Genomic DNA, 52,435 nt, shown 5'->3' with positions numbered 1-52,435 from the left:
TTGACTTTTGTTGTATTCGAATGAACACGTGAGTTCATTTTCACAGCGTTTAATGTAAACTACTCAATTATTCTTCATCCACGAAATCAAATCTCCACGAACTCAAAGCCCCAACCCTCTCAAACCATGAAAATGTGATCGCACGAAAACAGACTTCTGTTGATATAGTGAGAAGTATGTTTAGTTGGGATAAAGTAAAATACACCCCCTTTCCACCTTTCCAAGAGATAGGATTTTCGAGTTTGGATTTTTTTTTGCATGGCTTGTCAGTAGCGTATATTCCTTTCTGCTACAGGCACCTGACGTTATTTATTTTTCTTGTAAATAAAATATATACCCCCTACCTAATAATAAAAGTTTTTATTAGGTAGGGGTAAATTTTTTTTATTAAAAAAAAATAAGTAACTGTGCTCTCTGCTGATGTGTAGGCTAGTGTGAAATCACAGATTTGATCTAAGGCAGCGTGGGGAAAAAAGACCACTTGACAAAATTGAGAATTTTTAAACTATTTTTACTCTGCGTTGAAAATACGGAAACTTCCTTTCTGAATAATCGAAATACGATCAATATGTTTAACTTCCCCTACCAACCAAAAATATTTCCATTCATCAATTTCATATCCTGCACTAATATCCTGTTGTTGTCGATGGTTTTGAAATTGTCAGATAAGACTTAACATAACACTTGAATTTCGGCTTAAAAAGCTCAACTGAAAACATTTACATGAGATAGGTGTAAATAATATTTTCTGTTAATAAATAATGATAACACTTGAATTTTTAGTTAAATTATGCCAATTTCTTTCATTGTAATTGCATATTTGCCTTTTGGAAGTCAATTTATACATAATATTTTTTCTTTAAGTTCACATCTATATAAAGGAAAGTGAATTGATTTAAGTTTACTTACTGTAAGGTCGTACTGTAGCTTTATTTCCTTAAGTTCAATAAGTTTAAATAAAGTATAGCAAGTTTTCAGTAGCGTACATTCATATGAGGCGCCGTTTTTCGGTATTTATTGGCAAAAAGTGATATCACGTATTCGAATAGGTGACAGCGCCTTTTCATTTCCAATAGGTGGTATCACCAATTCGAAAAGGTGATATCACCTATTCGAATAGGTGATACCACCCATTCGTCCTGAATAGATGATATCACCTATTCGAATAGGTGATACCACCCATTCGTCCTGAATAGATGATATCACCTATTCGAATAGGTGATACCACCCATTCGTCCTGAATAGATGATATCACCTATTCGAATAGGTGATATCACCTTTTCAATTTGAGATTACGGTCATCTTAATATCATACAAGGACTATCATGTTTCACATATTCCTTGTGGCAAGACCTTTCATTGGATAACAGGAAATTTTGACCATGACCTTGGAGATATCCGTACTAATGAAAAAATTTTAACCTTGGCCATAACTTTTGAACGGTAAGGGCTTTCATACTACACATATGTAACCCTTGTGAGCACCTTTCATTGGATACCAAGACCTTTGAACCTTTGGCCTTGACCTTGGAGTTTGACATACTTTTAAAAAAACAAACCTTGACCGTAACTTTTGAAGGGTAAGGGCTAAGGCTTTTATACTTCACATATTTAATCCTTGTGACAAGATGTTTCATTGGATTTCAAGAACTTTGACCCTTTGACCTTGACCTTGGAGTTTGACCAACTTTTTGAATAATCTGGCAATAACTTTTGAAGGGTTAGGGCTAGGGCTTTCACACTTCACATATGTAATACACATGAAAGACCTTTCTTAAGAAACCAAAAACTTTGACCCTTTGACCTTGGAGTTTGACCTACTTTTAAAGAACAAACCTTGACCATAACTTTTGAATGGTAATGGCCAGGCTTGGGGTAATGCTAATTGTAATGGTAATGCATTGCAATGCATTACATGAACTCAAAGTAATGCTAGTAATGTGTAATGCCCAAAAATTAGTAGCATTGCATGTAATGGAAATGTAATGGTAATGTAATTCATTACTTTTTATGTAATTTGCCCCAAGCCTGGTAAGGGCTACGGATTTTATACTTCAATCTTTAGAGCTGAAAAAGCCCAGATTAAAGTTGGAATCTCCAACTTCCGTACTAACCACTGCACCACGTGTGTGAGTACAGGCGGAATGGTGTGGGAAAGCGAGCCGGGGTGGTTGTTACTGATATATGTACAGAGCGGCATGAAGTTAGTACAGGGTGATATTTGCTTAATTAGGATAACTATAGTGCGTGTGTGATTAGTACAAAATGGTGTGTGGTAAGCCTGAGAATGATTAGATTTCGAAGCTGTATAGAATTCTTGTTTTTGTTTTGCATCAATACTACATGTAGTATATCAATTTTATTGAAATTATTTATATAAATGATTGGCCATTTTTTATGATAGTTAAGAAGCAAGATACAGTACTAAGTAGGAAGATTTCGAGATAAGTAAAAGAAGATTTAGATTTAGATTATATTCGATTGTTTACGAACACTTTAGCAGCTCAAAGTCCATATGAACAAAACAAATCAGGAGCAGAGCTAGCAGGGCCTCCGAAAACATCAGAGGCGGGATCAGATGCCAAGAAGGAGTAAGCATCCACTCAGTATCGACCAGTAACCGTGACACCCGCCATATGCTCTTTGTCATGCCGGGAACGGAAAAAAACTCATTGAAAATGCAGTGTGTAAATAATGGCCTAACAATTTAATAGTATGAAAATCGTAGGTCAGCATTGACCTAATGATAGTGATCGTAAAATATTTGATGATAAGGGAACTTGCTTTTGATTTTGGGTCGGAGGGGGCTGGCAGACTTCAGAAATAAACAAACATGTAATCTCTCAAAAATATTGAAAATAAAGTAGTCAAACTTTTTTCAGAGAAGAGGAAAATGAATAATTTGTCTGGTCATCTTAAAAAATAGATAATTTGTCCTTTATATGCATGAAAATAATTAATCTTATTACACTCAGTCTCAATCCCCACTTTTCAGAATCAAGTGTTCGCCCATAAGGTCATTATACCGACCATAGTATTTTAAAAGATGCATTTACTGTCTTCATGGATTTTTTGTTTGAGTGAACATACAACAGGCCTGGGGGGCATAAAAACTTAGACGAGCTCATTTTTTATCTAAGTCTCACTTTCCACTATATATTCCTTTGTAACAAGTGAGACTGAGATCAAAAGTGAGTGCGTCTAAGTTTTATGGCCCCCAGGCCAGTTACAGATTGCATTCTACAGGCCTTGAAATGAATTAACCGAATTACTTACGTACTACTTAGCTATTAATTTGCAAAGGTTCTTCTTATATTCTGTCTTAAGTGTTTTTAATTATATTTTTGCAAACAATTGGTTATTTTCTTGCCAATTTTTCTAACTTCTTGCTTTAGTCACAATTAAACACTCGACGAATTTTTCATACGAAGCTGCGGCTATTTATAGTTGTCCTTAGCAACATGACTCTAAATAGGACACACAGACAGACATTATTGTAGGGGTGCAGGAATAATAAAAATTGCGAGTAGGATATTAAGCATAACACTCTTATAAATATGGCCGAGGTATGTATGAAAAATTTCATATCATGGGTCTTTTAATTTAGCAAAATTCGTCTTTGCGTTTTGAACACGAACGTTTACTTCATACTTGTCGAGATGTTGCTATGCAGTATATACATGCATGCATAGATAAATCGGTGTTCCGTGTTCCCATTATAATCCTCATACAGAAAATTTTCACTATGAGATTATGAAAATTTTTAATGAATTAAAAAACTCTTCTTTATGTGCTCATATTCGGAATCAATCTACTACGTTCTGAAAAAAATATTTTTAATTAGCGCATGTAGAAACGTGATTCATTACTTGTTTGTTGTTAAACTTTTAAGTATTCATACATTATGAAATAGGAAAAATGTTTAAGTTATATAATAAAATGTGTATTTAATATCAATTATATACTGCCATGATATCTATGTATAGGGTTTTTATACATAACGTACGCATGTTCATGATCATGTTGTTGTATTTGAATCATAGCCTTTAACCTTTAGGTTTACCATGATTATATTTTTGTGCCAAGTTATTTTGCCAATTTCCTTTGAGTGGTTTTTCCTTGTATTGTCTCCTCCAAACATTAAGTAAATACTGAATTATATAAGGTAAAAATTGTTTGATTAATGGGTATTTAGATCAGATTATAGGTCTCTGTTTAAATTATTGTGATTATTGAGTACTTTAATACAATTTCACCAGTGCAAGTTTATATTTAGTATTTTATATTTAGTAAAATAAATAAAGTTGTGCAAGTAACAATGTGGTAGCATGCAGTAGCAATGTGTTTCTCAGGGCATTATTTGGCAATTTATTGTCACAAAGGGAAAATTAAAATGGGGATGGGGGTGGGGTGACTTTTATTTGTACTAGTTATACATGAGAAAAAGAGTGCAGTGACAGCACTGCTGTGACGTTACCTGTCAGTTTGGTACGTAGTACACGTGATTCATTAATAAGTATGATTCAAATACTGATGAAAGTAACTTTTTGACAGTACAATGTACATAGAGAATACCTGTAATACATATCGTTTTTCAAGAGTTCTTTACTATTAAGGAAAGGACTGATTGTCAGGATTATTGCAGACTATCATCTTAAGCTGCAAGGTCAGTTTATTTTGTTTCAAAGATGGAAGTTGTTTTTAATTTTATGTTTATTTGTACATTTAATAGGAAAAGGCTAAAGGTGGGATGGATGATAGTGCATTTGAATCCCTTGAAAAGGACTTTAAAGAGGTAATTATTATGCATGTACATATAAAGCAGTTAATCCTTAAATTCACTGGTAACATTAAGACAATGGATATTATAAGCAATTTATTTATATGATTCTTCTACATTTCTATAGGTTCTTGAACAACTGAAAGGGGACAAAACACTTGACAAGTTTCGACAAGAATATGAAAAGCTTCATAAAGCACTGAAGAAAAGTCATGAAAGCGAGAAACGGTTGATGCAGAAAACAAGGGAGTTAAATGCTGAAATCACAGCCAACTCGGCCAAGGTTGCCACAGCATTAAAACTGTCACAAGAGGACCAAAACCAGATCCAGTCATTAAAGAAAGAAATTGAGAAGGCATGGAAAACTCGGGATGCTGCTTACGAAAAGGAAACAAGGGCAAGGGAAACAATCCAGCAACTAAAAATGGAGATCGCTAATTTAAGCAAGCTTGTAGAGCAAGGAGCTGGACTCACTATGGGACAGGAACATAGGTATTGGCTCAAAAAGATATTTCAAAAAGTCTTTAAATCCAAACTCATTTAGATATTGAATACTGTAAATCACGTTTTATTCGCAAGAACTTTATTTTCGCAATGAGCTCGCGAAAATTTCATTCTCACGTTTAAAAGTATTTCTTACGATTATATAGAAGAAAAACAACAATTCGTGAAAATTATGTCTCACTTATAAAGAGTCAATGACTAACTCGCGAAAATAAGGTGTCGCGAAAATTTAGTGATCTACAGTACTGGAAATCATGCTCATTTTTCATTCAACAAACTTTTTTCAAATAAATGTACACCACATGAAAAGTATGGTGATGAGAGCCTAATACATGTTGTTTGATTTTCCTAATCATTCTTATCTCGAGAAGAGTTATTTCCTTTTGAAAAATACTACTTGACTGTGATAAAATACAAACAGAGGCATGTAAAGTCCTTTACATAGAAAGGACCTTTATTTGTAATTTACAATAAAATTCACTACATTACTATTTTTACTATTTGAATATGATAAAAAAAATTCTAATTTTTTACATGCTTTTTTAACACACTTCCATTTACTTTGCTAGTGTCAATGAACTCTTGAAAATGAAGGAAGAATTGACGAAGGAGAGAGATGAGCAACTGAATGAAATCGTCAAACTACGAGAGTCCCTGGCTCAGGCTGCCTCCCAACAGCAGAAACTGGAGTCTGATAAGAAGGAGTGTGAGGAAAAAATACAAGAGGTATATGTTATTTATTATCTGCAAATTTCTTTAAGACTTCATCATCATAGTTGCCAACTCACCCGATTTCATCGGGTCACACCCGATTTTTCAACCCGTAACCCGATTATTTTTTATGACCCGGCGGGTCATGCTTATCACCCGATTTTTGCCGAACAACCCGAAAATCTCCCGATTTCCGGATTTGGTTCGTAAATTAGGTTACACTTTTAATTTCCAGTTACAACCCAAGCTTAGATCATCTACGTAAACAATGCCGATGGATAATTATCTGTGCAGGTGAAAACAATTAACTGGGTGTTATTTTGACAAATCAATGTTTGAAGTCAATTAAAATGGCTTCCGATAGAACTAGATCGTTATCAGGGCCAACAGGAACAAATTGAACCAAACACATGTCTCTGATTGAACCAAGAAAAAGAGAAACGATATTTATGTACATATCAAGGAATCTTGGGGAAAAAAACTTTCATTCTAGATAAAATAAAGTGATCAAAGACAGTGTAGGCCTAACTTCAAATTTAAAACATGCTGCAGTAGTTAATTAATTAAGAGAGAGGAAAAACAACTTCAAACTGAAATTGGTATACTTTCAAATTTAGCAGAAACTGAAAAGGTTTTCTTTTTAAAAAATGCACATTTACTTCAGGTCAATACTGAAATATGAAACCTTCAATTTTCATTTTTAACATGTAAATTAAAGCAAATTATGTCTGAATTTTTTGTCATAGTAAATTAAATCCCTTTTCAATAAAAAGAATTCTCAATACACAAATACTTTGTATATATATGCATAAAATTTAATCATGGTAAATATGTTGTGAATGTCGTTACGCGTTATGACCAGATTTTTTACTTTCCAAATCTGGTCATGACCAGATTTTTACATGCTGGAGGTTGGCAAGTATGTTCATCATTACCTTATTGATTTATATATACACTGTAATTCATATAGTTGGAATGCAGTGTCAGCTCTTACAATCAATATTTGGTGTCATTTTCTTAAAATTTGCTTACAGCTTAACCAAGAGATCCAAGTTAAAAACAATGAAGCCCAGAGAGAGAGCAGGAAGAAGGACAAGATGGAGAGAGAGCTGAAGCAAGCCAAGGCTGATCTGGATGCCAAGACGGGGGAAATCAAGAACCTGCAGGGGCGTATAGAGAACTACAAAAGTGACATCAGTAAGCTCGAGCAGCAGATGAAGGAACAGAAGGTAAAAATTACTGACTTCAAGTCTTGTAATACCCAATAATTAATCATGAATTATATTTGAAATTTTCACAAAGTTTTGAATGATACTGTATAATTAATGAACTTTTTTGTTGCAGATCTTGAATGAGAGAACCATAAAGGATGCTGACATTTTACACACCAGATTTGCCAAGCTTCAGTCGGACTTTGAATCTCAGTTGATCACTACAGATCAGCTGACAGCTGAGAACCAAGCCCGAGTCACTGAGCTTAAGGTAACACATCATACAGCTTAGTACTTATAAGTACTTTGTTAGAAAGATTAATGTGGACAAGAAATCAGTTTTCAGTGTACATTCCTGCAATGAAAACATTTGATATACATTGAGATTTTGTTTTCAAAAATATTGTTTTATACAAAATTGTTATGTCTGTAGCAAAAAGAAGATGAAGTGAACCAGCTCAAACAGGAGACACAACGCCTGAACAAAATGAGGGAGACCATTCAGAGGAAACTTCGGCAAGTGGAGGAAAATAAGTCAGACGTAGAACAGCAGAGGGAAACTCTCAAGAGTCAAATTATTGGTTTGGAGAGAGGTAACTGGAAGTCTTTATAATTTTCTCACAAATTTAGTAATCTCTTGCAAAAGTTTCTTGACAATATATATATATATATATATATATATATATATATATATATATATATATATATATATATATATATATATATATATATATATGTATGTATGCTCAAGCAAGTTTTATTGAAAATGAGATTGTCAATCTTTATTTTATCTTTTAAAACAGAGTTGGAAGCAGCCAAGAAACAAGCTGAGGCTGATAAGAAAACTATTGATGATAGAACAAGGGAGCGTGACATCCTACAAAAGGTATGTTCTTGGGAAAATCAGTAAAGTTCATTATGCATATATATTGCTTTCGAAAATACATACATCTAAAAACATAGGAGTTTAACTATATATTTGTATTATACAGAGTATGTTGAAAGCAGCCAGTGCCACTCAAAAGCAGATCCATCTTGTGCGGCTCCATGAGCAGTCCAAGAAAAACCTGGAGCAGGACATTCAGAATTACAGGGAGGAGGCTCAGAAACAGAGAAAGATCATCTACCAGCTGGAGAAGGAGAGAGATCGCTACATCAACGAGGCCAGCGATCTCACTCAGAGGGTAGGTACACCAAGCTTGGGATTTCTATTTATTGGAATTAAAGCAAACATCCATTAGGTATTTATCAAGAGAAGTTACTAATCTGCTACTGACTGAAATAGCATCACAAAATATTCAACTTTTAAATCTGCTTTTGCATTATTATGCAGAAATTAAAAATGGTACTTTTGGAGGTTCAATTATAAATATTTTGAGATGCAGATATTATCCGTTTTTCAGATCATGTATTTGTGATCTTTCACTAGAATAATTAATAGTGTATATTTGATATATTCATGAATTTTTTTATGTCTCTTCTAGGTTCTTTCTCATATGGAAGATGTAAAAGTCCGAGAGATGCAGATTTTCGACTACAAGAAGAAGATTGCTGAGGCTGACACTAAACTCAGGCAGCAGCAGAACCTGTATGAGGCTGTTAGGAGTGATAGAAACCTGTACAGCAAGAACCTCATCGAGTCTCAGGTAAGCCAGTTTGTTTTCTTGAAAGAAAGAATGCTTGAGCATTTAAAAGAACTCAGAGTCTGGCATGATATTTAAGCTTTTATCTGTTCATTTGTTAGTTGATACCCGGTAACTAAAATATTTTGATGATAAATTTTAGGATGAGATCACTGAGATGAAGAGGAAGCTGAAGATCATGAACCACCAAATTGATCAGCTGAAGGAGGAAATTCAGGCTAAAGAGAACGCTCTCCTTAAGGAGCACTTTGAGCACCAGAGAGTAGAGAAGGACAAGGAGAACCTGAAATCGGAGCTGAACCGCCTTAAACAGCAGGCTCAGGAGAGCAAGGCTTACATCGAGGCCCAGGAGGCTGAGGAGAGAAAGCTGCTCAAGATCATCGCCGAGGCAGATGCTGAGCGAGTCAGACAGAAGAAGGAACTGGATCAGGTTAGGCATGCAGTTATTAATGAAAAAGACAGTCATATACATTTAGGATAAGGTTGAGGGACTGACTTATTTAGAAACATTTGAGAATTAATTTAGTGTCTTTAATTTAATATCTGCTATATTTTTTCTTCTTTTCAGGTGATTAGTGAGAGAGACATTTTAGGAACTCAGCTGGTGAGAAGAAACGATGAGTTGGCTCTTCTGTATGAGAAGATAAAGATACAGCAGTCCACACTGAACAAGGGAGAGATACAGTACAACCAGAGACTGGAGGATATCAGAGTACTGAAGCTGGAAATCAAGAAACTCCGAAGGGCAAATGCTATCCTAGAGAAGAGAGTAGCCAATGTGAAGGACCTCAGGTACATAGGTCATAATCAAAACTGATTTTGAAATGATTCCCCCAAATTTATGATGTTTGAGTTTTAACATGTAAAGACTAACTCTTTGAATCTTGCCTTTCCAGACTTGAGGTGTACCACATTCAGAGAGAATTACTGAGGGAAAGAACAAGATGTAAGGCTCTTGAGGAAGAGTTGGAAAATCCAATGAATATTCACAGATGGAGAAAGCTGGAGGTAAGTGTTTCACTTCTCCAGCAGATATCTTATATGTCAAACAATTTTTAAAGTTTTTTCTAAAAGAAGTAGCTGTATATATGAACTTGTTTTTTCTCTCCAGGGTAGTGATCCAAGTACCTATGAGATGATCCAGAAGATTCAGACTCTGCAGAAGCGATTGATCTCCAAGACAGAGGAGGTAGTGGAAAAGGAACTACTGATCCAAGAGAAGGAAAAACTATATCTAGAGCTAAAACACATCCTGGCACGACAGCCTGGTCCCGAGGTGGCAGAGCAGCTCACCATTTACCAACAGACGCTCAAAGAAAAGACCAAACAAATGAAGGTAGGAATGCACTCTCAAGAGGTCTTACCAAGTAATGTTCACTTTCAAAAGGTGATATTTCTTTAATGAGTTTAAAATATTTTTTTACAGTCTATGGCTTCTGAATTAAATATGTACGAATCCCAAGTCAACGAATACAAATACGAGATAGAAAGAATAGCTAGAGAACTACAAGAAGTCAAGAAGAAATATTTCATGCAGAAAAAGAAAGAACAACAAACAAAGTAAGTTCATTATGGAATAAATTGTCAATTTATTTATTCTGGTATAAATTGTGATAAATTATTAAACAGTTTAAAGAGATGCAGTGCTACGTAAGCCAAATATGGTTGAATGATTTGAAAGTTATTCCTGGACAGTAATAAAATTAGTAGTTGACCATGTATTTTTCCTTTACAGAGAGAGGGAGCGGGCTTTAGCCCAGGCCGGGGCCCCTGTCATCCAACCCCAGAGGACAGACGGGCCTCGGTTCACAGGAGGAGGATTTAACCTTAAGTCCACTAAAACAGCTGCTTAGCACTGCCATCCCGCTAGGCAGTGCTGAATTTATACCATATAAACACTTCCTTTCCTAGGATTTTTATTTTGGACTTTCTAAATAGGGAATTCTGTTTTAATCAGACTATGCTTCAAAATTTTGAAAAAACAATGTATGCATGTACATATATTTGATACATAGCACTAAAAACATTTGAAGAACCTATCAAATTTACTGAGATAAAATGCAAAATATTTGTTTATTTTACATGGAAGTATTTTTATTCTGTCTGTGATAAAACTTGTTTTCATACAACTTATTTATTATATCCAATAAATTTCCCAATTTATTTCTCTTAATTCTTTCATTGCTGCCTGTATACATCTATATGCAGTTCAACCATAAAGATTGAGGGGTGGATTTAGTAAAACAGGAGGCCTGTGGGCCTTGTCAGACCATTAAGCTATGTTGAACTCAGTCCCACATGAAACTGCAAGATACAAGCCCTACCCTGAGTCATCAGGACACAAATTACAAAAGTTGGTAATTGACCAAAAGCTTATTGCCTATAGAGACAGGTTACTACTAAATTTTCAGGAATAAATAAGATTTTCAAAGGTGCATTGTATAATAAATTTTTAGTACCCTGGTATACAACAATCTTATCCCAACCCTACAGTCTGAACCTTTTCTCAAGAGAATTGAATTTCTCAATATGGTAGAGGATTGGCTGCTCATTATACATGTTTTATTTTGCCTCCTGCTTTTCCATGATCAAATAAAGAAGTTTTTCGGAGGTGTCATGTAATTTCACAACAAACTTTGCCTCACTATGGGACCTAACACAGAAATCATATTTCTGGTAGAAGGCTAGCTTCTTACAAAGTTTAATTGCTAGATGTCCAAGTGTGAAGACTTTCAAAGGTGCCATGTTCTTTTTTTCATTACATCTTAAACACAATGGCACTGATAAAACAACTTCAAGATATTAAAGAGATTCAAGTTATCGTGGAAAATGTAAAGAATAAATGGTTGGGCCTTTCTATTCCTGTCGACATACCCATGATATATAAAGTACTGTACAAGATAATGAAGTCCAACTGTACATGTCCAACCTGGCCTCACCCTGGCACAATAAATTCCATTTCTTAATTTAATCAAAAGGGTTTTTTAAGAATACGTTTTTTAATGATTCAGCATCAGAAAAAGATTTATTTACTATAAATCTTAATTATTTTGTCTTGCTAAATTATGATTCATTCCATATGCTTTTAACCAAATTTTTGCTGATGATATTGTTATATCAGGTACTTTATATTACAGTTACTTTACTTTAAGTTGATAGAATTTTCAAATAATCTAGAAGATCGACATTTTTAAATAATTTATTTTGGTACATGTAAATTTCCATTTCACAATTACAAATACAGAGAACAGGCAAAACCTTATCTTATTCATGTACTATTCTGTACTGGTGCTATCCCATTCTAATGACTGGCACAACAAATTTTAGATTATCACACAAATCGCTTAAATGTTTATTGTTGAACAGTAACCTCCCCTTCCTGCGGCCACCAGCTGGGAATATGAGCCCTTACATTGTACTGCTGTCCACTAGGGGTAGAAATAACAAGCTTCTTTTTGACTTCAGCCAATCGTATTAGTCCTAAGCCAAACTTATCCAATGAATTTCTATACTTCCCAGCATTCTTCTTTGTATCTGCTGTTTCTATGGTTTCTCCTGTTTTGATATCCTCTGGAACTCTGTGCATGTGAGAAATTTAATAACAAAGTATTGACTTCAGCTTTGATACTGCACAAGGTATTCAAGAATATGAATGTCATTTAGAACAAGCTTAATCTCTCAAACTATTGACATACTAAGTATTTTGAATATCAATTACCAAATTCGCCATATCTATGAATTTTTTTAGAAATTAAAGCTAAGAATGAGCATTCGCCCTGTCTTCCCCATCGACGTATAGTCAAAAAATAACAGTATCAGATTCATGCAATACACATTTAATATTTGTCTTCATATATCATTGTTTATCAGAATAATTCAAATTGTGTGCTATTGCATTTATAACATTTAAGAAACAAAACTCTATTGTAAAACTGTCCCTATCCTTACCTGTCAAACTCTATAGGAACGAGTCGTTTCCTGATTACCCCCGTGTGGTGAGACCTGGCTGTCAGCTCCTGCCCTATATAACAGCCTTTACTAAAACTCACTGAAAAATTAACATAGAATCAACTTTTATACTAAATGAGTTGAATGGCTTTATGATCTCCAATAAATAGATATTGAATTTTTTTTTTTCATTCATCACAACTTGCTATAATGCTAATATGGAAATTTGAATGCAGGAAGACAGGTACATGTACTTTGAGTACTATGATTTTCATCAGTTGCCTTTCTTTGGCAATGCTTTACACTGAGCTTTACCCCCAGAAACCTAGCTCCACCTCTTTGTGAATTACAGAAATACATTTCAATCTCATTTTATTTTTTTCTGAATTTGATTTAAATCAATCATTTTATTGTCTTATAAGGACTGGTAAATAGTTTGCCATTTTCAAATATATTTTTAAAATAACTTTACAAGTTTGCCAAAAAAAAAATGTCAATAGTTGTTATTGTACCTCCATTATGAAAGACAAGGTTACTCTCCAGTGGTAGACACTGGCCAGGAGGAAGATCTAGAGTCCCCTCGGGGAGCCCCGTTTTGTAGCGCTGGATGTGGTACTCCCTCTCCTCCCCCACTTGTACCTCACAGTCAGTGTCAGTGGCTAAAAGAAAAACTTCCTCTTAGTTTGTCATACAAAAATGTATCACACTAATTCATCCAGAGTTTGACTTTCATCAGGTATTGATGAGCTTCAACTTTTGTGTTACAAAAAGCTGCTACATAATGATTTTTATGTAATATAAATGCTAACAGGTGTAAATTCTATATATTTCACAGCATTAAAAAAATTGGGTAAATTTTGTAAAGTACATATATAATTTTATCTTAATATCAAGATGCAATGCAGTAATAAATCATTAAGGTTTTTATTTTTATTTTTTTTATATCAATCACACTCAGAAGCCCAAATTGTCAGTAAACTGTTGACTCTTTCATGAAACTTAAAGAATATTGAGCTCTTTATTTACCTGCTAGGACAGACTGTTGATCCCTGGCTATGATTCTCCAGCCAAAGTGCTCTAATCTAGGATCAGGTTCACAATGAATTGTCTCCCCTCGTTTGATAGGCAGCCACACTCTTTCACTTTGTTGTTCTGAGGGCAAGGCAGCAAAGGTCTGGAATTCATTACTTACTTCTGCTATGTCTACCTAGAAAATATAAATTGATAAACAATAAACACCACACAAATCTCGATATTACAAAAATCTGTCTATTGTTTATCACTCTTATTAAACTCATGTGATATGCCTCTCTAAGAGGGACAACTCTAGCAATAATTAGTGTATGTTTCCTTTATATTTTTTCTCAGATCAAATTTTGACCTATGTTTATAGAATACTAAATATGCTACAAATTCATCTTTATCTCCATCTTCAGTAAGACCATTTCTTATTCACAAAAAATTCCAATGACAATAAGCAGCAAGTAATTTTCCATCAAATAAACTTTTATCTACACTAACCTTTTTTCTAATTTTATACTTTTTAACAAGTTTAATCATGTCTTTTATGACTTCATGGTCACACTCCATCAATACACCAGGAACATTGGTGTCTTTATTATTCCTGTACATGATAATATCATACAGCACTCTTCCCTGCAAAAAATAAATTTCTAATTAATCAGTTATCAAAGATTTTTATTTCACATTTTTTTTTATAAATGTGAAAGCTGAATGTTAAAAGCGGGAATTTTTTAAGTTCTCTGTACATGAATTTCCCTGTAAAATTTAATCAAAAAAAGATATTTTTTATCCATATAGAAATTCTTCTATTATATATACACAAGGTAATAACCTGTTTGTTCTAGACACATAGTGATTACCCGTGGATTCTAGATAATGGTGATTACCTATGGATTCTAGACACATGGTGATTACCTGTGGAATCTAGATGCATTGTGATTACCTGTGGACTCTAGATACATGGTAATTCCCTGTAGGTTTTAGACACATGCTGATTACCTGTTGAATCTAGACACATGGTGATTACCTGTGGAATCTAGACACATGGTGATTACCTGTGGACTCAAGACACATGGTGATTACCTGTCAATACCTGTGGAATCTAGAGTTCTAGATACATGGAGATTACCTGTGCAGGGGTAGACAAATAGAATTTTGCAGTACTTGCCCTCGGACAGGTTACCATCGTAAAACTACTTGTCCTACCAAAAAATATGCTTGTCCCACCTTTTTCTTAAATTGCACAGTAATGAAGCATTGATATAAAATTCTTTCCTGGGCAGTGTTGAGTGAGACACTTAAACACTAAACGAAGACCATCCTAGATCTAAAATCACGAAATTCTTCCACAGCTTCCTCATAATTCTGCAATAAGATACACTTTTTTAAAAATTAATGTTGTATTTATTTAATGGAAAAAGGTGAAGACGAATCTGTGAACAGAACACTACTGTGATGTCGATTAAGAGATCATGGCTGAGTGCTTGGCAGGGAACAGCAATTAACAATTTTAACACCACTAGCATCTGTACTCACAGTATGAATTTAAGATTTTGACAATACAGGTAACTCTCGATACCTCGAAGTCCGCGGGACCGAGGAAAAACTTCGAGAGATCAAGAGTTTGAGTTTTCAAGAGTCCAGAATTTTCCAGGTTTGTTTGACAGGTTTTAAAATTAGTCTTACCGGATGTAATGATTTTCATGCAGTGCTAACTTTTTACACGTGGTTTTTATAAAACAATGAGATATTTTCGTATTATTTATTTATTTATTCTTTATAATTACAAACATCATACTACGCATTCGTTATATGAAAACAACATTTTACAGCGTCGCATGGTACATAGCATTATGACTTTTCCAAACATATACATTGAACGAAGTTCTGTAAGTATTTATCCAACAATAGTCATCATATTGACATTGAGGATGTTTCTGAATTTTCATATTCTGTTAAACTTTGACACTGATTCGAAAAAAAATTAAAGTTATTAAGTGTTTCGTCTTGTAATCTGCAATTATAATTTCTCAGTAACACTGCGTTTCTAAATTATCATAACACAGTCTTCTGCCTGGGGCCATTAAATGTCCAGGTAAAGTTGCTAATTATGTAGCGGGACTGCATTTTGACTTCGAGGGATCAAGGGTTTCGAGAGATCTAGAGTTCAAGAAATCAAGAGTAAATATATAGGGGAAAAATTCGGGACCAGTGACTCACTTCGAGCGATCAAGAACTTCGAGCCATCAAGAGTTACCTGTAAATATCTAAACTCTCATACACTGTTTTTGACGACATCGATAACTCCATGTTTTAAAACATCTGCATATTTTAACATTACCTTAATGGGTAAATTCTAGAGGAGTTCCGACCATTCGATGTTCGTATGTACTGCTGATGCAGTGGTCAACAGCAGTGAAAACAGGTGCTTTACTGTGATTTATGATACTTTAAAAGCGATAACACAAAAAATAATTGAGTACCGTACATGATCTTTTTTTTTATAAATGGGAAAATCACTTGTCCGCGGGCAGGCACCTGTTATCAAATTTCTTGCCCGCCAACCAAAAGTGGTTGTCCCAAGCGTCGGGCAATGCTATTTGTCTAGCCCTGCTGTGGACTCTAGACACATGGTGATTACCTGTGAATTCTAGATAATGGTGATTATCTATGGATTCTAGACACATGGTGATCACCTGTGGAATCTAGATGCATTGTGATTACCTGTGGACTCTAGATACATGGTAATTACCTGTAGGTTCTAGACACATGGTGATTACCTGTGGAATCTAGACACATGGTGATTACCTGTGGTATCTAGAGTTCTAGACACATGGTGATTACCTGTGGAATCTAGACACATGGTGATTACCTGTGGAATCTAGACTCATGGTGATTACCTGTGGACTCTAGACACATGGTGATTACCTGTGGATTCTAGACACATGGTGATTACCTTTGGGTTCTAGACACATGTTGTCATGTTGTTACCTGTGGAATCTAGACACGAGTGTTTACCTGTGGATTCAGCATCATGGTATATATGGATTCCTTGTCTTCCTCTAACTGTGTGACATCATTTGTGACCAGTCCCTGTAAGAATGGTACCACATCCGCCCCCTCTAGTCTTATCATCCCTCTGTTACTCATTCTGTACAACCTCCATGTCCTCCACACACTGTAAGTCCGGGATTCCCTCCCTGTGAAATTAATGTTGTCTCTTCCGCTAGGCTCTACCTTGTGACAGCGGCATAGGATGGAAATTGGACATTGGCGCGTTATTCTTTGCCAAGTTGGAACCAGAAGTCTCATTTCACTGGTCTTTGTTTGTTTCTTGACAAAAGAAAGAGTTAGATTAGATAAAAGTATCATTTTACATTTTTTCCCTGAAACATTGAGCCGGATTATCGATCATTTTGATGCAGCAAAAAATGATCAGCTGTAACAGACTGGAACCATTTGAAAGATAGCCAACTAGCAATTTAAGGCCTCTAGCTTTAGATTATTTAATAAGAAATAATATCATCCAATTTTTGGGCCGACAAAAACACGAGAACGAAAAAATACTTACAAGTTACTCTGCTGAGGACAACAACATTTTTTTTTTCTTCGCTAAAATTTAACCGGATGTAAAGGAAGAGTCATAAATTGTAAAACCAAACAAATTGGAATAATGATATCCGTATAACAATTTTTTTTTTTTAGATACACATTGTCTCAGGCCTAGTCAATATCGGTTCAACATTTTCGAATTCGTTTAAATTTCACTCAGTTTAAACATACCAAATTGTACATTCCTTATCTACTCGTGGAGGGTGACATCCTTATACCTTTTTCCCATTTGTTTGCTCCATTTAGGGAGAGGGGTCATTTTGCTCAGTATATATTTATCTTTATGCAATTTTATCTCATATTTGGTTACTCAATACTGTCTTCTGTCTTTATCTAAAATGTGTCTCTTTCCTCTTCGTCGGATACCCACGGTTTATAAATCAAATAAATATATTTTATTGAATATGCCTAAACCCAAGGATAACCCATGAAAGCCAGTGTGGCTTATTTCCATGGGGCCCTTTTACATATGAAAAAAATACTGGCATATGACATATTAGATGCAGAACTGTAGCTCTTCGAAAAAAAAGTATTGACAGACAGGAGAGCTACAGTGCCACCCATTGAGAAACTGTATATTTATTTCGCACAAAAAGTGCGCTGTTTCTCGATTTATTTCTCCATGTTTTTAAAACTATAATCTCAAAATATCACTAACTGTATGTTCCTAACATATTCTTTCACTGTTTTCACAATCAAACATTCCTTATAATTGTTGTTCAGGCACGTAGCCACAGGGGGGGGGGGGGGGGGGCTGCCACTTTTTTCCCCAAAATTAAAAATAAAATAGGAAATTTCCTTTGAAAGGCTTGGTTGCCCCCCACCTATCTAAGGAAAACGTAGTATAAGAAATTGGTACTGAAAGAAGTTGACATTGAAAAAAGTTGGCCTCTATATTTATATCCGAAATCAAAAAGGATTGAAAACTTCAAAAGGGTGAAGAAAATAAACAGCGATCGATCTATAAAAATCATTTAACGATACAAATCGGTGACGAGTCTATACTCAAGTAATCGGCACCGACCCCCAGAAATTCATAAGTTGGGATCAGTAAGCATCACCTGATGATCGGTCACATCCGCAGTGAGACCTTTGTATTAATATATTCATCAAAAATTTTGAGTTGAGGAGATGCCCGAGTAGATTTAAATTATCTTCACACCATTTACAGATTGAAGTTGGAAGGTTTCAGGGTATCCCAGCACACATGCGATTATGTTCAAAATGTGATTTAAATGAGGTGGAGGATGAAATACATTTTCTCTTTAAATGCGCTAAATTCAAAGATGAACGAGAAACTTTCTTAAAATCTATCTCAGACATATGTACCAATTTCCCTAATCTTGATTTTAATGAGAAGCTAATATGGCTTTTTACAAATGAAAATGAGACAATCTTAAGATTACTAAGTCAATACATATCAAAATATTGTATATGATTTTTGAACATTACTACATTGTTACTTTTTGTAAATTATAATTGTGCTCTTTTTGCCTATCTACATTAGACATGAGGAGGAATGCAACCTTTTATTCATTTTAGATATTTTACTAGAATTCATGCATTTCCTGAAGCATCGCCCCTTGATGTCTTTTGTAGACTGGCAACCATTAATAGACCTTCATCTTTTTCATCTTCACAATATTTTTACAATGTTTGCACACCACCATGGTTAAATTGATTTAATCTTTTTATTATGCTCATTCATGAGAAGCTAATATGGCTTTTTACAAGTGAAAATGAGACAATCTTAAGATTACTAAGTCAATTCATATCAAAATATTGTATATGATGTTTGATCATTACTACATTGTTACTTTTTATAATTTTTGCCTATCTACATTAGACATGAGGAGGAATGCAACCTTTCATTCATTTTAGATATTTGACTAGAAATTGTGCATTCCTGAAGCACCGCCCCTTGATGTCTTTTGTAGACTGGCAACCATTAATAGACCTTTATCTTTTAATATATTTGCACACCACCATGTTAATATTGGTTTAATCTTTTTATTATGTTCATTAATAAAAAGTTAATATGGCTTTTTGCAAATGAAAATGAGTAAATCTTAAGATTATTAAGTCAATTCATATCAAAATATTGTATATGATTTTTGAATATTACTATGTTGTATTTACAATATTTGCATACCACCATGGGTAAATTGGTTTAATGTTTCATTATGTACATTGTCTCTATTTTATGTGATAATATATAGTATCTGTATTATGCCCCCAGTGGGACCATGATTGGAAATAAATGCTACTTTATTCTATTCTATATTATAAGGCGTAACCGTAATAATTGGTCTGAAACAAGTCAGCCAAATACGACCCATTCCTACAAGGTCATTAAAACGACAATATAATTTAATAAGGGTTGTTGGAATCCCTGTAACATTAACTACTCTGTCAATCGAATAATTTGGGAGACATAAACACCATATACAGGTGATAGTGGAATATTACTACATTAATAAGGTTAAGTTGAAATCATCTCGTTTGTCATAGAGGTTAAATTTGTTATTAATAAATGCGCCCTTTTCGTTTATAGTCAGTAAAACATTCAAATAGCATACTTTTTGGTGTCTCAAACTTCAAGTTCGCTGGAATATATCGATTCGACATATGAATGAAAAACTGATAATACATCTTCAATATACTAGTATGTAAATGTCGAGTTGAAGATCACAGCTACCTACACTATATTGTTTTCTCCTTCTCGTGAATAAGTTTTTGAACTGATTCTGCTTCATGAGAATATATAAACATATCAGCTAATAAAAAGGAGCAAAATAAGTGCCCATCGGAATCCCAACAGTTTAATGGAAGACCTGGTCTCCGAAAACTAAATAAATGTTTTCAATCAGGAATCCCAGCATTCTTTAAATATCAACTAGCTAGCGGGTAGGCTATCTGTCTGTTTAAAAGAGATACACTCTTTGTAGATATCTAAAACCTATCTAGCAGCCATGTTTAATATATGTACTAATCGGTGCGATCCGGTTTGATCACTGTAGTGCATTTGCGTCGCTTGTAGCTTAGGTGAATCACAGACACCTACAGTTTTAAACCCCTTCTCCATTGCCTTGTTTAAAAGCGATAATATTTATCGAAATTATGATATCTTGAAATTATGAAATTTACCCGTAAATTTTTATCAATACGTCGTTCGAGACATATTTTAAAGGTAATACATGTAAGTGTTTTACCTATCACAATTTTGCAAGCAATCTGTAAAGGGACATGTTTCTCTACTAGTGTATTTAGCCCAAACCTTATCCTTTATGTATTTCTTTCTCCATTGACAGCTTAAACGTTTTGGTGTTCGTCAATTTGTTTCGCTTCATCTGATCTGTCATTAGTTCAAACTGTATGACTTTCAACTAATTCTATAAAGCTAAACGAAGTGATAACATGAAAACCTCCTTCATCTCGCCGTCAATGGAGACAATTTTAGAAGAGAGAACGATATTTAAAGTGTCCTAAAACATTATTGATTTCCTGGCACATGTAAATATTAAGACAAAACTAAACAAATGTATTGTTGAAATACCGGTACATCAAAATGGAATTTGTATTAGTTATATAAATAAACCCAGTGTTTAAATTTAAATCTATTCAGATGTAGATGCTTTTATTTTGTTTTAAACGGTGAATGATAAGATAATCGATTTTGATATCAAATAATTTGCCAGGAAAAACAATATTACTTTAAATCAGTCGATTTTCTTTGACCATCTTTCCTGTGAACAATGAATTGAACTACATGCGAGTTTGTTTTTAACATGTAACGAAAACTCTGTATCAGTGTAGTGTTTTACGAAACCACGAAGATGAGGGTAGTTTATATTTTAAAATTCATCGGATTCTGTAAGTAATTAACAATTATAATTAATTGATGCATTTTGTTCTGTTGATGTCATTGAAAAATATCACGTATAAGTGGAAATTTTAGCGAGACGCAAATTTAGCGATTCATCCATAAAAGTTGTTATTTTATTTTTTAATAAGGCAATGTATTTTTAGCGATTTTAAAATGCTCAATTAAGAAGCTTTTACAAATAAAAATAATTAATTTTTTGCGATATTCAATTCTAGCGATCTCAGCACCCTCGTTAATAATGCCAAAATTAATTAAATCCTCGCTAAAAATTTTGCTTATAAGGTACTTTATCTTGATCATATTTTATTTCTTTACTTAATTTTTGTATTTCACAAGGATAAATAAAAAAATACACATGTTTTCTTACAGAATTAGATTTATCGCAACTGTAATGCACGTTTAATGCAAACATAATTATACAATATTATCCATGCTTTTTATTTTACTAAATTATAAAAAACGAATTATTACCCCGGCATATTTTTAAATGGTGTTATGGTGAATGAAGTTTCTGTGGAAGTATTTTGACAAATAATATACCGGTATTGGGATAACCAACAGTGATAAAACCCATAATTCAATTTGGTAGCCGAGTTTTACGAAACTCCAAAAACATCAGGTGTGGGATCAGGTGTCATAGAGGGGTGAGCATCCCCTCCCGACTGTGGTCACACCTGCCGTATGTTTCATGTTTATCTAATGAATTTTCTGTATAGGTTTATTACAAGCAGAGAGTTCTAGAAAGAATGACCTCAACAACTCGAAAGATAAAGTAGAACCGTCTGTGTTCTGGCTGATTCAAAGTTCCCGCCACAATTTGATTGGACCACAGACCAGGTAAACGCTGAAGAGAACCAGATAACGCATGCGTGAAAAATTCATAGGAATGACTACTCATTTAGTCATTAAAATATATGTTAGTAAATACATGTATCTCAAAATTGCAGAATCTCGGTCAGTATTGAATACACAAGGGTAAACATTAAAGTTCGTAATCCTCTGTCCACTGACCAGTATAAAAATTTTGTAAAACTTTTGAGAGGTTCGACGAACCTTAATTCTCCTCTGTGGTACAAACGAAGTATAAAACTCTGCTGTTTATCAAATGCATATTAGAATAAATGCGAGCAGTCTCTTCAGAGCATCTTACTCAATATTGTCAGTTCCCTTTATGTCAACTGTGTTAAAGTTAAATTCTTGGAATAAAACAGGATTAACCAGGACAAATCGAATCATTTTAAAATCTCGTATACTAGAAGGGTTAAATGGAAATTATCAATATTGTACTTTTGCAGAATGGATGCATATGGAAATAGTCAAATCTTTAGTACATATTCATAAAAAAATTCAGCAATTTCACAAATTCAAACAATCAATTTTTAGCGTGGCGTACCTTCATTCGGTTGATATCAAGACCCCGGATCCATCAAACGCCATTCCAACCTCACTGGAAGCTCTGCTATTTTCAAATGCCCGGGATTCTTATGTTGAAGTTCCTGAAGATGCCAACAGTTTCTCGCCCAACTCCGCCATGGCGATCTTATTTTATTTATACTTTGAAGAAGCTTATCAGAACGCAACCTTGATTCAATTTAAAGGAACTAGTGGCGGGTTTGAACTTTTTCTCCGAAATGGCGTTTTGTCAGCCATCTTTTTCTCAAAAACTGGAACAAAATATGAACATAGTTCTCCTGGTTTTGACCTTAAGCCCTACAGATGGCATTTTGTTGGAGCTGAGTACAATAAATTATGGGCAGATAACGATCAGTTTGATTTGCTTCACATTGATATGTCTTCTTCATCCCAACCTCGTTATTTTTCCACCCTTACTGTTTCCGGTAATATACCGGACATTGATATGGACGGATGCATGCGACTTGGACAAAACTTTGCAGAAGATTCGAGTTTCAGTGGATACATGTCTTGTCTTCAGTTTTACACCGTCTCCGTATTTCATCCGAATGAAATTCTCAAAGACTTGTATGAAAAATGTGATCCCAATCTATGGATCCACGACTGTAAGTAAACTATCCTTTGTTTTCTTTCTACAGATAGCGTTGTATACCTGTTCCTGACTTCAGAAAATCTAAATGGAAATGTTGATTGAATTCGCTTTTTCATGACATTACATATTGAAGAAATGTTCATTTTGACATGCCGATGTGAGTTTATGAATTTATGGTCGATTCTATAGCTTTCCTTCAATGACTGCCCTCTTCCCCGATAACTCACTTTAGAAACATGTATAACCATTAATTATTAAGGAATTGAAATCTCTACGATGTCAATTATAAGGTCAATTAAACTGACATTATACATGTATTATACTCACCAAATATATTGATTGACTAATTGTATGTTATTTAACGTCCCTCTCGAGAATCTTTCACTCATATGGAGACGATTCCACTTTTCGGTGGAGAGCTTCAAATTTTGTCCTATGCTCGGCACTCGAGACCATTGAGCAGGGAGGGATCTTTTTCGTGCCAGCACCTACTGCGACACAGGACCTCGGTTTATACGGTCTCATCCGAAATGCCGGTCTCCAGATCCCACAGTGGGATTCGAACCCGCGACGTAAGGATCAACTCCTTATTTCGCGACTCTAGAGCAGACGCTCTAACCACTGCGCCACGCGGGCGACATCACCAAAAAGACAGTCGTTGATGTAGTTGATGCGATCCACGATTTGACTCTTTCCGATCAGGTTTAAAATAGACAACTAATTCTATTCCTTAATGCCGATGAATACATGTATAACGTAAAATGCTAGTAATAATTGAGCGGTCCCGATCCTTCAAATTTCTATTTCTTGTAAAGTGAATCTTTTTTTTTTTTTTTTTTGCACTGAAGTTTTATAAAGCGCCGAAAGGTATAATTTTTTTGTTACTGACTTTTAAAAAATATTATTTTATATTTTTTTTAATTCTTTGGAGTTTCTGAGAATTTTGATTTAACCCACTTCTAAATTATCCTACACATTGCGCCTATGGGTTTTAATGCATGCCTGCGTGAACAACATGTTTCTGTTAACATTTGATCAAAGACCTTCTGTTTTTATTCAGGGGACTCAACAGCAGATTTTATTTCTGGATCTTCTCCTTTCTGCATATCTGAGTTTACAACAACACTACAGTTTGTAACGTCAGATACAACCCCAACAGAAACGAACAGTACAACACAACAACATTTAACGACTGTCACGACTAAAGACACCACAGAAACAAGCAGTACAACAATACAGCAACCTGTAACGACATCAAAAGACACCACAGAAACAGACAAAACAGCAACACAGCAACCTGTAACGTCAGCTAAAGACACCACAGAAACAGACAAAACAACAACACAGCAACCTGTAACATCAAAAGACACCACAGAAACAGACAAAACAGTAACACAGCAACCTGTAACGTCAGCTAAAGACACCACAGAAACAGACAAAACAACAACACAGCAACCTGTAACGTCAGCAAAAGACACCACAGAAACAGACAAAACAGTAACACAGCAACCTGTAACGACAGTTAAAGATACCACGGAAATAAACAGTACAACAATACAGCAACCTGTAACGACAGCTAAAGTCACCACAGAAACAGACAGTTCAACAAAGCAACCTATAACGACAGCTTTTAACTCTACAGAAAAAGGCAGTACAACACTGCAACCTGTAACGACTGTTCAAAATACCACTGAAACAGACAGTACAACAACGCAACCTTTAACGACAGCTAGAGACGCCACAGAAACAACCACAATACAGCAACCTGTAACGACAGCTAAAGACACAGCAAAAACAAAGAGTACAATAGCGCAACCTGTAACGTTACCTTCAAACTCTAGAGGAACTGACAGTACGACAGACAAATCTGTAACGACAACATTACATTCTCACACATCATCCCTCTTCACCATCGCCTCTAATCCATCTCTTTCGCTTTCTACAGAATCACAACCATTGACGTCATCAAGCTCGTCGAACTGGTCTTTCGTTACTCCCTCTTTGACTCACATTACATATGAAATCATTGAGGGTTGTGTTCGATTTGAAAAACAAGAAAATAACCAAGCGGCCATGGCAGATTTGGGTGTGTATACATATGGCACGATTTCTGAGTGTGTTTACAGATGCATAAGAAACAGTTTATGTGATGCAGTTTCGTATATAAATGTTAGTAACGTTATTGTTTGCTCAGCAACATCAGATTTTTCGAGTACAGTGTTTGCTATCGGACACACCACGTATTTTCGGAAAAATTGATTTTGTAGTGCATTCATTTAGTCACAGTGTAGAGACAGATTATGTACATATCTTTAAATAAATAATTGTATTCAACCGATATGCAGGTGTCTACAAATCTAACAAAATGACAAATCAAATTTGGTACTCTGGTACCCCGTAAGAGGTAGATGAGCTAAAACCCTAACTTCTCTGTATGGCCAGATATTGTATCAAAATAAGATAAGAACTCATTGCTTGACAAGCATCGGTGTTCTGGTAGCCTCTAAAAAGTAAGTCTTCCCTATTGGTATTAAAGTCAGATATCCTGAATTCAAAGTTGAGCCTTTTAAATGTTTTTATAAGGCCAATTTTATTTTAATTTAACGTTCCTAGATACCCGCAAAAACAAATCGACTGTAGATACAATGTACGCACAATGATGTTTTACACCTATATATACAAACGTATAACCTTTCCTGAAATATAACTCGTATATATCGGAATTAACTCGTTCTCATCATGAATAGGTAAATTACCAACGGAAACCACAGGTGCTTGAGGACAGGAACCCCCCCCCCCCCCAATATAGACCCCTGGCCTTTTAGACTTTTTTCAAAAGAATTATATATGGATGACACATTTGTGATATAATCTATCCTATCAATTTAGAAAATTTGCTTAAACTAACATTTTATAAAAATTTCTACCCCACTCTAAATGCATAAATTAACAATTTTTTTATATATAGAATGTAGGGTAGATTTTATAAAACGTTTGATTTATATATGTAATTTTTCGAATTGTTGGTATACATCTTATCACAAATATGTCAATGAAAGATAATTTTTGAGAAAAAAGTCGAAAAGGCCTCGGGGTCTATATCGAAAGGGGGGGTCCTGTCCTCAAGCACCTGTGACAGAAAAAAATTGTTTTAAATGAGATAAATTACATTGATTTTTTAAAATGATTTTTTTTTATTTATAGTTGCTTTCAATGCAGTTTACAAGTATTTTTCAAAACCAAACCCGGAGAAACAAAGACATGATCTCTGTAATTCTCGGTTTTACCCCAAAATTACGGAGCAGGTGTGGTCGGTGGGTAACCGGAGCCTCTATGTCCAGTCTATGTCATAACCAGAACGACAGGGGGTCAGACGATCAATAGCGGTCCCCCACTCCCTCCCAAACTGTGACAGAAGGTTCACCTTACGTTCACCTGACGACCTATCAATGAATCCCACGTTCCATTCATGAAAATATTTGGCCTGAGAGTCTCGGTAGGCCCTGACCACACAGTGACCAATCCACACTGTAAAAAATGCGCTTAGAGTTTAAACGTGTTGTAAACATGTTACAGGCTAAACGTGTTTATTTATGCGTTGAAACCAAAAACACCAATATATAAACATGTTTAAACATCAAACACGTTTAGATTGTCGCCTTTCCCATCCTAAAGTAACCTAAGCGCTACTGTCTAAACACGTTTACAAACTAAACACGTTTAGATAATCGTCACTTCCGTTATATGGTGTTTTTCCATTACGCGCTCTTTCATTCCCGCCAGATGAACACAAAGAACCAAAACAGACTGCAAGACAGTGGATAGACAGGATTGTACTGAATGGAGGTAAACGTTATCTAAGTCATGTCCATCACAGATATTTTTCTATCGTTAATGTTTTTGATTTACTGCCTGTTAAAACTCAAAAGATGTTCAAATTTGAATGTTAAGGCAGAATTGTTTGGTGTTTATAATGCATGTTTTCGAATTGTGTAGCTCTGTCTCCATAGGTGTCGGAACAGGGGGCTTAGCCCCCACTTTTTTTCAAATATAGACAATTTTTATGCATTGAAAACTCGGGTTTACACTTTCTCTGTTGGTTGAGCCCCCCAATTTCAGTTAAACCCCCCCCCCCTCTTCAATTTGCTTCCGACATGTATGTTTTTTGTAAGTGCATTCCAGTTCCCAAATGGTTATTTCAATTTTTTTTTATTGAATGCATTCAAAAAAGTTTAATCATAAGCCTAATTACCTAAACAGGTTGGATATTGATTTGCTATTTTAGTTGTCATCGAGCTCGAGTTCCCATTCCAGTCGGGTTCGGTATTGTTGTAATTTAAATTATGTCAACATCATGTGTTCCACTTTTTCCTCGCAAATTGGTATTGGGGTACGATTTTAGCAAGGATTTTATCCTCATCTACTCGTTAATGATGGAATCATATAAAATTGATAACTATATAGAGGATATTTCTTTCAAATGGGGCATCTATCGGCAATTGTAATGCTTGTATGTTGTTTACAAACATGTATACATAAACTGATAAACTGTTAAACGGATCTGGTGCAATCACTTCAATAACATTTACCATGTTTATTGATTTTTGTACATGTATGGCTTGAATTACCTATACACATATGTTTATGTTTTTTTTTTTTTGGGGGGGGGGGGGGGGGGGGGCTAAATATTACTGTCAATTTTAAATTTGTGACTAAACAGTTACTTCTTGAATGAAATAACAGAAGACTTGTTCTGGCTATCCACATCATAATTGATTGGCAGAGAGTTTATCAGCACAGTGTTAAATTAATAGTTATACTTATCCATGCCTCAAGCAGTAGTAGAAATTAATTATTTCCAAATTGCTAAAAAGGTTTAAACTCATCAAACTGTCTCTATATTTTTATAAAATCCTGAGAATAAATATTTGTTATTATATACAGTACTTGCACCGAAATGGCTAGGTAAATCTACATGAAATTACTAAATAGAGCTATGTTGGGTAATTCTAGCCAATTGCTATGTAGCTAAATATACTGATTATACAAACTGCTCGTGAAGCTAACAAAATATTTTTCTTCATTATTTTAACAGTTTGATGGGAAGACCCAAGGACTTAAGCAAAAAGTTCAGGATTACCATTCAGAAATTCACAATTTTATTATAAATCACAAAGTAACAAAACCACTTCCAAGAGGACAAAGAATTAACATCATTCCACCATCATTAGACCAAGTAAATACAAATAATGTTGAGTTATCAGATGAAGAGAGAGATGATATTGCAGTAAATTTAGTACAAACTTTTCAAGAACTAAGAAATTTGGAGCAAGAGGATGTGTCTTCTTTACTTCATGACACAGTGAACTTTGTGACTTCTTTAAAAGAAAAAGATATTTGTACAAGTATGTTTTCCATTCATGTTTATTATAATAATGAATTCTGTTTAATTATTTGAAAAGTAAATTAAAGTAAATGACTGTCTGTTTGATATATTAATTTCAGTAAGGTATTCTATCACATTTTTAAAATTCTGTATAATAATTATTAATTTATAATTCATTATGTCTATCTTTCAGAATCTCATCTTTGAGTCATTTTTTGTGTTATATTTATTGACTTTATCTCAAAGTTTGTATGCATATAATATCAATGAATATTTTCCAAAGACACTGTCTTTTTTAGGTATGGCTTTGACAGACAAATCCTCAATTGATGAAGTTTATGAATGGCTAATTCGAGCAGGTGTAAGCAGAGAAACAAGTCAGATATTGAAAGGTATGTAAACATTTTTTTTTTTTAAATTGCATGTAATCTGAATTTGTTAGCATATGAAATTAACTATCATTTAGTGAGGAATACTTCTAATCTAACAAACATGTCAAAATTACTAAAATCTTTGTAGGTTAGCAATTTGCATGTGCATGCAGACTGGATACACATAGCAGGAGAAAATGAGTGCAGCATACATGTACAACTGCAGCATGTGTCCATATTATGGAAAAACAAAAGAGGAAATTCTGCAACACCTAGTCCGACGTCATAAGAATGAACCAAAATTTAAAGTTCACTGCAGTAAACCAGGATGTGGTTCCTCATTTAACAAAATTAGAAGTTTCTCTCAACACTTGTACAGAAAACATTCTTCTGACGTATTCAGTGAAATTGAAAGTGATGAAGAAGAAACCACTGAAGAGATGTCTATTACACATGAAGACGTAGATAATGAAGAATTAACCCCTGAACAAAACAAAAAAAGATCAGAAGCTCAATTTCTTTTGAAAATGATTGCAGATCATAATTTATCTCAAAGAGCTATTGAAGACATAATCACTTCAACAAAACTTATGTTGAATGATCAAAGCAATGTGATAAAATCAGAGTTGTCAAAAAAGATTCCTGAAAATATTTTCAATCAGTTGGATTTTAATCAAATAATCAGAGATACTTCCTTTAGTGGTTTGGAGACCCAACACTTAAGAGAAAAGTATTTTCAAGAAGAATTAGGATACATTAAGCCTGTTCCAGTCAAACTTGGTAGTGAATTTATCCAAAAGAGGTTGAAACAAAAATACCGTTTTGTAGAAAAAGAGCATTATGGCTATTTTATTCCTGTATTTCAACAACTTGTTGAATTACTCAAAATGCCAGAGATCAAAGAAGAACTACATAAAGAAACAGAAAACTCTTTTGAAATAAATGACTTTTATGATGGGTCATATTATCAAAAACAATATTTTCAAAATCACAGAAATGCTTTGCTCTTTTGCATTTATTATGATGATTTTGAGATAGTGAACCCAATAGGCTCTCATAAGAAAAAACATAAACTTTCAATATTTTATTGGACTTTATTAAATATCACACCTGAATTTCGCTATAAATCAGCAGCTACTCAGTTGTTAGCAATCGCCAAGGCCACTCACCTGAAAAAATATGGAATGAAGGCCTTGTTTGAAGATTTTATTCACTCCATGCAGGAACTTCACAAAGGGAAAGTCCTTACAATTAATGGGGAAAATTTAACTATATATGGAACATTATACTGTGTTATTGGAGATACACCTGCTGCCCAGTACTTAGGAGGATTCAAAGAAGGTGTGGGAAATGCAGAAAAGCCTTGTAGAGTGTGTGAAGTATCACTTGAAAATATAGACTACAGTTTTTCAGATAGGGTCTCAAAATTACGAAATGAAGAAGAACACAGAGACCGTTGTGAAATACTTAAAGAATTAAAAGGAAAGACTCTGCAGTACTGGTCAAAAAAGTATGGAATTAGCAGACAAAGTGAGTTGCTAGATATTCCAGAATTCGAGGTTACAAAGTGCATTTTACAAGACCCAATGCATGTGCTTCTAGAAGGCATTGTAAAACTTGAATTGCAACTTTTACTAACTTCATTTATAGAGAAGAAGAAATATTTTTCCCTTAGAGATTTAAATGGGATGATAAAAAACTTTTCTTATACTGTTGAAGAGGGAGCTGATAAACCCCAAGTACTAGAAAAGAAAGCACTTGATATAAAAAAAAACTTTCCCATGTCTGCCGTGGAAACGAAAAACTTTATGACTCTTCTTCCATTTATGATAGGAAGTGAAATTGATGAACATGATGAAAACTGGAAAAATTTTATTCGACTTTTGAAGATAACTTTATTAGTGATATCTCCAGTCGCATCAAGCAACACTATAATGTCTCTCAGGCAGCTGATATATTCTCACAACTATAGCTTCAGAAAACTCTACCCTGAAATCCTCTTTACACCAAAGCTTCATTATTTGATACATTTCCCAGATCAGATATTGAAATTTGGTCCAGCCAGAAACCACTGGTGTATGAGAATGGAAGCAAAGCATGGTTTATTCAAAAACAAAAAGTGGAAAAATTTCAAAGATTTACCATTGTCAGTTGCCCTTCATCATCAGCGATGGATGTGTTTGCAACAGTGTGGATCAAATGGAAAGACAGAGGTGTACCTGTATACTGGAGATTCAGTTTCATATGGAGTCGAAAAGCATGTACAGGAGCTTTCAGACACAGTAAGAAACACTCTTCGTATTCATAACCCAGAATTTGAAGCTCAGCAAGTGTTACAATCAAATCAAATTGAAATAAAAGGAATTACATATCGACCTGGTAGTGTGCTTATCGAAGATTATGCTGAAGGAGATATAGCATTTATATTTATTAAACATATGTTTATTTTCAACAACAAAAAATACTTGGAATGTTCCAGACTTGAAATTTTGTATTATGACAGAGGTGTTAATGCATTTGCATGCAAAGTAGTTAGCGAGAATGAAACACTCTGCATATGTACTCAAGATCTAAAGTACAAATGGCCACAGATTATGCATAGCATAAATGGGACTATGTTTATCATGCTTGCCAATGTTGATTTTTGTTGGGATTGAATGTGTTCAACTAGGTACATTCACTACATTGTTAAATTCCAGAAAATGAAGTTGATGGATTTAGTCTATTACACATGGAAGAAAAGGACGTATTTGCAATGTTGCCAACCAAAGTTGGGCCAGCAAGAAAAATTACAGTGCTTCTAAAAGAGATACAAAGTGCAGGTAAAATCAAGGAAAACCAACAAAAATCATCCATTGAAAAAGAAACACCACCAAGGCCTGTCCCAGAAATACCCTTAGATGAGCCTGGAACCTCCAAGACTTCAGTGAGTTTTATGAGGATTTATTTTGTTCTGAAATTTTATTCACCATGTACTGTAAACATAGTAAAAATGTCATATAATATTTTTTTTTTAAAATTAACGTGGTATATTTTAATACATTTTCCAGAATTCGAATCTTGAGACAAAAAATGATTGTCAGGGACCACAACCAGTGGAGATGTATGTCCCAGCTTATTCTCCATTGATAGTCTCTCTGCTTGCTTCTGGAGAAATCATGAAAGAATGGGACAAATTCATAGAGGAAACGGCATACCATGTACTTTCTGTTGGCAATTTTGAGTCAAGAGGACTATATGCAGACTTTGGACGATTGATGACTACCAAATACCCATGTATTGGCCATAAGTCACTTAAGGAGCCCTGGGTTTGTACTTTAATAAATTACACTTATATATGTACTTAGAACTATCTTGTTTAAAATTCCTCTAAGAATAAGGTATAAAAAAAGAATTATTAATTTCTTGTAGACCTTTTTCAATCAGAAATTATCACAGAAGGTTAGAAATATTAGGTGGAGGTGGAATGCAAGGAGTAAGGCCCCCCCTGTGACTGATGCTAAAAGGATGAAGAGAGTTCAAGCTACAGTTTTGGATGGTATGAATTTAATTGTTTCCGTTTGAACAAAAACATTAAAATGATACTGTTAAACACTTCTTTCACATTGTTGTCAATATCAAAAGTTCTGTATCTTATATTATAGAGGATATGAATGTGGATGAGGCTGAAAAGAAACTCTTGCAAGAATTTAAGAAACCAGTGAAAATGATTGATCGGGCATTGGTGGCAAAAGCTCAACGAGCAACATTTCATGTCAGGAGAACCTTCATAGAAAGGAAACACAATGGGAATTGCGGGGACCTGATAAAAAAGTATCCTTTCCTGGGTATTGTGGAGTTTGTAAGTATTTGTTTTTAATATTAAATGTAATATATAAATTATAATACTACCGGTACTTGATCAATAGTAACGCTATCAAAAAAAGTAAATGCTGATTTCTTTAGATTGAAATTTTTCAAGTAAAATAAATTCTAATTTTTTTTAGATTGAAAAAGAGTTCAAATTAATGAAACCAGACCTGCAGAATTATGCAGATCGCTGGCTTGATGTTTTGCAGAAATTAGACGAACTATTGGGGCGATCTGCTGATGAGGTAAACGATGTCATGTACTATGATGACCTTATCTTTTGTTCTCCTTCATTCAGAAATTTTTTGATGTTCACCTTCAACATTTTATACAATTATCATTATTTTGAAATGTTAAGCATCATATATCAGATTTAGAAATTGAACCATTTTTTACTGAAAGGAAGACGACAGGGAAAACGATAGAGAGATTGACGTATTGAACCTTCTGCAAAACCTTGAAGAAAAGATCAAGTGCCAACAAAAGAAGGGGATCAAACAGCCCCTGATTACTGTGTGTAAGGTATATACATTTAGGTTTATTTATACGTATATGCATATACTGTAAATTCCTTATTAAACACAAGGAAATAATTAACGTAATTTCGCGAGAAGCATCACTAGCCAAATAAAATATTAGTTTTAATGTTGCTGAAATCCATGTAAATTCTCATGATCATTCATCCATTCGCAAACACAAACTCTCGCAACTTGACTTTCGTGGTTTGTTAAAGAACCATTTTGTAAAAATAAGTACTTGGGAAAGATAAGGAATGTACAGTATATGTGTGTCAGGGTGTGTATGTGTGTAAGAAATCTTGTATATCTTTACCCTTTGATTATCTGACAATACTTAAGTAATTAGATAAAACCTTTATCCATGTAATTTTTTATTGAAACAGTTTAGGGATTTTTAAATTTATTTGTTGAATTGTATTTTATCTTTTAAACAGAAAAGCGACATGACATTAAAGACCAAAAGAGATGACCCTCCGAGGTTGCTGGTGGTTCAGGATGGACAGAAAAACATCATGAACTGCTTTATCATTGGAGGGGGGTTGGAGATATTGTGTTCAACGGATCTGAAAAAAGCTCTTACTGAGCTTTTGTTCTGCTATTATTCTTGGGACTTGTCGTACCCAAAGTATTTCCAAATTCTTGGGTTTATTCAGTTTTATGTTTTGGACGATAAAGAAAATAAATTTGCAAAGAGTTTCAACTATCTGAAATTCACAAAGGAATTCGATGAGTGACACTCCATTTCATTGACATTCAGTGAATATCCTATGGACTTTGTACATCTGTCAATTTGAATATATCAGACATTATTTTTCTTAAATTACATGTCATTATTTTGTCAAAAAATATTTATAAACTCTGTATTTAGTACAGTCATGTTAGTAAATGGAATGCATCTAACATTATTTTAAAACCTTATTTTCCATATCAAACTTCTTAAAAAATAAAATGTAATATTTCTGCAATTCTTAGTGATTTGTATAGTCATGGCAGTGAAACTGGACAAATTAAAATATTACAAGGATATAATATCAAAATTGAGTGTGTATTTAACATGTTTAAACCCTAAACATGTTTAATTCTCAACATGTTTAATTTCTAAACATGAGTCTTATAACATGTTTAGAAATTAAACACATTTCAAAACATGTTTAGAATTTAAATGTGTTTAGAATTTAAACATGTTAAAAATCTGTCTACATGAATAGTGTTTAGAAAAATGTTTAGATCCTAAACACATTTTTTACAGTGCAGTCACACTGTTTGTTTAATTGGTCAGGATTAGAGAGGGTCCCCGGGGCGCCATTTTTTTAAGATACAAGATTGACCTTTGCCTGTCCTCGTGGTGAGGTATTGTGTGATTGCATAAACGTAACCCTGCTTTCACCCCTATAGACCTTAAATATCTACAAATATACCTACATATTGGATAAAGGTAAATCAAAGGGGAAACCTTTCACGCTCCAATAAATTTTCAACACGAAAATAGTCATTATAAGTTATTTCCATACAGTATTGAGCGTAAATAAATGAAATAACAAAAACATTTTCTCACAGTTTTTTTCAATAAATAGGTATATTACCAAACTTGTTTTCCTCATTTGCGTCAGCTACATCTTCTTTCCATTGTGAATGTCTCTAAAATTGAATGCAAAATAAGCATGGGAATGATTTGGCATTAATGCCAATGGTCTTACGAAAAGGAGCAATTGATTTGAATCGCTATTTTAACTTTACTTCACGATTTTAATATGTGATTTTATCATGTTTGAATTTGGGTTTCAAAACTAAAAATTAAAAGCATTTTAAAACGTAAGATAGCGATTTTGTAAAATAGATATATTCTTTGAAAAAAAATTGTGCATTGAATACATTGGTCTTATTTGTTTAACATCATTTTAAAATTCTTTTCTAAAAACGGAATTCCATTTAGGACCTGTAAAAAATATTTTTCAATTTAATTGTTAAAGTTTTTAGAACGAATTAAAATTTTTTCCTGTCGATGAATTTGAATAAGAACAAATTGGCATATTCGTTTAAAACGAATATTGTTCATTATAACAAGTAAGTAAGTAAGTATTTTACTATAGTGACTTGTGTATATAATTTTACATTCATTAAAATATATATGTACAACACCCTGTCCATCGGACCTTTAAGTCACTTTTAGCAATATACAATGTCTATACATCGCATGATTTTTCTTTGTTTTATATTATATGCGTTATATATAAAGCTATAGCAGTTTGGGAAATGAGTTAATAAATATTTAAATAAAAACATTTGAAACATTATTATGTAAATTTGAAATTCCAATATTTCTTAGAAAATCCTAGCTGTCCACAGTTTTTATACAGATTACATTTTAAAAGAAAATGAAGTTCATCCCCTACTTCATATAAAAAAAATTTAAAAATCGTTTAATCGAATTCATTTTAAATTCGTTATATTATATAAAGATAAAATTTGTTAAAACAAACTTTAACAAAATGAGTAAAAAAGTATTTTTGATCATTCCTAGCAGGAAAAAAAAAAGAAAGAAAGCTGGCTGAACTTTGGACAAATTAATTTCGAGCTTTACATAATTCACTTTTTGTGAATTGCTGTTTCCTGGTGCATTTTTAAGAAAGAGAAATATATATTATATGAATGTTTAATTTACAAAGTAAATTAAAATTAATTTCAATTAAGAATTGACTGTAACAATACACAGAGCCAGATCGGAGGCTCTAAACGCTTTCTTTGCCATAAATGTCTACAGATCGTGTTAGAAGGTATTAATAAGTCTATCAAGTGAACTAGGGTCATGAACATAATGCCAAAAACTTTCTCTGAACTTTGATTTGCATTTTTGGTAATTTGACGAACTAGCTAACCAAACTTTTTTTCTTGTCTATAGAGGAGAATAAAGTTGCAATTATCCTCAAAGCCAGTCAAAAGGTGTATAAAATTATATTTTTTTTGTATATGAAAATACCCTTTTTTACTCTACATAGTAATAAGAGTTGTTTGCTCATGGTGAAATAGTCGTTTTAGGCTCTGGGATATTATATAATTTTCTTTATATATATAATTCCGAAATGAAATATAATTGTATGATTCTGAACGACGAACGATCAAGCGTTTTAACACATACACCCCCACCCCTCCTCCCGCAATTGTTAACCCTTTCAAGTTTTGGATTATTTCTTTTGATGATAAGATCCATAAATTTTGAAAATAAGTATGACACGTCCTTTAAAAGTATTATGAAGAAAAAATTGTCCAGAGAAACAATATTTGGGTTTTTCTAACCTGATGAATATCATATTCTGGTATTTCACGATACTTGACAGGTTGGAAACGTTTATCTGATTATGTACACACTCAAACCGCCAGGTGTACATTCCGGTGCCTTACTTAGTAAGTACACATTGACATATAAATCCTAGTAAGTGTGACCCCAGCAGTGATGTATATATACTAGTGATAATTGAGGTCAGATCAGATAACGGGAAATGTGAAGGTCAAAGTGGGACACCAATCTTCATTCCACTCTTATTGAACTTATTTATCATTTAACTTGCAATCCATGTTATATTTTTTGTTTATTCTTAAAAATTATGAAATAAATTGAATGAACAATTAAAAGTACTAAGATGTAATCTTTTACTAATTCTCTGCTCATGTGAATTTCTGTTCTTGATTTTTTATATTATAATCGACATCTATATTGAATGGGAAGGTTTGCGATCTTGATACAGAAACCTTGAACTGAAGTGAAACCTGAAATGACCCTACAATACAAACACACTGGGCCCCGTGGGTCCCATGTTACCTCGTTATCAGATAAGCGTGTTTTTATCTGAACTCATTCAAATTTAAATCGATGAGGACCATCAAAGGAATTTTTAACACTCCCCCCTCTCCTGAAAAAATGGCGGGAAAATCATGGATATTAATCACCGTATCAATGAATTGGCGTGGTCAAAAGCTGTCCCTTATTGAGAGGTCAGCAGTTCAGGAAGCGATGGACCGAACCTCAGCAGCAGTGGTCAAGGGGCCTAAAGAGGGGTCGATAAAAATTTTAAACTTTAATTTAGTATATCCAGTTTGCAACGTATATAAGTTTGTGATTTCATGTTCAGTGATGAATAAACTTCAGTAGCATTTTTTTTATTTTCGAATTTTTTCATAGAATTTTTTTTCTTGCTTTAAAAACATGAAAAAAAAAACCCAAAGAGATTGTTCTTTGTTTTAATTACGAAGCAAGGAACATTTTCGTTTAAGATCATTGGGATAAACGCTTAGAAAAATGAATATTAAAACATGGACATGGTATTTTCCAATAAGGAAGCCCGCCCCTGCGGCCTCTCCTAGTCATTGTTTTGACCGAGGTCTCCCTTCCACTGTTATTACGTGGTGCCGATTGTTAAAAGAGCGAACTGGTCGGTCAATTGGTCAGTGTATATAAACGCCTTAGCACTCTGGTAGTAGAACTGTTTTTATCCTTCACCTGAGCGGGCAAGTCATGGAGGCGACTGATTGGCGCTGGGTAAACTCAACCTCCGAGGTTCTATGTCCCACAAATTCAACATGCCGGCTACTGTTGCCCAAAGAAGAAAATTTATCCGAAATAAAGTAAGTAAAAATTTATGTCAAAAAAATATAAACCTTTTTATAAACATGAAAAAAATGTGTTTAACTTCAATAAAATATTTATTTTTAAAAAAAGGCATCATCATTTTATTTTAAATTTGATTGATTCATAAATGGCGTTCATTTTTTTTCTTTCTTTTCTCCCATTTTCCTCATTTCGTAAAAAAATGTTTAAAACTATCATATCTTAATATCCAAAAATGCTTAAATTTCTCAAGAAACGCTTTTTCTTATAATGAATATATGTTTAACGAATGAGATTTTTTTTTTATTCTTTTTTTCAGTTACGTACATATATTCTTAATATTCAGAAGACTAACATACATCGTGTATCCCTCGCTGCTTTCATGGCTTCTAATATTCTTATGCTGCAAATTCTGGAAAATCTACATCTGTTCATCTAAGGACCCTACGTCACACTGCCCTCTACCCCCCGGGGACCTAGGAGTGCCATTCATAGGGGAAACAGTATCATTCTTATTCATGGTAGGTATATTTCCTTCGTTTTATTTTAAAGGTTCTTAATCTCTTAAAAGGTGAAGGTTGTACACAAGTAAAAGAGGCTTTTCATTACGTAAGTTTTAAGGGTATTGAGGGTATGGTATTTAAAGAATTAAAGAAAATTCTTTTCATTCATACCGACATTGTCAGAACCGTGTTGTTTGAATTCCAGAGAGGTGAAAAAGTTACAGGTAATGCTGCTCTTCGATGCTGAGGTCATCAGACGAACCATTGACGTCAAATGTCGCGTTTTTCTAGCTTACGGCAATATTACGTATAAAACGACAAACGACTCAAATGAGCTAATTCACACGCAAAGATTCGGGAAGCAGATTTGTAATTACCTAAAAGAAGTCTATATGATTATTATTAATACATTTTTCAAGTACACAAACATATCGGTTCTAAAAAAAAATCCTTTCAAAAATTTTTCATTTTCTTTCCATTCTTTATCAATATACAATGTTTGATGTATTTGCTTAGCTTCAATAACCACAATGAATTTTATCTGGTATTGAAAATAAGCAAAGAGACGTTTGGTAAATAATACCCACCGTGGTCACTGATAAAAATTACGCAAGTTTTTCCTCAGGTGCACATGACCCAGAAATCGACAGGTTTGAGGACAAGATTTAGAGTACATGTATATAAATTGACATCAATGTCTTCAACATAAACAGAAATGCTCAAAGCACATAAACAATACGAGTATGTTCCACTGAAATAATCTACAAACTATTTTATATATATAAATACTAGTATATATCTTTATATTTCTAATTCAAGTGCTTTTTTCAACCGTTGATTAATTAAAATAATAAAAATATCTTTTTACTTTAATGTTGTTCATTGTTTGACAAATTTTACAGGGAAGACGATTTTTTGACAAAAGACGAGAAAAACATGGCCGTGTTTTCAAGACACACATTCTTGGAAAACCAACGGTTAGAATCATAGGAGCTGCAAATGCACGGAAAGTCCTTATGAGTGAAAACTCTCTTGTGGAGTCACAATGGCCAAGAAGCATACAGATGCTGCTAGGAGAAGGCAGTCTTACGCTGGCATCGGGCAGAGTCCACACGATTCGCAAAAGAGCCATCCTCCGAGCGTTCACTTACGATGCCTTGAGCGGCTATGCCGTTTTGACACAAACAATTATTAGAAAGTATATCAACAATTGGTGCTGCGAGGAAAATATTTTGGGATATAAGGAATTTAGAAGTTTGGCTTTCGAACTCTCCTGTCAAGTTCTACTTGGATTTGAAATGAACAAAGAGGAACATGGCCGCCTCTTGGGTGCGTTCGAGACCTTCATGTCTAGTCTCTTCAGCATACCGATTCGAATACCCGGGCTAGGACTGGACAAGGTAAAATTTGTCAAATAACACACTGCTAATTTAAAGCGCATTTTTTTTTCGAATGGGTTTTAGATATGTATCATTTTGTAAATTTTAAATTTACTCGGGAAAGGTAAATTCATAGTATAACATGATACAAGTATATATGCACATAATTGTACATGTTTACATTTCAAATTTTTTTTATATATATTACAGGGAATGAAAGCTCGAGAAACCATGCTACAAAAAATTGAAGAGATCATATTACAGAAACAAAATGGTGGGACCGATACAAGATCGACGGACGCATTGAGTCTTATGATGGGAATTGAAGGAAAAGAAAAGTTGGAGATCGAAGAAGCAAAGAATGTCGCATTAGAATTGATGTTTGCAGGCCACGAGACAACATCAAGCGCCGCTAGCACGTTGGTTCTCAATTTAGCAAGAAACCCTGAAGTCCTGTTCAAGATCACCGAAGAGCTTGCCTTGAATGGCTTGCTGGATAACAGAAATTCTGCGTTAGATCTTGGACGAATTAACAAATTAAAGTACGTAAGAAATGTGGTGAAGGAAGGCCTGCGAATATCCCCACCAATCGGAGGAGGTTACAGAAAAGCTCTTCAAACACTCGAGATAGAGGTAAATTGAACCTGCCATTTTTCTTCCCATTTTTTTCATAATTTCAATAGTTATAGGAATTATCTTTTTTCACTTTTGTTATTTTTCCAGGGTTATCAAATACCAAAAGGATGGAGTATCGTGTACAGCATACGAGATTCTCATGAAACCAGTCCTCTCATCGACAAACCGGAAGTATTCAACCCCGACAGATGGTCCTCTCTTCAAATCGATGACCGTGAACATTTCTTTCCTTTTGGAGGAGGTAAAAAAGGCTGTGCTGGAAAAGAGTTTGCACTGCTTATGCTGAAAGTATTCGTTATCGAAATTTGTCGAAGTTCTTGTTGGCATGTTAAGAACGTAAATCCCAAAATAAAATACTTGCCAGTGCCACACCCGTCAGACGATTTGCCAATGGTATTTCAGAGACTAAACCAAAACCGCGATAGAGCTGCTACGGTCTAAAATCAATCGGGTATCTGTTGAAGTAGTTTGAGCGCCAGAAACACACGCACACACACACACCTCAAGCAATTAAGTCCGATTATCAGTATATTTATATATGAACTGTTTTACTGTGGCGGGTGCGATATCAGTGAGGCAAAATTTTATGAACTTGTTGAAGCATTTTTAATACTCATTTCTGTGTGTATGTTCTTTTTTACATGTGAAATCCAGACCTCTGTCACAATCTACCTCAGTTTTGTAGGACAATGATCTAGTTTACATGTAGTTCTTTGTACGATATTATTGTGTATGTGTTACCGGTTAAGCTGCTCAGGTTTTTATAATATTTTGTAATATATGCAATTTTGTTTTAGATTAAAGGAAATAAAATTTTACTACAAATTGGCGCCGTCATATTTTAGCTCTTCCTGCATTGATATTATCACAGAAAATATGTAACAGCCTTGAAGTGCTTATGTGACATATACTCAGAACCAGGAACAAGTATTTCTCTTTTCTACGACATATTCTGAAGTTGATCGATTTGATAGAGGTGTATTGTGTATCGGATACCTGAATGTTCTTTTAATCTGAAAAAGTGTCTTTGTTGACCTTAGAAAGAACACTATTTTATCGAAGTTTGTCTTTATACATTATTACCTACCAATTTACAACTTGGTAGGCTTATTAATTCATTGGCGTCGGAAGCTATTTGAAAGTGGGGGGGCTAAGTGTAAAAAAAAATTTTTGTACCTTCAAAAAAACCTTCCAAAAAAAAAAAAGGAAATGTCTAGTTCCCAAACATGAAAATCCTATTTCGTGGGGGAGGGGGGGAGGTTCGAACTCCAGTACCAAAAGTGGGGGGGGGCTAAACCTACGAAGATATGTTCAATGTCTATACTAAGTATATATTTGGAAAAAAAGTGGGGGGGGGGCTAAGCCCCCCCCCCCCCCCTAGCCCCTCCGGTTCCGACGCCTATGGAATTATACCTTATCAAATTACGAACAGCACAGTATAACTTGTGGTGATTTTAATGACCTCTTCCCAGATTTTTTTTTAAACGGGTACCCTAAATACGATGAAGGTAAATCAAAATACTGTTGCAAATATATCTTTTTTGCCTAATTCGTGAAATAATAACATTTATTCAAAAGTTAACACGAGATTGGTTAATATACTGAGTTTATAAAATACTCAAACTAATGATGAAACAAATTTCGATTTTATGGGGTACAAATATCAATTCTTCTAGGACCGTATCGAAGAAATTCAAAGTACATTGAATCACATTGAAACGCATAATATATGAATATTGTTGCACGGAAAGATTTCAATTTAAAGCTTCATTTCGAGACTTTTTTTTTATTAAAAGAGTTATCCTTCATGTCTGAGGATCGGATATCCTTAAGGGGTTAACATTTTTAAAAGGTCAAAAGTATAAGCTTCATACATTAAGTTGTTTTAAAACTTTAAGTTGTAATTGAATTTGCAATTTGTAATTCTTGCGGTTTTAAATCTGTTGATTGAAAACTCAGCGAATACAGATATAACGCTCATATTTTACATATTACTTGAGAGTCACATTAAAATCATATAATGCCTTAATAAATTCTTTCTGAATTTCTCTACAGTGTATTTAACCCCACCCGCCTAAATTTGGAGGAAAAAATTTAAGGAGGAGTCAGTTATAAGTACCTTCTCCTTGATTTATTCTTTGATAGCCGTATCATTACACATGTCTAAAATGGTCGGTCAGATTTACAAAAAGCAGGAAGAGCATCAATGGAATGGTGTTGACCAGGGCGTCCCCTGGGGATGGGACCCGTATTGAAATGTCCATAATGGTCAAGCGAAGTCAAAAGGTCAACGCTGTTGATTAACTGAAACGGTATGCCATGCAGAGTGTAACCAAATTTTATACATTGTATGTCTGCCACAATGAGAAAAAAATAATGAATGAAAATGAATGGAAATTCGTCCTTGAAAATATTATTTAAAATCTTAACAATAACAGAATGGTTATTATTAGCAAAACAAACGTTTAGCCTCTTACTTTTACAATGACAAAACATTTTATTTTTCCGGAGATAGTGGTGAACTTGAGGTCAATACTATTTTTGTAAAGATTACTTTGATGGGGTCAAGCGTTCTGTCTTTGGTATTATGCAGGCGTAACCACAAAATAAAAAAAAAAAACAGGAAGGGGTCAGCGTCAGTGGACCGTATCGGGGTGACCCTGATTTACCGCGGGTCACTTTCAATCTGCTAACTATAGTATTTACAATAACAATTAAAATGCATAATGATTATACTCCTATTTAGGGTTGTAAAAGATTTACGATTTACTTCTTCATGTTGCTATATAATCATGAACAAATTGAAAACCAAATTGAAAACTTATAACAAATATGTTTACAATATGACACGTAAGATTTCAAATTTTTTCAATCAAAATTTTTAAATATGTATATTTAAGTACCGATAGGTATTGCTAAAATGTGGGAGCGACCCGAACCAATATTCTAGTTTTAAATTATGTATTTAGAATATCAAAACAATTAGCGCACAGCGTTGACTTTTAACAAAATCCATTCAACTTATTTGTCAAACACCCATTTCAGTGACTTCATTTTCTGTATACCAATATTTATGTATACATCGATGTTTTTTAACGTGCTTCAAATCAATACAAGATTTAGTTTTACTGTTTATTTAATGGTATCTGATACCAGAAAATCTCTCTTCGCTATTCTTGGCGTAAGAGCAAAATAATATAGAACATTTCATCCTCTATCACTCCTGTTATCAGTATTAGCTATAACATCGGTCATGACCCCTGAAGTTTCATAATAGTGGAAACTGTCATTGATGGTATAAAGTAGGGCACTCAATGCCCCCGTGTGGGTTACCCTAACCCATTAATGCCATGCTACTCTGCATCTCGTTGATCTCATTGATCTCAAATTCTCAAAAATTGTTTGTCAAAGTGACTTTCAGAAATTCCCTTTGCGCATCCTCAAATGTACTTTTATAGCCCATTGAAGTATTGTTAGGCATTTAGTTACTCAGAATTCTTTCAGAGACCATTGAAGGATGGTTTAGACACTAGGAAATAAATTTCCTTCGACTTAAAAATCCATTGAAGTGTTTGATATTAAAATGATTTTTTTTAAAGTTTATTCTGCTGGAAAAGTGATTTAAATATAGCTTTGTAATCTATTGACGTATTTTTAGATATAAGTATGTAAAAATTATCTTATAAAGCAGAAAAAAGTTAATATTTTTTAAAGGAACATTTAAGTATATATGGTATATGTTTTTTTTTCCATTGAAATAATTCAATGAAAAATTAGTAAAATGATTTGTAGCCTAAATAAGAAAAAAGTCAATGTATTTTCAAATACACATGCATAATAAGTAAAATAGTCTTAGACATAAGTTTGTAAAATGTTGTTTCATAATCAGTAAAAGTATTGAAGGATTTATGGTCCATTGAAGTATTTAAAATTATTAAAATGTTCTTTTATTTTATTCTAAAGCATTTTCAGATGTTATAAGTAAGGTTTTATTATTAGCACATTGAAGAATTTTTTTTAAAATGGAATCTTTTAAAATCATTCAAAATCATTTCTAAACAGAAATTAATTTTTTTTAAAAAGGTTTTTTTTTTTTTTTTTTGAATCCATATACAAGGTTATTTTTAACTTCAATTTTTATTTTATTTTCGAAGTCAAATTTCCGAGAGAAAAAAAACAAATAAAAGGGAAGCTCTTTTCCCCGATCTTTTTGTATTGTATTGTAAGTTATTCAGGAAGAATATTCATGTATTATTTGTAATTAATTTTCCTTAAAATTAATAATTATGTTTAAAAAAAATGTATATATTAATAATATCTTACCATATTCTTTTTAAAAAGTTAAAAATAATTTTTGATATATTGTTTGTTAAAAAGTTATATGAATATTTAAACTTGGTCTTAAGTCGTAGGTCCTTTTGTACAAATCCAGCTGAGAATCGGCTCATTAAAAGTAGAATACCAAACTCAAGAGTCACGGAATATTACGGGCAAAAAATGAAGCAAGAAAAAGAAAATTCTTTACTGTTTTCAAAAGGATAAAAAATCACCCCAAGAATACCAAGGTATGATTCTAACGTTACTGCTTCGAATGTTCAATGCAATTAAACATAGAATATTTGATTTCTATAGATTTTTTCTTAAAAGAGCTCGGAAATGTTCAAAATGCCAAGAGAGATAACTGGGTAAAGTTAATGATAAACTGCTTTTGATTTGATGGAAGATAGATTGAAGGAAATGAAATACTACATGTAGAACAAAAAGGACGAATTCCCATGTTAGAAAGATCCAAGACAGTGTGAAATTTCGGAGAGATAAAAAGAAAACAGTTAACACCTTTTTAATCCCACACTTCCTAAAGAGAGTTCGGGTGTATTGTTTTTATTCAGGTCTGCCTGTCACACTTTCTTCAACCTCATGTTATTCTGACATTTTAAATCGTAGTTTACCTTTGCATGATTGGTAGAACACAAACGTATGCAAAAAAATATTTTTGGCAATATTCATCTTATCTTTAGGAATGTAATTGGTGGCGTCTTGTGCAGTAAGGTTTCGAAATTTCCATTTTTCAACTTGGGGGCAATTAGGGATTTAAAAAAAAAACAACAAATCTTTGAATTTTCTATTCCAAGTTATATCCACAGCCCCCTTTCCAAGGAGGAAATTCTTCAAAATCATACGTCAGTTTTAATTTTTTTTTTAATATTCCTAACAACCAGAAGGAATTTGAATTACCATATCTACATGTATATTGGATTTCGGAACTTCATACAAACAAAGATACAAAAAGCAGGTTCCAGTAAATGTTCTACCAAGCCTCTTTCATTGTTCATTTCCAAATAGAAAAAAATTAAAAATCATTCTGACTGTACACACAAGTACTCTGATGTTAAGTTTCTGATTGACTTTCTGATTGACAATACATGTATCTACATTTATACCAGGTCTTCCAAGAACCAATTTGACCCCGTTATCAGCAGACTTATTTTGTTTTCATATGAAGCAAAATTTATCAAATGCTTTGCAAAAGAAGAAAAATATCCTACTTGCTGTGGCCTTCAATGTCGACGACGTACATGTATTATCACTTTACAATAGTAATTTCGATCCACATGCCGACACGATATATCCCGGTTAGCTTGAAATAAAGAGATACCACTGAGTCTGACACATCTGTTTCATACTGTAAAATTACACATTTTTATCGGGTTGAATTTTTGAGGTTGAACGGAAAATTATTGCCAATTTATTGGTAAATGGAGATATGATTTCGTGGGTGGAGAATATTAAGTAGTAATGCATACGAAATGATAATGCATACGAGATGATTCGTGGGTCTCTCCATACTTCGAAAACATCAAAAATAAAACCCCCATGAAAATTAGTTATTTGCAGTAATTAGATATTTCACTAGAAAAGAACGTTAAAGGTAACCAACAACAAAGCTTAATGATTTATATTATGACTCTAACTTTTCGATGGTCAACTTCTCTTGCTTGGGCAGCAATATACCACAGGAGTTCGCGTACTAGTATCTATAAATTTTGCCGAAATTTTCAGTAAATAGAAGACGTATTTTTTTAGAATACTGAAAATTTCGGTAAAATTGATAGACCCGCGAATTCCTGTGCGATATACATGTCTGTACTCTTTTCACCTGCATTCGGGGTTTATATCTCTCAGTTGATTCGATACACAAGAGCATGTTCTACGTATGAACAATTTTTATAACAAAGTTAATTATTGACAAAGAAGAAGATGAAACAAGAATATCAACAATCTCGTTTAAAGTCGTAATTTCGTAAGTCAATAAAATGACCTTGTCAGCAAATACACTTTATCACAATAAAGTCAAATGCTGACCTATGTTTTTCACACTAATTGTCAGTCCATGATTTACACACTAAATGTTCGATAGATTTTTCTTCATTTCCTGATCATGACAAGCAGCACACAAGGGCTATGATCGGTAGGCAGGGGATGCTCACTTTTTCATGGCACCCAATCCCACCTCTGATATTTAAGAAGTCTGTGCTTGCATTGTTTGAATGACTTTTGAGCTTGAATATTGTTTGTTATTTCCATATATTTCTTTTTTCGCAGTAGTCTTATACTTGTATTTTGGGAAATCGATCGGAGTGCCCTGTAGGTGAACAATACCTTTTTAAAAATGTTTTTCACCCAGGGGATGGAGGTCAAAAAAAAACCTGGTTCTCGTTTTCCTTTAAGAGTTTTCGCAGGAGCTCATTCACATTTTCGAGTGAACTAGTAGAGTGTCCTCTACACGTGCAATAGGGATTCACAATATCAATTTTAATCCGTTGACGTCAAATAGAACGTGTACGTCAATATTACGCGTACACGTTGTTACGTCACTGGTAACTAAACCTCTCTAATATCAATTTTGATCCTGGGAGCGTTTGATGGGGGTGTCAACATGACGACATTTTTCTTCAAAAAAAAAATTTTTTTTAATGCAGAAACCCTCTTATCTTTTCTTATCTTTTGAAATATGTGCGGTATTACTGTCTTATGAAAGCTTCTTGTTAACAAAAGCAGCTGTAGCAAGGCATTCGTTTGTCAGAATACACTTTTTTCATAAGACTTGGTTCAGTGCTGCCTAGATTAAGGCTCTATTTAAAATCTTAAATCCTATAAAAGTTATTTTCAATCGAATGTATGTGCAAGCGTATGTGTATCAGCAATACTTTAGATAATCATGAATATGCATTGAGACTTATTTGCAGGTCTATGAAAAGACAAACCATTGCTTTTCACAAAAGAAAAATAAGAGATCGTAGATCTATGTTTAGTAAAATTTATGTGAAAACAGTGAAAATATCAATGTAATTAAAAATACCAGTAACTAAAAACCATGTCCTTAAGCTTAATTATAAGGCGGTGAGTACACATAAACATATATAGAACAAGAAAGAACTCCTTAAATCATATATATCAGTTCTAAATGTTGTGATATCAATTTAGGGACATACGAGTACGATAAAACACTTTTTAAGGACAGACGAGACGTTCCTTAATAATAGATAAATTTTTCTAAGAGTTTGTCATTGAAGTATTGCTACTTAAACATGTTTACTCACAAAAAATTGAGGTACCTTACCAGGCATTTCTGCAAGATACCATGGGTAGTTTTTCTTATATAATCCTTTGGGGAAGAAAAATAATTTTCCAATTTCATATGTAAAGGTGTTCGGATTTTTAAAAGAGGTTTAAAAACTGGTTTAGAATCAAAATGTTACTAAAATTTTGAATATTTTTCATACATTACGAAGATATACAAAACAGATTTTGAGGAACGTCTCGTCTGACCTTAAATCACAAAAATAACATTCGTGTCTATAGAAGTAAAATGAATACTAGTAAGTTTAACCACGTAACTTTATATCATTTTTTATATCATTTAAACTTTCACGATAATATTTCAATAGTGATTTTTTTGTGATGTCTGCTATGGTGTGTAAAACTTTTTGTATACTTTATGTATTTCCTACTGGAATTCGTACGTACCAGTTACAAGAGAGTCAGAGGGTGCTAAGGAGATAGTTTATGCAAAGCGCGATAACTGTGAACTCCAGCAAGATCAAACGATCGTTAACATGAGATGAAGTAACCTGAACATTTTTTCTCTCTAGGAACATTTAACAAAGAGGATATTCAAAGGATTGTATTTGTTCTTTTTTTTTTTTTGGTTCTTTGAGCTTTATAGCGTTCGTTCGTTCGTTATCTTCGCATTCCTGTGTAGATTTTAAGAATTTCCTCCTTAATTAAATATCCTTTCTTCGGGAAAACTAGTCCGTCATGAAATTTGTGGAGATAACGAACATTTTTCGACTCAAAAGTCCATTTAACATTACAAAATAGGAGCAGAGCAAACACGGACCTCAAAACATCAGAGGTGGGATCAGGTGTGACAGATGAGTGAAAATCCCTTGCCAACCGATCACAGACGTCGTGTGCACCTTGTCATGATCGGGAAATAACGGGAAAAAATCGTGGACAACTCAGTGTGTAAATAATGGTCTAAGTTCCAATCAGTATGAAAAAAGTCAGTCAGTATTTGACTTAATGATAAATTGTATTTGCTGACAAGACCATTGTATCGACCATAAAACTTCCGAAATTTAAACTTTAGACGAGATTGTAGATGTTCTTGTTTCATCAATTTGTTTGTCAATAACTTACCTCGTTTTAGAAATGGTTCATACGTAGAACATGCTCTTCCATATCAAATCAACTGAGAGATATAAACTCTGCAGGTGACAAAGGTGTATATTGCTGCATAAGTAAGAGAAGTTGACGATTGAAAATTTAAAGTCATCACGTTTAACATAAAGCTTCGTTGTTAACGACTTTTTCTAGTAAAATATCCAAAAATGAAACAGATGTGTCAGACTCTTTGCATCGTTTCAAGCCACGGTCCGGAGTCCACATATAGTTCTCTCTACCAGAATGGGAGAGCATCGTACATTTTGGTCATGGTTTGCCGCGATGGACTCTTTGATATCTTTTATTTCAAACTGGCTGTGATATATCGTATCGACATTAGAATGGGAATAACTATTGTTATTGACAATATGTCGTCGATATATCTAAATGTCGAGTTGAAGGCCACAGCAAGTGTTTTCTTCTTTTCACGTAACAGATTTTGAACAAATTCTGCTTCATATGAATAAAAAAATAGGTCTGCTAATAATGGGGAGCAGTTGGTCCCCGTGGGAATTCCAATAGATTGTTGAAAGACCTGATCTCCAAAAACCACAAAGATATTGTCAATTAGAAACTCGTGCATCTTTTTCAGAGTACAATCAGAATGTTTTTTAACATAGTGATTTTGCAAATGCCCAATTACATAGTAAATAAATTTACGATTTCCATTTTTATTGAAAAACATTTGTTAATGATGTCAGAAAGTTAGGGCTTAAATTTATCGTGAGAAAAATTAAATATAAAGTTGATAAGCCGTTTTTATGTTGCTGATTTTGGTAAAATTTTGTGATTTCAAATGTTTAAAAAGTTCCTTGGAATATTTTAGCATCCACATCTGATTCACACCACTTCTAGAAGATATTGTTGAACAGTATTATTCAGGACCATTTAAAATAAGTGATCTAGGGTCCTGTTTAATACAGGTCACCAGTAATAACGTGTCCAGCAGGACCATAGAGTGAAAAAGAACATGAACACGATGGAGGGTTATGTTTCGGATGCATTTTCTTCAGTAAAACGGTCGGTTTAAAAGCCTTTGATAAATAAATCATAATATACTAGTCGATTTTTTTGGAAGGGATTCATTGAATGTTTTACAATTAGCATTTTTAATTTAATTTTTTAAAAGTAATTTTAATCAATAAATTTGGTATGAAAGGTTCTGACAAAACTTTTCTTAAAAACTGACAAGTGTTATACCTAAAAGGTTTAAAAACTACTTACCAAACAAAACATGCTTTCTTTTATCTGGGAAAGTAAGCACTGTGGTTAAAAAATAAGAGAATCTTCATCAACACAAATAAGTTTTCATAGTAAAATTTTATTTTAATGTCCACCTGATCAATATTCATACTATAGGGCGCAAACAGAATGTGACTGGTCAACAGGGGAAGCTTACTCCTCCTCGGCACCTGATCCCACCTCTGGAATTCTCAGGGGCCCGTGCTTTATGCCCTCCTTAACATATTTGTATTGTTTATAAATTTTGTTTTAGATCGATCCCTTTTCGTCTTCTCAACCTTAATCATTTATCTAATGCTAATATCAAAGTATTTGATTTATTTACATTCGTTTATGAATTTTAAAAAGTACAAATATTACAAATATGTATGTTGTAAAGTTTAAATTTGTCTAAGTAGACTCTCCTGTCTTGTATCATGTTGTAAATTTTGTATTTACCTCCCCCTAGTAAATTCAAAATTTGCAACATGATACAAGACAGGGATATAGATTAGAACATCTCTAATTTCAGAGTTATTCCTATACCCCTGTGTATAATTCAATTTTTTCCTCCTTTTTCTTTTATTAATAATTCCTTAGTACATTGTTTTAATAATTATACAATAATGGTCATCTTTTGTCATTCTTTACAATTAATTTCTATACATTTATTTTGATATTATTTTTGAGGGCATTAATATACAGGCAATGTCTGAGATCTAATCCATTGAAAGTAATCCTTTTTATAAAAATATTCATTGGATTAAATTTTAATACAAGTAGTTCACCGGGTCCGTGAGGAATTATGTAGAGTGATAAGTAAGGAAATATTTAATATTTATTCTAGTTATGTGATCTTATTAGAAGCTTATCAAATTCATTTATTTAAGACTTTCAGTCATGTCAATAATAAGTGGTACGTGAGGTACAGTATAAAAAGTTAAATGTTTGTTGCAATATCATAAATGAGAGACATATATACACATGCAATTCAACTTAACAGTAACTGTTTATACAGGGCTATAGATATGCTGGCCCCTTTTTGTATGTTTTTTCGCCCTTTAATACTTGCAAAAAATGTTACCCCATTTAAATTCGCTCACAACCATTTGTTTTTAAAGAGATAATATCTATTTCATTTTGAATCTGCACCGTTTTAAATCCGTCAACTTACAATGAGGCTGAAAGGCGCGAATTCAAAACTGAGCCGAAAATTTCCCTGTATTATACCTTTCCAGTAGCATTATGATTCTGATATAATTGATATTTTCTCGGCCCAAGGGGGAGAGGGCTTGAAATTTTTGAGAAATGAAAAAATGTTTCGCCAAAATATTAATTAAAGCCAGTACTAAATTTGTTTAATATATAAAAAGAAATTTGCAGTAATTTCCTGAAGTTATTTGATACGTTTTATTTTTCATTTACTATTTATCTTTATTTTTATCATTTTTATTTATGTATGTATGTATTGCTTTGCTTTAATTCTTAAATTGTTTTCCAGAAATATTTTAACATACCCTATTATAACTAAAAAATTGACAAATAATAGTTTTCAAAGTCACGGGAAATGAAAATCAGTTCGTTAAAAGCGTCAATTCGTCATATTAAGCGTGTTCTCTATAACCGTGTTATATATTAATATTTGTCAAATCTTCAAAAATCATATTCTTATAAATGTAAATATTCCTTTCATATGGCAAAATATTCCAGATAATATCCTGAAATGGTAAATGTCAATAAAAGGAATGGAAATAAATTTATTAATGTGTTGGGGAAAATATACCGTTTAGATTTTTTTTAAAATTCAATCCTCATTCAATGAAGAATTACTGGCGAACTCATGAGACATTTACTTTATTTTACTAAGCTTGTTTCGGAATGGGAATTCCTCGCGTTGATGCTTGGAGATTAAAAGGATT

The 52,435-nt window shown here is 33.6% G+C and overlaps 4 protein-coding genes across 6 annotated transcripts; 3 read left to right on the top strand and 1 right to left on the bottom strand.

Moving 5' to 3' along the window:
• The first annotated feature begins 3,450 nt into the window (after window positions 1–3,450).
• Window positions 3,451–10,939, top strand: LOC134240279 (cilia- and flagella-associated protein 58-like). Its single transcript, XM_062722380.1, has 16 exons — window positions 3,451–3,566; window positions 4,733–4,795; window positions 4,908–5,272; window positions 5,854–6,010; window positions 7,030–7,224; window positions 7,340–7,477; window positions 7,640–7,799; window positions 8,010–8,092; window positions 8,199–8,390; window positions 8,691–8,852; window positions 8,992–9,279; window positions 9,418–9,641; window positions 9,746–9,857; window positions 9,961–10,185; window positions 10,276–10,409; window positions 10,585–10,939. The coding sequence occupies exons 1-16, from the start codon at window positions 3,558–3,560 to the stop codon at window positions 10,700–10,702; spliced, it is 2,625 nt and encodes an 874-aa protein (XP_062578364.1). The 5' UTR covers window positions 3,451–3,557; the 3' UTR covers window positions 10,703–10,939.
• A 1,093-nt stretch (window positions 10,940–12,032) lies between these two features.
• Window positions 12,033–17,150, bottom strand: LOC134240313 (putative transferase CAF17 homolog, mitochondrial). Its single transcript, XM_062722417.1, has 6 exons — window positions 16,839–17,150; window positions 14,319–14,453; window positions 13,824–14,004; window positions 13,310–13,456; window positions 12,798–12,897; window positions 12,033–12,427 (listed from the first exon to the last, which is right to left on the bottom strand). The coding sequence occupies exons 1-6, from the start codon at window positions 17,130–17,132 to the stop codon at window positions 12,202–12,204; spliced, it is 1,083 nt and encodes a 360-aa protein (XP_062578401.1). The 5' UTR covers window positions 17,133–17,150; the 3' UTR covers window positions 12,033–12,201.
• Window positions 17,151–27,683: 10,533 nt separating this feature from the next.
• On the top strand, window positions 27,684–34,365 carry LOC134240278 (uncharacterized). 3 transcript variants are annotated; one of them, XM_062722378.1, is made up of 8 exons: window positions 31,126–31,362; window positions 31,780–32,006; window positions 32,131–32,388; window positions 32,492–32,618; window positions 32,725–32,921; window positions 33,067–33,174; window positions 33,332–33,451; window positions 33,882–34,365. In XM_062722378.1, the coding sequence occupies exons 1-8, from the start codon at window positions 31,251–31,253 to the stop codon at window positions 34,179–34,181; spliced, it is 1,449 nt and encodes a 482-aa protein (XP_062578362.1). In that variant the 5' UTR covers window positions 31,126–31,250; the 3' UTR covers window positions 34,182–34,365. The 3 variants fall into 3 exon arrangements, with proteins under 3 accessions (XP_062578361.1, XP_062578360.1, XP_062578362.1); XM_062722377.1 differs by lacking the exons at window positions 32,131–32,388; window positions 32,492–32,618; window positions 32,725–32,921; ... (1 more) ...; window positions 33,332–33,451; window positions 33,882–34,365 and adding exons at window positions 27,684–27,833; window positions 28,419–28,728; window positions 29,009–29,101 and having other exon boundaries at window positions 29,229–31,362; window positions 31,780–32,000; XM_062722376.1 differs by lacking the exons at window positions 32,131–32,388; window positions 32,492–32,618; window positions 32,725–32,921; ... (1 more) ...; window positions 33,332–33,451; window positions 33,882–34,365 and adding exons at window positions 27,684–27,833; window positions 28,419–28,728; window positions 29,009–29,101 and having other exon boundaries at window positions 29,229–31,843.
• A 2,998-nt stretch (window positions 34,366–37,363) lies between these two features.
• LOC134240248 (cytochrome P450 26A1-like) lies at window positions 37,364–41,165 on the top strand. Its single transcript, XM_062722339.1, has 5 exons — window positions 37,364–37,500; window positions 38,397–38,571; window positions 39,456–39,953; window positions 40,143–40,565; window positions 40,656–41,165. The coding sequence occupies exons 1-5, from the start codon at window positions 37,364–37,366 to the stop codon at window positions 41,007–41,009; spliced, it is 1,587 nt and encodes a 528-aa protein (XP_062578323.1). The 3' UTR covers window positions 41,010–41,165.
• The last annotated feature ends 11,270 nt before the right edge of the window (window positions 41,166–52,435 follow it).

Source organism: Saccostrea cucullata, unplaced genomic scaffold (assembly GCF_032062105.1).
Source record: "Saccostrea cucullata isolate Sc308-1 unplaced genomic scaffold, CSIRO_AGI_Scuc_v1 ctg43, whole genome shotgun sequence".
NCBI classification, from domain to species: domain Eukaryota; kingdom Metazoa; phylum Mollusca; class Bivalvia; order Ostreida; family Ostreidae; genus Saccostrea; species Saccostrea cuccullata.
This window is presented reverse-complemented; position numbering and strand designations above follow the sequence as displayed.

Bases quoted from the DNA above. Each gene is read 5' to 3' on its own strand.
- LOC134240279 (XM_062722380.1), top strand. The intron at 7,800-8,009 runs GTAACTGGAAGT...CTTTTAAAACAG, and splicing joins AATTATTGGTTTGGAGAGAG to AGTTGGAAGCAGCCAAGAAA. The intron at 10,186-10,275 runs GTAGGAATGCAC...ATTTTTTTACAG, and splicing joins AAAAGACCAAACAAATGAAG to TCTATGGCTTCTGAATTAAA.
- LOC134240313 (XM_062722417.1), bottom strand. From the start codon at position 17,132: ATGAGACTTCTGGTTCCAACTTGGCAAAGAATAACGCGCCAATGTCCA. The intron at 14,454-16,838 runs GTAAACACTCGT...TATTTTTTGCAG, and splicing joins CCATGATGCTGAATCCACAG to GGAAGAGTGCTGTATGATAT. The intron at 14,005-14,318 runs GTTAGTGTAGAT...TATATTTTCTAG, and splicing joins AGTATAAAATTAGAAAAAAG to GTAGACATAGCAGAAGTAAG.
- LOC134240278 (XM_062722376.1), top strand. From the start codon at position 29,278: ATGAGTGCAGCATACATGTACAACTGCAGCATGTGTCCATATTATGGA.
- LOC134240248 (XM_062722339.1), top strand. From the start codon at position 37,364: ATGGCGGGAAAATCATGGATATTAATCACCGTATCAATGAATTGGCGT. The intron at 37,501-38,396 runs GTCGATAAAAAT...CTTAATATTCAG, and splicing joins GTCAAGGGGCCTAAAGAGGG to AAGACTAACATACATCGTGT. The intron at 39,954-40,142 runs GTAAAATTTGTC...TATATATTACAG, and splicing joins CCGGGCTAGGACTGGACAAG to GGAATGAAAGCTCGAGAAAC.